Here is a 66,662-nt window from a genome sequence, read left to right as displayed (position 1 = left end):
AATGACAGATATTCACACATTTATAGTCTGTAGGAAATAAAAAGCTATAATGCACCATGTAACAGTAAGAGTAAAAAAAACTGGAAGGATGTTTGAGAATGAACTCATTTCTGTATCCAATAAAGCGGTCATGTCACGGTACCAAAACGAATGACTCAAACCCGAAGACTCGAAAAGTGAACGAATCTTGTCTGTTCACTGAGCTTATGCGATGTTGCGCATGCGCAGTCAACACAAAATGAACGATTCACTCCCCGAGACGACTCGATGTTCTCGAGTCATGGGAAAGATTCGTTCAAAATGAACGAATCGTTCATGAACGACACATCACTAGTTCAGAGAGTAATAAAAGGCATGGAAACGAAAAACCGAAAAAAAACGCGGTACACATACGCCTATTAAACCGTGGAGGTCGTACCGAACGCTTCAATATTATATTGAATATCGTGGCATCCCTAAGATCTATGTATGTATGATCATAGCCTTTAACTTCACCCTGAATTCACCCTGAAGTGTGTGACTGTATGTGTGTTTAACAGTCTGTGTGTGTTCTTCTGTCATGTAAACATCAGAAGAACAATAAAGTTCTGTCGAATGATTTTACAGAACAGAATCCTTTGTGTTTGGATAGATTAGTTCTAGTATCTCCTTTAAGGAGAATAATAAGAGTCCAGTTCCTTTCTATGAAAGTTGTTGTTCTAAAGTCTAAAGTTTCCAGAAAAGGTTTTCTGAGCACTTTGTGTCTTGCGTAAGAGGGATCACCTCATCACCTGCTTTCTTCAGTTTGGATTCCTCTAGCTCCTCAGGAGAGTTGGTTAAATTCTCTGATAGCTTGACATCTCAGAATTAGACCAATTAGCGTCCATTACTGTGTAGATTGATGTACTGTGAGTAGTGCAAAATGATTAGAAATGAATGTTGTACTTATCACACCAACAGTAGAACACCTATTGAAAAATGTAGTGTAATTAAATAAAACAAGCACATGGCAGAAATAGAATTACACCAGATGCAGTAAGTGAGTGGAGCAAACACCAACACCCTCTTATTAATCACTGGCATTTACAACAGAAGTGTGTACTGTGTGTGGTGATACAGTTGATGTTTTACTTATATTGTGTTCCACAAACATAAAGGACATGGCTTTTAGCTACAAACATTTTGAAGCTTATACTTACAGATTTTGATGTTTCTCCTCTTGACAGCAAACACAGAGATGACCATGTTGGATAAATTACATAGATATCATACGTCATACATTAGCCTAGATTTAAAATGCTCTGCCTAGAAGTAGTGGTTATCTATCACATATGAAATATCTACCAAATATCTATCAAAATTATTTAGCTTCTGATTAGTAGTAAGCTTTTGAGTAATGCAAATATATCAAATATATATCTTTTACAATATGTGGAATAAAAAATTCTACTGTACTCACTACAAAAAATCTGACTCCAGCTCCACACCGACCCGACAGCTCAGTCTGAGTGAGACTCACAGTTAATTAGGCCTCCAAACTAAAAAGCCAATCAATCAGACTAGATGAATGCAGATAAGAGATTTTATTTGTAATCAGTGCTGACACAAGAATTGAGATGCTCACGCATGAACGTCCCAACAACCTCTCCCAGGGGAACTCCACCTACAGCCTTTATATACATTTTCCTTATCTCCCCAAATGTAATACGTCACTGGTTCTTTACCAAGACAATCCCACCCATTTTCTTTTTTGGGCCTTTTGGGTTTTTTTCCACACCATTATCTTTGAATTTACAGCTTCTCGGATACCATTATAATCAAACTTTCCTAAATTATTATATTAAAAATTGGGCGTTTCCACCCCCATCAGTGGGATTGTCTTTGGCCTCACTCTCTTCAACACCTCATTCTTCCTCAGGAGACAGCATGGGTAAGTTCTCAGTTCTTCAGGGGCCAACACCCTTCTTTATTTTTTTATACATTATACTCTACACTTCACGGCTTTTCTGATTTATCTGCTGTCTTCTACGTATGTACTCTAGACATTTCACCTGGTACCACCATCGCCATCCAGCACGCGCTGCATTTACTTCATAATGAGATCACTGCCGCTCAAGGTACCAGTGGAGCGAAGATTGGCCATAATAATCTAGGGTGCATCTCTGCCATTGATTGGTCCAAGTTTGGAAAGCCTGGTACCGCAGAGAAGGCCTGCCAGACTGACATCATTGATACAGCTGCTTGTTCTCCAAAGCCCTTGCAGCCTGTATGCAAGGCCCGTGACAGAGCAACATGCTGCCTTAAACCCTATATTGTTCTTAAGCTCAAATGATCTAGCGAATAAACCTTACCTGAGTACTCACTCCTGCTGTCCCCTGATTATTTTACACTACATCAAACACACACCTCATACATATATCCTCATTTACAAAATTATCTCCCACAAATACCAGTTTTTTTAGCTTTTGATTAATGCACATGTATAACTTTTATAATAATCATGCAGAACTAGTGCTGAGAAGTGTGAAAAGTATGGGGATTTTCAGGGCCCAGAATAGAAGGTGAGAGGGCATACGCTAGACATAACCTAGACATAACAGCATCTTGTCAGCGTCAGCATCTCTTAAAGAGTAGTACAGAAGTACATTTGGATCCAGACATAGAGGGTTTACCAAGAAATAGATGCATGGTTTTCTAAGAAATTGAAGCACATTTAATGCAGAGATAGAAGCATGGTTGAATAAGAAATGGAAGCACATCTAGTTTTAAAACATCGAAAACATCAAGGTACGTGAGGTACGTGCACATTGCTGTAAACATCATGTACCCGAAAGGAAGGAATGAAGGAAGCGTGCCCTTCCATGTATGCACAAGGAACATTGAGAGAAGGAACATTGATGTCATCAAGGGGAGGATATTTTAATTAAGGGGCGGTATCGGGACAAATAAGAAAATATAGTAAGTATGTAAACTAAGGAAGGAGGGATTAAAGTAGCCTTGAATATAATGTGAATGTATATAATGTACTTGAATATAAGTAGTTGAATATAATGTGAAATTGCTGGAAATATTTAAATTTGGAAAAGGAGGCACCATGGGGCGCCTGAGGTATAAGAAGAGGGGAATTTTGGGGGGTTTTTTAGACCAGCTGCTCTCTTCAGAAATGCATGTGATTGACTGCATCTCTGAATAAAGAAACCTGCTTCTTCTCATCTGCTGACTGAGATCTCCGTTATTTTGGCTAAGTATTTGATAGTTTATTGAGTTCATTGGGTAAGATTGTGGAAATAATAGAAATAGACACAATCTAAAATTCCACCCTGTGATATGTCCACTCGGAGGGGATTCTGAGTTCCGACAACCATGCTGGTGCATATTCTGTAGCTGGGATGATTTGGAAAATTGCCTAAACTCTGACTTCCTTCGTTTGAGGCAGGCCGAATGCATCTTCAGGAATTCCAGTAGGTCCACTCCAGTTCATGTATGGCCTTGTTGTGAAGTCTTGCCTGACCATTAACTCAATGCTATTCCTGTGTTCTGACTCTTGCCTTGACTTTTGATTTCTCTTTGTATTTGCCTTTCACTTTTATACCAATGCCAGCCTTTGACCATTTCTATCATTACATTATTGAATTTGAGATGATATTTTAAGATTATTATACACTATATCGCCAAAGGTTTTGGGACGCCTGCCTTTACCTGCTCATGAATGTAATATGGAGTTGTCCCGCCCTTTGCAGCTATAACAGCTTCAGCTCTTCTGGGAAGGCTTTCCACAAGGTTTAGGAGTGTGTTTAAGGGACTATTGGACCGTTCCTTTAGAAGTGCATTTGTGAGGTCAGACACTGTTGTTGGACGAGAAAGTCTGGCTCACAGTCTCTAATTCGTCCCAAGGGTGTTATGGGGTTGAGGTCAGGACTCTGTGTAGGCCAATCAAGTTCCTCCACACCACACTCGCTCATCCATGTCTTTATGGACCTTGCTTTGTGCACTAGTGTGCAGTCATGTTGGAACAGGAAGGGGTCATCCCCAAACTGTTCCCACATAGTTGGGAGCATGAAATTGTCCAAAATGCCTTGGTATGAAGCTGAAGCATTAAGAGTTCCTTTCACTGGAACTAAGGGCCCGAGAACAACCCCTGAGAAACAACACCTGAATTCAATGATTTGGAGGGGTGTCCCAAAACTTTTGGAAATACTACATGTTGATGATTAAATGTAGTATAATAATAATAATAATAATAATAATAATAATAATAATAATAATAATATGATTCTTCCTTTTTTTCTTTAAAACTATGATGAGATCATGATTTTTGCCTGGTCAGAATTTGCTGTCTTGGTGTCACATGTCTTAACATTTCACCTTCCCATGTGGCTGAGTTCACTTTTCTCATTTCTTCAGTAATAATATCAAGACAGATAGAGACGTGATAGAAAAACAAGCTGAAATCAGATCAAATGTTATCAAAACAACACAAGAATCATGCCTCCTGTAAAGAAATAACAACACACACAGAACAATAAAATATTTGAATAGATATTTAGATGAGCTCTTCTCTAAAATGAATACTATCCACTTCACCAGCTTATACAAAGATATAAAAAAAATATAACAAATAAAATTAATTCTGAAATAAATTAATTAATTAATTAAGGAATACAATAAAAAGTTTAAATTAGGCTTAAATAAGGATATAAACAACATAATCAAACACAAGGACTAATGTTTGGAACCTGTAACACATTCAATTAACTGCACCAAAAATATCGAGAGAGAGAGACAGAGAGAGAGAGACAGAGAGAGAGAGAGAGAGACAGAGAGAGAGAGAGAGAGAGAGAGAGACAGAGAGAATGAATGAATGAATGAATATGGGTCTACTGCTCTATTCATTGCTTGTATTGCAAATTTTAATGACTTTCTGTTTCATATTTACACAGAATCTGCAGAGATTGGGTGTCGCCCAGACATTCTGCACTTTTAATTGCACATACCAGCTGTTTAACAATGAAAACACAAAATAGGAATCTGTTTAAATCTTCATATAGTTCACTTCTTAAGGACTATTTATTTTATGGTCACAGATTAATCCACATCTGGACTGTAAACAAAAGAGAATTTCCCTCTCATGTAGACAATTGATATAAATACTTTATTAAAATGTGACAGGTAAATAAAGTTTGAAACACTTACACTATATTGCCAAAGGTTTTGGGACGCCTGCCTTTACCTGCACATGAATGTAATATGGAGTTGTCCCGCCCTTTGCAGCTATAACAGCTTCAACTCTTCTGGAAAGGCTTTCCACAAGGTTTAGGAGTGTGTTTATGGGAATTGTTGACCATTCCTCCAGAAGTGTACTTGTGAGGTCAGGCACTGATATTGGACAAGAAGACCTGGCTCGCAGTCTCTGCTCTAAACACCCTCTGCTGTTCAAGTCCTGTAAATGCACAGAGAAAACCACCAACATACTGCACACTGGGCTGTCTAAAGACACAGCTCAGTCATTTAGAAGTTACCAGCACACTTATTTCAATCTTTTTTGACCATTCCTCAAGAACAGTGATTTTCAACCACTGTGCCGAGGCACACAAGTGTGCCGTGAGAAATGGTCAGGTGTGCCTTGAAAAATTGTCCAATTACACTGAATTGGTCCAAAAAAAAATATTATTTAGTTTCTGAAAATAATTTGCCATTGCGGAGCGCTTGTGCCTGCGATGTAGTGATGGGCAGAGAAATGGACATGCACATAGTGTATATGGCCTTTCATTTGTAGCCCACAGAGGACAGACCTTTGCATCACACATCTGCAATGTAGCTGCACAGCTGGAGCTGGGAGCATAGAGTGACTCCAGCTTTGACCTGATTGGATACAGCAGGAATTTTTTTGCCTGTGCATGTGTGTGTTTATTTATTTTCCTTCACTTGTTATTAACAAATAATTCTCTTTTTGAACAGTTTGCCATTGAGTAAATCAGCCTTAAAAGAAGCTATTGAGGTTTATGAAAATGTGCTGTTCCTGACCTCTGCCTTCGCCCAACCAAACTTCCAGGTAAGGGGGAAAAAACATTTCCTGTCAAATTTCAACAGGATCCAGTGCATTTGATAATTACTTACTCTTTCTGTCTTAGAAACACAAGGCCTTTCATGCCACAATGCTCGCTAAGGCTGGACATGTAGCACTAAACAGTACAAGCTAGTTGTAGGGGATTTTGTATTATATTACTTTAGACAGTGCATTCTGAAGGTTTTAAATGCATGGTATCATCTTCATCACTAATTTACTTTACGTGTCACCAAGGGAAGGCAGAAGAACCCGTGGGGCTCTTAAATTTGCGCTGGCTGCATGAAGCCAACGCACAAAACAAAAACGCTTACCATTTCGGTCAGCAACACAGTGAGCTAGCTCCTCCTGGGGAGTTTCTCTCTGACCCAGAGCAGCCTATGACACAAAATATATGTGATGCCAAAGATGAGTTTCAGGACATAGAATGTAGCCTAATGCCTGGTCAGAGTCCTGCATTCCAACATCCTCCTGTGCAGCTGTACTCCACAGCAGAGGGCATGTAGTCCCTGCATGGACCTGAGTGAGTTTTGTGAGAGTTACAACGGTGTGCTGTCTGAACCACAGGTTCGAGACATCATGGGGCAGGTGCTTCAGGCGGCTCGTCACTGCTGTGACCGTGGAGTTCTTCACAGAGACATCAAGCCCGAGATCCTCCTGATCAACACTGACACTCTGGTGGTGAAGTTGGTCTTTGGCTGTGGAGACGTGTTGCAGCGCTCTCCCTACAAGACTTTTGCAGGTAATTGTACAATGCACATGTGGTAGAATCTAAGACCATACAGTGGAGAGTCATTTTCATGAAGCTTGCTAATCTTTTCTTTTTTCTTTTTTTACTCAGGAACTCCAGTTTATTGTCTTCTGGAGTGGATACTCGAAGGACAGTATCTGGGACATCCTGCTATGGTCTGGTGTCTGGGTGTGCTCCTGTTCTACATTGTCGAGAAAGGGGTTTGTCCCAAATGCGTCTTGTCCATGAACGGCATTAAACGGAATGGGAAATGAAACGCTGGCTCTCAAGACATGTGACAGGGACGCTAACTTGGTGGAAGCTGAACGCTATTCATGGCTTGGAGCAGAGATAGACACTATGATCACTGTAGGTTTAAAAATCAAAATAAAAATAAAAAACATTTTTCATGAAACTGGATTGGAATAAGACAGTGTCCTCACTGCACCTCATGTGAAGTTTATGAGAATTAACTATGGTCCTGAGTCTGTGTCAGATATTGAGGTGGGTGAGAGATGGGTGGCTTTCCTGAGGGAGGGAATGAGTTTGGTGCAGAGTTTTTGCAAGGAATTTCGTCCCACCTCACTTGAACTGAGGCATCTGCTGGGATGGAAATTAGGGGTTTATATCGTGCAGATGAAATACGACTGTCCTGGTGATAATCTGTGTACGCGGTTCTCAAACCACTATACTGGAAGAAATGTCCATTACATCAGGCAGTCCTGAAGAGAAAGGTGAGTCAAACGCTTTAATGCTTTGTGATGAAGAAACGCTTCAGCTAACCTCTTATTCTGACTTAAATGTACCAATTATTCTTTTGTACACGTCGACAGGTCGCTATTAAATATGTGGCACAGCCTGTCCAGGACAAATACATCAACATTGTAAGTAAACTAATTTTACTCCTGGTAAATAGCTTGACCTGTCCAGTTGGGTCGTCTTGTCCCTGCATGGACCTTTGTACAGCACTATGCAAGTTAAATTTTATTAATACTATTATGAAGTTTCTTTTTTCCCCTCTTCTGTGCAAACACTTTTATCAGTGTTTTTGTTGGAGTGTTGTTTTACAGGCATTAGACATGGGGAAACCTGGAGGCTGTCAGGGCCAGATGACTCAGGCTACAAGTCAGGAGATGCCCTGGATGGGGTACCAAACCATCTCATGGCACAATTGCACATACAGTACTGATGCTTTAGCCATTCAGCCTACAACGCATACCTTTGGACTGATGGAGGAACCCAAAGTACCCAGAGGAAACCCCAGAGGCACAGGTAGAACTCACAAATCCTCCCCCTGACCTCAGAAGTGCAAAATAAACATGCGAAGCACTAAGTAAATGTTTAAAAATAAATAGTCCTAATGGGATTCAAGGTGATTGGACTGGTGATATCATCACCATGATGTTTCAGGGCTTTGGAAGTTCTACTGAGTGGATAAAGTGGATCTACTGTTAAGAGAACTTATATGATATATGCAAATATAATATATATCATATATATCATAGGAACATATTAAACAAATAAACACAGTAAAATCTGATCAGTTTATATATATATATATATATATATATATATATATATATATATATATATATATATATACACACCAATCAGCCATAACCTTGTGAGCAGTGAGAGGTGAAGTGAATAAGACTCGATGAATCGTCATGGCACCCCTTTGGTGGGCGGGGCTTGCAGGTTATGTGATGTCACTGAGTTCTGATTCTGATTCTATGACTGCAAGTACTAACTTGTCTTTAACACCTCTTACTACTTCATTTGAGAATAAGACATTCAACAACTGACCCTCACACGATGGAAGGTAGGTGGACTTTGTGCTTTTAAGCAGAAGAAAAACAATAAATGTGTATAGGAGACTATTGTAGAGGTTTATACAAAAATGCTTTAAAAAATGTAGGGTTAAAGAGGGAAAAAAACACTTTGGTCAGTACTTTGTAAGGTCTAAAATAGTTCAAATAAACGGCGCTTTTTTTCGTTCCCCAACAAATTGATCTGTTCTGAATTGGTTGGTTATGAATATTTAACAGTGTCTCTCACGGTGTTTCAGGACATTTCTAGGATATGTGATAAACTGATAACACGATGTACAGTGTACATAGAGGCTACCTGATGTGTGAACGCTTTCCTTCTGATTCCAGTTGAACTGAATGATTGTTTGATTGTTTAACAGATGATTTTTCACGAAAGTACACTACTGGAGAGCTATTGGGACAAGGAGGCTATGGCAGGGTGTATGCTGGAGTTCGTAAAGAGGATGGGAGAGAGGTACTGTGTCTGCATGTGTACAGCACTAATCACCACAATAATGGAAATGTAAAGCATTACATCATGAGATTAATGTATGTGATTTTGCATAAGAGATAGGTTCCTTCCTCTATTTGCTGATATCTAAATGATATTACCACAGGTTTACTAATTATGTTCTGTATATGTCGATAGGTCGCTATTAAATTTGTGATGAAGAGCAGAGCCCAATACACCTGTTTGGTAAGTAAACTGATTTTACTCCTAATTCACTTCTCAATCATATTTCAGATTCAGATTTTATTACCTGTCATTCATAACAGTTCTGAGAGAAAGACTGCTGATCTGGACACAGAACCTTTTCCACTGTAATGCCTGCTGCGTTGTAGATGTTTCACTCCAAGCCCATACTGACCATGTCTTTGTGTCATGTCTGTGTTGTCATTTTAGCCTGGTGAAACGGAGTACCTGCCCCTAGAAGTAGCCTTGATGCGCAAGGTGTCCACACCGGCTGTCTGTGAGAATGTGGTGGAGCTGCTGGAATGGATTGACCTGTCCGATAGGATCATCTTAGTTCTGGAGCGACCCAGTCCCTGCATGGACCTGAGTGAGTATTGTGAGAGTTACAACGGTGTGCTGTCTGAACCACAGGCTCGACACATCATGTGGCAGGTGGTTCAGGCGGCTCGTCACTGCTGTGATCATGGAGTTTTTCACAGTGACATCAAGCCTCAGAATATCCTGATCAACACTGACACTCTGAAGGTGAAGTTGATCGACTTTGGCTGTGGAGACGTGTTGCAGCGCGATCCCTACACTCATTATTCAGGTAATTGTACAATGCATATGTGGTAGAATCTAAGACCATACAGTGGAGAGTCATTTTCATGAAGGTTTCTGATCTTTTTTTTCTTTCTCACTCAGGAACTTATTGTTATTGTCCTCCCGAGTGGATACGTGAGAAACAGTATCTGGGAGCTGATGCTACGGTCTGGAGTCTGGGTGTGCTCCTGTTCCAGCTGGTCCACGGACACCTGCCCTTTAGGACCAATAACGAAATTACAGAAAGTGAAGTACCTTTAAATTCTGCTCTGTCTGAAGGTAAGAAAATGAAGAAGAATCACATTTACACCTGGATAATAAAGCTGTAACACTTGCACAACAAAGTGGTTTTAACCATAATGGTCATTTTTTATTGGTCAACGCGCACACAGGATGCAGGTTGCTGATATTGCAGTGCCTGACTAAAGAGCCTCTCTCTCGGCTGGCTTTGAAGGACATCATCGAGGACACGTGGTTTGCTCAGGAACCTCGGGAACCTCAGGAACCTCGGGAACCTCAGGACATCGCGGTTAGACATTAAGAATATACCTAATTAAAATAAATTAAAAGGCACAATAATAGTGTACATTACATGGATTGTATTCGATCTTAATGAGTTCTTTAACAGACTGTGATTATGTAATCACATATGTATTAAGAATATTTAATTACTTAAATGAAAAAGGTTTAAAATAAGGAAATATGGACTGATTTGTATCCTAGTTTATTTTCATACCTAACTGCATGTTGCTTTATTTTGCAGGACGTCCCCTAAGGATACTCCTCCTGTGATCAGCACGAAAAGCAATAAAAAAAATAAAAGAAAAAAATAAATGATCTAAACTTATAAAATGTTGTGTTCTTGTTGTAAATTTCTGTTTAAATATGCATCCAGAAGTTTTTATGTCAATTTTGCTGTGAAGCTTTATAAATTAGTGTTGGGGATTCAGACACAGTCTCAGTGTTTAAGTCCAGGATGTAGAAAAATGTTTTAGTTTGGTGTACTGGGATGTTTGGATGCTGTGTATGGACAGCCTGTGTCCAGGAGACAGCCGTGGACAGAGCCACTTGGAGACTATCACACCTCCAGAGATCTGCCATTTCATCTGTCAGCTTGTGACAGCAAGGAATTAGTGTTTATAATGACTTCAGAAACTACACTGACTTAATAGTTCCGTGTGGGCCCTTGGCTGGTGTTGTAGAAAGGACTAGTAGCGGCAGGTGCCAAATTTTTATTTATTTATTTATTTGGTTGTTTGGGGGGGGTGCAAGCTGTTAGTAATGCAGGACTGTACACACAAATGTACAAAATACAGTTTTGATTTTTCATTTTAAATAAATGATAATATGACTAGCAGAGCAATAGTACGACTAAATGAATTTATTTCATTATTAAAATATAAAGTTATTGTGAACGTGTTAAAGTAGCATTCTTCTCTGGCTAACTTTAAGGGGGCCGTGCCCTGGTGCCCTCATTCTACATTAAAACACCCCCTAAATGTTCCAAATAAAAATCCGTGATATACCGGGACCGCTATATAGCAGGGGATTGCTGTACCACAATACATCGACCAGCCATAACTTTATGACCACCTGCCTAATATTGTGTTGGTCCTCCTTTTTGCTGCCAAAACAGCCCTGACCCGTCGAGGCATGGAATCCACTAGATCCCTGAAGGTGTGCTGTGGGATCTGGCACCAAGATGTTAGCAGAAGTCCTGTAAGTTGTGAGGTGGGGCCTCCATGTTTGTCCCAGAAGCTGGATTGGATTGAGATCTGGGAAATTTGGAGGCCAAGTCAACACCTCAAAGTGGTTGTTGTGGTCATTAAACCATTCCTGGACCATTTTTGCTTTGTGACACGGTGCATTATCCTGCTGAGACGCACACGCACCCGACCATCCACGTGATGTAAAAGAAAACGTGATTCATCAGACCAGGCCACCTTCCATTGCTCCGTGATCCAGTTCTGATGCTCACATGCCCATTGTTGGAGCTTTCGGTGGTGCACAGGGGTCAGCACGGGCACCCTGACCGGTCTGCGGCCCCATACACAACAAACCATGATGCACTGTGTATTCTGACCCCTTTCTATCAGAACCAGCATTAACTTCTTCAGCAATTTGAGCAACAGTAGCTTGTCTGTTGGATCGGACCACACGGGCCAGCCTCGTGCATGTGCATCATTGAGCCTGGACCGCCCATTGACCCTGTCACACCGGTTCACCACTGTTCCTTCTGTGGACCACTTTTGATTGATACTGACCACTGCAGACCGGGAACACCCCACAAGGGCTCAAAGCTCAAAGCTCAAATCCTTACGCTTGTCCATTTTTCCTGCTTCTAACATTAACTTTGAGGACAAAATGGTCACTTGCTGCCTAATATATCCCACCCACTAACAGGTGCCATGATGAAGAGATACTCAGTCTTCAAATGGCAGTGGTCACAATGTTATGGCTGATTGGTGTATATAAATAATTACTGTTGTTGTTTTTTAAACAAAATTAATTGTTATTAATAATGTCAGGTAAAAACAATATAAACACAATGCTTGAACCTCCCTACAGTTTATAGTGATCACAGTATATTCCATTCAAAAGAAAAGAAAATGAATAGAAAAAAAGAAAAAAACACAAACTACACAGGGTACACAAACAAAGCGAAGCACAAGCATAAATTTGATCAGCTATTCTCTACAACTTGCCTGAGTTTGAGATTATAAATGAATTTCCTTTTTTTCTTTGATATTAATGTCTTCTGTTATCCATCCTCTCTGAGTTGGATCAGGACGTTGTACCTCTTGCATTTTTGGAATTTCATCTCCTTTTGATTCTCCACACTGCTCAGCATCTGATAGTTCTTTACTCTCCTTCTCTTCCTCAGTGACTACATCATCATCATCATCATCATCATCATCATCATCAGCTTCTGTTAACACACACACTGGTCATATTTCATGCCTTCACTGTATGGCTTAAAATTCCTTCATAATAAATGTCCAAATCACAGCAAATGTTGAATTCCAGGTCTATTTAGAATGAACTTAGAGGGTAGTTTCTGTCCTTCTGAGTGCTGACGTTTGCACCCTTATGCCATGTGCTTCTAACATTCATCAGTGAGGCTGTAATCCTCCATGTCATCTTCCCGCTCTGACACCTCCACTTCCAAACCACTATCTGCTTCCTCATCCCGGAGGATCGGATCGAGGAGCTCTTGTACAGTAGGTCTTGTTGCCATAACCTCACAGAAATGGCAGCTCAGGTCAGCTCACCTTTATAATCTCATGACCCCAGAACCACTCTTTGTATCTCTCTTTTGATCACAGTTAGCTCAGATGTAAATGTATACTAATTTGATTGTTTGATGATTATTTTGTTTTGTTAATGCAGGTCCTGTATGACTTCTTTGTGGTCACCATATATGATCAGTCTTATGCTATTTCAGGCTAAAACAATGGCATTTAGGGTATTTTTACTGTGGAAATGTCACTTTGACACGGACAGCATGTAAGGGTTTAAAAGGAGGTGATTAGTTAGGGTTTGAACAGCAGGTGGCGCTAGTGTTATATAACCCGGGTTTATACCCGCGTCTCTCGCCGTGATGAGGACCAGCGCCTCGCATTGTGTCCTTCATCACTTCCTCCTGCTCCTCCTCTTCCTTATACAGTGCTTTCTCAGTCTTTCTGAAGGACCTGATGCAGATCAGAGCTTTTATTGTTTCCTTTTATGTTTTTCTATTTGTTTTCAGACATCTTCATGACAGGAGTGTTTTACTTCTTTGCAATTTCTCAGTAACAGGACAAGCTGATCATTTTTTATCTGAGTAACTTGAAGAGGGAGAATAAAGGGAGGCTGCTGAGGGAACCAATGTGTACAGGAAGAGGAAGTGTAATGATTACTCACCACTACAGTGTAACACAGTACAGTAGAGTCGTAGTTGTATCAGTGTGTGTGTGTGTGTGTGTGTGTCACGTCTGGTCACCCCCAGTGTTTGGCGAGTTTATTCAACCTTTTTAAACACTTCCAGACAACACACACACTGAAACTTATAAAGAGGTGGAACAAAAACAAGCTGTCCAGTCTTCCTCTGTCCAGTCTCCCTCTGTCCTACAAAAGATGTTACAGGAGAGTTTTAAGGGAGGCAAACCCTATTAACTGTACTCTCTCTCTCTCTCTCTCTCTTGTTACCGTTAGGTAAATAAGAATACAAGTGTGTGTGTGTGTGTGTGTTTGCTCATGCATGCACTTCTGCATGTATAGGGGAGGTACCAGTATTACTTACATTACAGAGACCAAAAACATCCCCACAAATATAATAATACCAGTAAATTCTGACCTTCTGGAGATAGAATATACAGTTTGTACAGTATGATAATAATTGTGTTTGGAATGTCCCCTTAATGTTAGGAATACCAGTATGCATGTATATGAATATTTATACTATGTGTGTGTGTGTACAGTGTGTATATTTTGTGTAATTTGCTATTAATGGCCAGTATGTCTTTGTAATTTGCCTTTACATGTAATGATCTATTTTCTAAAATGAACATTATTTTGAAAAATCACATCCACATTTAAAATAATAAGTGGCATCAGTGCCATTAAAATTGTAACAAAAATCTGTTTCGTATCACATTAAAAAATTGTGGTATCCCTTATCCCTAGTGACGATTGTCTTTGCTGATTAATTAGTGGTGCTTGCTATGCAAAGCATCACTATTATTATTCCTCATACTTATTATTATTATTATTATCATCATTATTATTATTATTATTATTATATTTCTTCTTCTTCCGTACAAATTTTGTCCGCTAACTAGTCCCGCACCGTTTGTCGTAGACCCACGAATGAGGTGTCAAATCGTGCGGCTTGTCCGGGAAAGATGTGCTATGACTTTTATAAGCGATCAGAATTCCGGTATTCCCGGTATGGAAGCTCAAAGTGGAATTTTGTCCCATAGACCTCCATTGTAAATGGTGGAGAGTTCCAAAAGTTTTGACATCACAAAAGTATTGGCACCCTATATTAAATGCTCATGTTAAGGCAAATGATAAGGTTAATGCTTATGCTATTGTTAATGCTCATGCTAATGCTAACGTTCATGCTAATGCTAGCGCTAATGCTAACATTAATGCTAATGCTAATGTTGATGCTAATGCTAACATTAATGCTAACGCTAATGTTGATGTTAATGCTAATGATAATGCTAACGTTGATGCTAATGCCAATGTTAACGCTAATGCTAACATTAATGCTAATGCTAACGTTGATGCTAATGTTACTGCAACATACACATGTGATGTATCAAACCGCTCAGCACAATGAGGGGAAGTGAGTGACGTGTGTCCGGTTGACGTCACATCACGTCACGTGACTCCCACCCACGGGAATTATGGGAAATTGCAAAATTACAGCTACATACACGTGACATACACGTGAGAGGTCACTTGGCGCTACCTCACCAAACACAATAATACAGTAGGACATGAATGCTATTTATGGTACGAAGAAGAGAGCGACAACATCCTTCCATCCTTTAAACATTTCTACACAGACTCCTAGACATGGCGAGGACTAGTATTTCATTATTTTCTAAAGGAACGAATTTGAAATGGCATTTTTGAACGTATTTGTATCTTGGAGTATTCCATTGTGGGCGTGTCCCACTGCACCTACGGCTCTTTTAATACAAGGGTTTGTTGATTGCGCTCGGCAGTAAAGCTAAGATTATTTGTGGATTTATTGACTTATTTCCACGGAACTATCGTAATCCGGCCCTTAATGCTGACGCCAAGCGCATATTTAGTGGTTCCAACTTGTCCAGACTTGGTCAGTGGACTGTTATTTATGGACAAGCTCCGTTCTGCCTTCCGGGTTGTTTCAGTCGAGTTGAGTGACGGTTGAATTGTCCAATCCGCAGAGGGATTGCGTTCGGCTCCCCAGCCTATCAGCTGTAAGTAGGGGTGGGACCTGTCGTATCCTAGGGGTTAGTGCTCGTACTTGTAGCTGTGGCTAATATGGTAAGATGAAATGACAGCATACTTGATATTGTTGTAGATACTGTTCATAAAAACCAGTCGGGAGTTTGTGAGAATGATGTCTAATGTTTACATGCTTTGGTGTCTTTTTGTATCATTGCAAATAAATAAATAAATAAATAATCGCGCTAGCAGCTAATGCTAATCGCTAATGCTAATCGCTAGCTTGGTCTGTGCCATTACTAAGCCTTGGATTGACACAGGTAAATGATGTTGAGATAGAAATGGTTTTGATATAAATCCTGTTATTTCCTGGTTAAAAGCCCATTCTGGTTAACAGGACACATTTACTGTACAAAAAATGTAGAAATTCATAGTAATGTTCTAGTTAAAGATGTTCTAAAGCTAGAAAGGTTAAAAGTGGATGTTAAATGATTCACTAAGGTGTGTTACTGCTGAAAACATGATCATTAATCATAACCTTAACAGCTGACTAAACTAAAACAGGCATAAAATGTCCATTAAAAATGAAGCAGCTAAGAGGAAATGGGCCTCCTTTCAGAATAAAAGCTTACCTTACCCAATAACTTGTGGGAAGAATGGACCTTTTCATTATAATGACGATGACTAGAGAATAGAAAGTCTATTTTATTTTATTGACTGAAACGTTCTGTTGGTGTTGACTTGTTAGTTTAGTCTTTATCTTGATGTGTGCTTTGTGGACAGTCCAGATTTCAAGGAAGGAGCTAAATATTTTTTCTTTTTTACTTTCTTTTTTACTTTTAGGTACGGATGGACGGACAAGCAGAGAGTTGAGCTTCTCTGTATGAGTACAAGAAAAGAGACAACAACAAAGTGAATAACAAAAAGAAGACAAAAACCTTCTCCCTGTGTGGAAAAGACGTAATCCTCGAGAAACCACCTGTGATGGACTTCATTTGAGCTTTCCCAGGTATGTTGGACATTTGAAGTTGTGTTCTCCAATATAAGGTGTTTGTGGCAAAGTTTTACATCTATCTCTCTCTCTTGGTCTGTCTGTCTCTCTCTGTCTCTCCCTCTCTCTCTCTGTCTCTCGCGAGAGTCTGACTTGCCAGCACGGTGTCCGTGTTGTGTGTCCGGTGAGTGTTGAAGAATGTTGTTTAGCAGTCGGTTACGTGGTGGCGCATGAGAACATTGTCTCTGCCTCCAGAATGAACAGTGCCATTGTGGTGTTTCTGAATAATGTTGAAAAAGTCAGAAATCTGATTCAGAAGGGTATTGTGGTGAATAATGAGTCAATACTGGTTTCTCCCCTCAGTTCCCCATCTAAGAAGGTCATTTTGTCCAATGCCCCTCCTTTTATTTCAGATGAGGCCATCTGTAAAGAGCTGTCTCGGTACGGGCGAATTGTTTCCCCTATTAAGAGAATCCCCCTTGGTTGTAAGTCCCCACTGGTCAAACACATGGTTTCTTTTAGGAGGATGGTGTTTATGGTTCTGAAAGAAGGTGTAGAGGAGCTTAATGCTGTTTTTAAATTCAGTGTTGAAGGATTTGATTACAACATCTTTGTTTCTTCTGATGATGATATGAAGTGTTTCAAATGATGTGTTTCAAAAGCATGCGGAGAGGTGAACTCCCGTTGAGCTGCAGGAGGGCCGTCCTGACCCTGCTACCGAAGAAGGGAGACCTGACCCACCTGAAAAACTGGCCCCCGGTCTCACTACTGTGCACTGACTGCAAGCTGCTCTCAGTAGCATTAGCCTCCAGACTGACTAAGGTAATGGAGCAGCTCATTCACCAGGACTAGACGTACTGTGTGCCTGATAGGTCCATATTCGATAACGTGTGTTTAATTCGTGACATTTTGGACATCTCCCGGCTATTGGGCTTAAAGACTGGTCTGATTTCTCTAGATCAGGAAAAGGCTTTTGACCGGGTTGAGCATGAATATTTGTGGAAGGTGCTGGAAGCCTTTTGGTTCAACCCAAGTTTTATAGCCATGATGAGGGTGTTGTACAGTGAAATTGAGAGTGTAGGTTAATGGTGGTTTATGTGCTCCTTTTAGAGTGTACAGAGGGATCAGGCAGGGCTGTTCCCTCTCTGGAATGTTATACTCTATAGCTATTGAACCTCTTTTAAATAAGTTAAGAAGTAATCTCTCTGGTTTTAATATACCACATGCTAATGCCTCAATATGTTTATCAGCTTATGCAGATGATCTGGTAGTGATGATAAACACACAGAATGATGTGAATGTTAAACTGATATTTTAAATGACTTTCAGATTTTATCCTCTGCCAAGGTCAACTGGTCAAAGAGTGAAGCCATTTTAGTTGGGGAGTGGGGAGGTGGGCAACCGTCACTACCAGGAGGCTTAGCATGGAAAAGAGTTGGTTTTAAATATTTGGGTGTCTACCTGGGGAACAACGAGTTTTTAAACAAAAACTGGGAGGGCTCTGTAGAGCATGTAAAGGGCAGACTGAGCAGGTGGAAGTGGCCGGTCCCAAGTTGTCCTACAGGGGGCGAACGCTGGTCATCAACAACCTCGCCGCGTCGTCCCTCTGGCACAAGCTGGCATGCATGGATCCGCCGCAGAACCTGCTAGCAAACATTCAGGCCCTGCTGGTGGACTTCTTCTGGGACGGGCTACACTGGGTTCCTCAGAGTGTTCTCCATCTGCCGAAAGAGGAAGGAGGACAGGGGCTGGTCCAGCTGTCCAGCAGAGCCGCAGCCTTCCGCCTCCAGTTCAGCCAGAGGCTCCTCACTGGACCCAGAGAGCTAGTATGGAGAGCAGCAGCCAGTGGATTATTACGCACAGTTCGAGGACTGGGGCTGGACAAAGCGTTGTTTTTAATGGACACAAAAATGCTGGACTTTTCTGGATTACCAGCTTTTTACCGTGGACTTTTTAAAATCTGGAACTGTTTTAAGAAACAAAACAAAGGCTGCAGAACACTACATTGGCTGCTGGAGGAGCCTCTGGTGTATGGCGAGCGACTGGACATATCCAGTGTGACCGTCCCTGCACTGTCCAGAACTCTCATCTCCTCAGGGATTGTAGCGCTCCGGGAGCTTGTGAACATTGCGGGGTCGGACTTGTTGAGGGCAGAGGACCTGGCAGCGCGTATGGGACTGCGGCCCCTGCGTGTTGTCAATCAGCTCCTACACTGCTGGAAATCTGCACTAACATCAGAGGAGCATGTTCAGCTGATGGACTGTCATCATACAGAGACTGGTCCTGCAGAGGACAATCCCTTTCCCCAGCTGAACATCGCTCCTGACCTCGACGGGTGTGCAGGCCCCCTCCTGGAGTGTCGGGGCGAAGGGGAGATGGACTTTGGGTCAGTGTCGGGGAAGCTGCTCTACAGAACATGTGTAAAGGTTTTAAATAAGAAAAAGCTGAGTGGGAGGGTGGACACCCCATGAGGAAGTGTACATGGTTTTGATGATGATTTTAAACCAGAGTGGAGGGAACTTTACAAACCACCACTAACCAAAAAAGCTGCCAACCTCCAATGGAGGATTTTACACTGTATAATCTCTGTGAACTCTTTTATTTCTGTTTTAAATCCTGATATTGCACATGACTGTCCTTTTTGTTCACAGAGAGAAACAGTTTTTCATGCTTTTATTCACTGCTCCAGGTTACTTCCACTGTTTCTTTCTCTCTCTCTCTCTCTCTCTCTCTCTCTCTCTCTCTCTTTCTCTCCCTCTCTGTCTCTCTTTCAGATTGAGGAGGAATTTGCATGGGCGGTCCTGTTGGGAGGACTTGATGACACCCTCAACCTTTTAAATGAAGCAGGTACATATAACAACCTAGCACTTAGCTTTATGTACTAGCATTTATAAAATTTTAAATAATAAAATGGTAAATAAGGATTTGTTGAAAAAGGTGTGACATGAGGTGAAGAAGAAAGGACAGAAATATGGGCTTTCTTTTAGCACAGGAAAGAAAAACAGATTCTTAATATTTCCAACATTATTTACATTTACATTTTACTGCATGTGGCAGATGCCCATATCCAGAGCGATGTACAATAGTGCTGTGAAGTCTATCAATAAACACAACACTGGTTCATAAGGGTACAGACTCAGGATACCAGCAGCCTGAAACTCTGTTAGGAGGAATTACAGCACAATGTATATTTTTATTTATTTTTTTAAAAATAAAGCAAACAGGGATAAATAAGCACTAGTTTAAGTGTTTCAGGAAGAGGCAGGTCTTCACCCTTTGTTTGAAGACGGTCAGTGACTCGGCTTTAGACACCTAAGGGAAGTTCATTCCCCCACCCTGGTGTCAGAACAGAGAAGAGTCTAGATGTAGACCTACCTCTTACCCTGAGAGATGGTGGACCAGTCCAGCAGTGCTAGTGGACCTGAGGGAGCGAGGTACAGTGTGATATGAGTAATAAGAGATTTGAGGTCAGATGGAGCTGGTCCATTCTTGGCTTTGTAGGCAAGCGTCAGTGTTTTAAATCTAAAGATCTGGACACAGGTCTGTGTCCCACCACACCATCTTCTGATACAGACACACACATGCTGGTGTTTGCATCACGTTGTCCAAGTTCTTGGAAGGCGGGTGTGTAATAGCAGATTTCTGTTTTTTTGGGATTATGCCCCCCTCAAAATGTCACCTCTACTACACCTCACTATAGGTGGTATTTTCTTATCACCAAAATTAAAATGTAAATCCCTCGCTTGCTATTTTTATTCTCGTATATGTGCAAAGACGGCGATGAAAAGAGAAATTAAATGAAGGCATTTTCTGTGTAAAAATTCAAGTGTTAAATGAAAATAAAATCAAAAGATTATTTTGTGATTGTTATTTCAAAAAGCTACACCTGAAATTATAACTAATATTTTGACAGTAACAAAGACAAAAACAAGCAAAATGAAATTTTATTTTTTTAACCACAGAAATAATAAGCTAGCTTGTTAAATAGCATTAAAAAATCCTTATCTTCCCTTCAGAAATCCAGATCCTACATAAACCATACTGTGCCTGACTCTCGGCTTAGGATAGAGTAAAACTGGCTCATAATTACTTTATTTTTTTGTGATTTCACCAATTTTGTTCACCTGGAAGTGTCTATTAGCTTAGCAAAACTAGTACTGTAGGCTAAATTCAGCACTCGCGTGGGTTATGTATCATTAGCAGTGGTGGGCCATCAAGGTCTTATAAAAATAAATAAATAAAATTAAGTGTGTGTAAAATGTCTGAGTATTTAGTTATTATTTTTATTAGTGTAATGTCTATAAAATTGCATATGGTTAGTGTTGTCAAGGTTGAATTGGAAAATCCTACATTAACAAAGTCACTTAAACATCTTATGGTGATTTCAGCTTGCTGGGGCCAGCACCACAGATACTGCTAGCCTTTTGTTGAAAGACTACAAGTCTGATGTCAGGGTAAAAGTGGTAAAAGTATAAGTGATCATCTGACTTTTCTGAAGAGGAAAGACCTTGCAGACTGTAACAGGACCGGTTGAAGTGAAAAGGATTCGCAAACTGATTTCTGCTTTATCATTTATTTTCTATGCATCAAAGAACATTTATTGTATCCATCACCATAACACATCCACATTGATAACAGACTATTAAGGAGACAGGTAAGGAAAGTAAAAAAATAAATAGTAATAAAATAAAAGCTCCAACTTCTCCAGCTGTATTCCACAGGTATCGTCTGAAGCTGCACTCTCGACGGCGTACAGAGAGACCTAACACATCCAATACTGAGAGAAATAAAACAGCTTAGAGCATATCAGTTCATATCCACCTTGTCCCTGTGTGTGTGTGTGTGTGTGTGTGTGTGTGTGTGTGTGTGTGTGTGTGTGTGTCATGTAATTGATATGAATGTGTGTAACGTATTGAGTGGGATATCTCAGAGGGCTCGGACTTCCGGGTCTTCATTTTACATTTTATTTCATCAAATTTCTTGTGTATGAATAAATGACTATTTATATGAAGCCATGAGATTATTATTATTATTATTATTATTATTATTATTTATTTTTTTATTTTATTTTTTTTTACTGGTCTGTACCTTTTCTAACCCATGTTGTCCTAAGAAACTTCAGTTCATGAAATAAACATGTCTCTTGTATCCATGGTGGGATTTCTTTACATACATCTTAATATTGCAGATGAATGATAATTTATTTTTAATGTATTGATTTGAAACGTTTAGATAAAAGGCAAAATGTCAGTATTATAGAGGATTATTGTATTATTGTCAGTGGTATAGAGGAAGTTGGCTATATTTACACACATACAAACACATAAGCATATACACTATTGTTACGTTCCACGTGTGTTTTGTGTATATTATGTTTTTTTCCTCGCTCCTTTTGTGTTGTTTCTTACTCCGCTTCTAGGTCGGTGTTTATTGGCTGACTCAACTGTCAATCATTTTGACGTCATGACGCTCTGCCAATCCACTGATGCTCCGGCTGTATTTAAGGCCGTGACGTGATTGTGTGTGGGGTGCACCACGCCAGTGTACCTCGTGCTCCAACGTGGTCCACAAGTCTCGTGTTCAACACCGTGCTCTCCCGATGCTTAATGTGGGGTGGGGATGTTTTCCCTTAACGTGCCTAACCCTAGGCATGCTTCAAAACTTTGTGTTTGGAAAATGAGTACAGTACAGTAAAACGAATAGACCTGCAACAAGTGGAGATGAGCAAGTTAAGCACTATTTTTATATACACTTTATGACCAAAAGTTTTTGTCTCTCTTTGCAGCTGAACTTGAATGGCACCCCATTCTTAAGCCGTACGGTCTAATATGGAGTTCTCCTTGCAGCTGTAACAGCTTCAACTCTTCTAGGAAGGTTTTCCACAAGGTTTAGGAGTGTTTTTATGGAATCTTTCAACATTGCTGTAGAAGCACAAGCTGGGGAACAATAGTCTGTTTCAGGTGAGGAAGAAAGGAAAAAAATGGGGAAGGAGAGGAAGGAAGAAAAAAGAGAAGAAAAGAAAGGAAAGGAGAGTCAGAATGCCACGTGTGATTTATATGCGCCTGTTTTGTAATTTTTTTTTAATGTGCTTTTTACAAAAGCTTTTTACAAAAATTCAAGTCCTCCTCCCATCCACACTGATCCAGTTCGAATCCCACCTCAGACAAGGATTGAGCCACACCGACCCGGTCCGAATCCCACCTCAGACAAGGATTGATCCACACCGACCTGGTCCGAAATATTGTCTTTTTTTTACATAGACAAGAATAATACAGCACAAGACACACACCATAACAATATACATAAGTGATAAATTATTATAAAATACTAACACAGTATAGAAATCTATAAACAAACTACCAATATTTATATTATTAAATATATATGTTAAAGCACACGCCTAAATAGACTTATAAATGATGATAAAACAAAGAATACATTCAAGTCAAGTCAAGACTGTCCTTTTGACCACATATAGCTGATGCAGTACACAGTGAAATGAGACCACGTTTCTCCAGGACCCTGGTGCTACATAAACAACATAACAACTTATAATTACAAAACACAGAGCTAAGGACAGAAAGTAAGCTTCTAATATATTCTGGCCTTGTCCTGGCTATGTCCAGTTGCTGATGTCCTAGAACGGATTTGTCCTGATCGGCCGAAAGATTTACAGGGTGAGCTGTGATTAACCGGCTGACCCTCACTATCTTTCTTCATTCATAAATAATAATAAACAGGCAGACAACAGACTGGATGGAATTTGTGCATCTTATTACTTTTTTTTTAATTGCTTGGAAACAGTACAGAGAATAGTGCACAACAACTGAACAAACAAACATAATATCAGAATACAGCAAATGAAGGAAAGACAAAAAAAAGGGAAAAAAGAAAAGGAAACACAGTAATGAGAAAACAGCAACCAAACAAACATACAAGAGGGATACAATCAGATACAACTCAAACCAGAAGAAAGAGCAGGCCATCGAAAACTGGGAAAAGATCACAGTTTCCAAGCTTTTTTGTTCTGTGACAACTCAGTTAATGAAAGTTATTGCTTAAATTCTTTTTTAAATACAACAAATAGAGGTCTGGAGTTAGAGGATTTAGATTTGTGAATGTGAAATTTTGCCAATATCAGAATTTGGCTCATTTTGAAGATTTGATGTTTTTCAGCAGGACTGTAATCAGTAAATCCCAACACAACGTCCTTCCAAAATAAAACACTGTCTTTATACATTTTAGATCTAAAAAAAAAATCAAGTAAATCTTGCCAAAACATTGTTGTAAAAGAACAATTCCAAAATAGATGAACAACAGTTTCGTCAAAGGCGTCACACTGGAGGAAATATCACTTTTAAACTTTTTTAAGTCATGGTTTGCTGGATAATATTTATGAATTATTTTGTAGGAAACTTTTTTAATGGGCAGAAAATGGTATGTGGAAGCATCCATACTTTCTTCCAGGAGATCCCTACTGCATTACTCCAGTAAGTAGTAACATATGGTAAGGGACAGTATCCTTCTAGAATAATGAGCGAATGGTTTTATTGTTGCTTTTGCCAGGAGAACTGAAGCACAGCTTACTAATGAAGTTATCAGTCAGGCTAAGGGAGGCTGGTAGTGATGAATGAGTACCCTTCAATAAGGTGAGAGCACCTGATGGAATAGCACCCATAACTATAGAAAATTCTTTTGGCGAGAAAGGAAACTGAAAATGATCAAGAAATTCTTTGTAGGAAAATAAGAGGCCTTGAGAATTAAGTAACTGACTGAGCAATAGAATGTTCTTGTCAAACCAATCTTGGAAAAATATGGATTTATTCTTATAAAGAACATTACAATTGTTCCAAATAAAATATTTATGGGGTGAGACGTTGTGCTTGAATATCAGGGACCAAGCCAAAAGAACCTGCCTGGGAAAAGCTCAGAGAGTAGCTGGTCATTTATCCATTTTATAGTTGCAGGTCAAAAGGAATTCGAGACCACCAAATTGGGAAAAGATGTACAGTAGTTGGGAATGAAGTTCCACAAAGACCATGGGTTCTTCCTAAACTGTTTTAGCCAGTTAATCTTAAAGGTGTAACTTAGAGTACTAAAGTCTAAGAAGTTGAGACCACCTTTTTCAAGTGTGTTCATTACGACAGACTTTTTAATATAATGAACTGATCGCTTCCATAAAAAATGAAAAAGAAGCTGATCAACAACTTTACCAAGTTTGGGGTCTAGAGGGACAGACTGAGCTGCATAAGTGTTGAAAGAACTTCTGCCTTAGAGAGAAGAACTCTACCTCTTAATGAAAGATCTCTTTGTAACTGCTGGTTAAATCTTTTCTGAGTCTTATCAATAAGTGGTTTGTAATTAAGAGTACATTTTTCATTTTGGTCTTTCACAACTAGAACCCCTAAATAAGTGACATTATCTTTCACTGGGATATTATGAAGAAAAGAATCAGCACAGTCTTTAATAGCAAAGAGTTCACATTTCTGTAAATGTAATTGTAAGCCAGAGGCTTCTGAAAATAAACTGACAGCCCTAATTGCCAGGGGAATCTGGGTAGCATCTTTAAGAAAAAGGGTTGTGTCATCTGCAAGTTGTCTGATAATCACCTCTCTTCCAGCAATGGATATACCTCTTAAACTACTCGCTTTTATCTGATCACAAAGAAGCTGAGCTGCAATCAGAAAAAGGTAAGCGGAGATTGGACATCCCTGTCTAATGCCTCTCGAAGTGTCAAAACGTCGAGTTGAACCATGTTTTATAATCACTGAACTGTTACCTTTTCTATACAAGGCTTTAATGGCATTACAGAAGAATTCCCCAAATCCATATTTTTTAAGACACTGAAAAATATAATTGTGTTCAAACGTATCAAAAGCTTTATAAACATCTAGAAATAGAAGAAAACTATCATCAGCTATCAAATTTGAGTAGTCTAAAAAGTTTAAAAGACAGATTGTGACTCATCTATTATAGAATTGAGAGCATTCTTGATTCTTTTGGAGAATACTGGGGCCAAAATTTTATAGTCATTGTTTAACAAGGTAATTCCATTCCATTTGGGGATGAGGGATTTTATTCCCTGAGATAAACTGGGAGGAAGTTCGAGGTTTTGGATACTCTCAGAGAAAACTTTTAAAAGAAAAAGGGCAAGAATGAATGTGAATTGTTTATAAAGTTCTACAAAGATGCCATAATTACCAGGTGATTTAATACACTTCAGAGATTTTATAGCATCAACAACCTCTTCCAGGAGTATGTTCTCATCACAGCATTCTTTATCTAAATCACTGATGCACTTACTTTATTCCAGAGAGTTTAAAAATTGAGTAGAAAAATCAGCACAATAACTAGATTATTGTTTGAGGCAACTAGATTATTATAACTAGATTATTGCTTAAAGCTTCGTTTAGTCCATTTACTGTAACTGTAACTCTGTAACTAACAGAATCTTTTAACCCCCTGGTATTAAGTGAAACAATCAATAAAGACATAGAACAAAAGCAAACAATGCAGTGGAAAAGAGAAAAATAGCGAGGAAAAAACCACAAGCAAATACGTAGCTCTTCTGAGCTGCATCACTTACTACAAGGAACAAACACACAAGCCTTTAAATTAAAGTGTCCTGAGTCAGTAGTCTCAAAGTAATAATGCTGCTATCAGCAGCAAAGGAATACAGTGTATAAATTATATATATTTATTCAATATTTATTCAATAGCTTCTAGGTCATGTGACCCTGTGACCCCAAAACTAGTACCAAAATAACCTACTTGGTCATCCCTACAAGGTACACCACTTGCTATCCCAAAATATGTCTTCATTGATTTTTATTTATTTGTTTATTTTCTTTATTTGTTTAATTCCTTTCTTATTTAAAAAAAACCAAGTCATTTCTTTCTCACGATTAAACACAGTGTTTTAGTGTTATTACTCAGTGCTCTTCATAAACACAGTGTTTTAGTGTTATTACTCAGTGTTCTTCATAAACACAGTGTTTTAGTGTTATTACTCAGTGCTCTTCATAAACACAGTGTTTTAGTGTTATTACTCAGTGTTCTTCATAAACACAGTGTTTTAGTGTTATTACTCAGTGTTCTTCATAAACACAGTGTTTTAGTGTTATTACTCAGTGTTCTTCATAAACACAGTGTTTTAGTGTTATTACTCAGTGTTCTTCATAAACACAGTGTTTTAGTGTTATTACTCAGTGCTCTTCATAAACAGTGTTTTAGTGTTATTACTCAGTGTTCTTCATAAACACAGTGTTTTAGTGTTATTACTCAGTGTTCTTCTTAAACACAGTGTTTTAGTGTTATTACTCAGTGTTCTTCATAAACACAGTGTTTTAGTGTTATTACTCAGTGTTCTTCTTAAACACAGTGTTTTAGTGTTATTACTCAGTGTTCTTCATAAACACAGTGTTTTAGTGTTATTACTCAGTGTTCTTCATAAACACAGTGTTTTAGTGTTATTACTCAGTGTTCTTCATAAACACAGTGTTTTAGTGTTATTACTCAGTGTTCTTCATAAACACAGTGTTTTAGTGTTATTACTCAGTGTTCTTCATAAACACAGTGTTTTAGTGTTATTACTCAGTGTTCTTCATAAACACAGTGTTTTAGTGTTATTACTCAGTGTTCTTCATAAACACAGTGTTTTAGTGTTATTACTCAGTGTTCTTCATAAACACAGTGTTTTAGTGTTATTACTCAGTGTTCTTCATAAACACAGTGTTTTAGTGTTATTACTCAGTGTTCTTCATAAACACAGTGTTTTAGTGTTATTACTCAGTGTTCTTCATAAACACAGTGTTTTAGTGTTATTACTCAGTGTTCTTCTTAAACACAGTGTTTTAGTGTTATTACTCAGTGTTCTTCATAAACACAGTGTTTTAGTGTTATTACTCAGTGTTCTTCTTAAACAGTGTTTTAGTGTTATTACTCAGTGTTCTTCATAAACACAGTGTTTTAGTGTTATTACTCAGTGTTCTTCATAAACACAGTGTTTTAGTGTTATTACTCAGTGTTCTTCATAAACAGTGTTTTAGTGTTATTACTCAGTGTTCTTCTTAAACAGTGTTTTAGTGTTATTACTCAGTGTTCTTCTTAAACAGTGTTTTAGTGTTATTACTCAGTGTTCTTCTTAAACACGGTGTTTTAGTGTTATTACTCAGTGCTCTTCTTAAACACGGTGTTTTAGTGTTATTACTCAGTGTTCTTCTTAAACACGGTGTTTTAGTGTTACTCAGTGCTCTTCATAAACACAGTGTTTTAGTGTTATTACTCAGTGTTCTTCTTAAACAGTGTTTTAGTGTTATTACTCAGTGTTCTTCTTAAACAGTGTTTTAGTGTTATTACTCAGTGTTCTTCTTAAACACGGTGTTTTAGTGTTATTACTCAGTGCTCTTCTTAAACACGGTGTTTTAGTGTTATTACTCAGTGTTCTTCTTAAACACGGTGTTTTAGTGTTATTACTCAGTGCTCTTCATAAACACAGTGTTTTAGTGTTATTACTCAGTGTTCTTCATAAACACAGTGTTTTAGTGTTATTACTCAGTGTTCTTCTTAAACAGTGTTTTAGTGTTATTACTCAGTGTTCTTCATAAACACAGTGTTTTAGTGTTATTACTCAGTGTTCTTCATAAACACAGTGTTTTAGTGTTATTACTCAGTGTTCTTCTTAAACACAGTGTTTTAGTGTTATTACTCAGTGTTCTTCTTAAACAGTGTTTTAGTGTTATTACTCAGTGTTCTTCATAAACACAGTGTTTTAGTGTTATTACTCAGTGTTCTTCATAAACACAGTGTTTTAGTGTTATTACTCAGTGTTCTTCATAAACACAGTGTTTTAGTGTTATTACTCAGTGTTCTTCATAAACAGTGTTTTAGTGTTATTACTCAGTGTTCTTCATAAACACAGTGTTTTAGTGTTATTACTCAGTGTTCTTCATAAACACAGTGTTTTAGTGTTATTACTCAGTGTTCTTCTTAAACACAGTGTTTTAGTGTTATTACTCAGTGTTCTTCATAAACACAGTGTTTTAGTGTTATTACTCAGTGTTCTTCATAAACACAGTGTTTTAGTGTTATTACTCAGTGTTCTTCATAAACACAGTGTTTTAGTGTTATTACTCAGTGTTCTTCATAAACACAGTGTTTTAGTGTTATTACTCAGTGTTCTTCTTAAACACAGTGTTTTAGTGTTATTACTCAGTGTTCTTCTTAAACACAGTGTTTTAGTGTTATTACTCAGTGTTCTTCATAAACACAGTGTTTTAGTGTTATTACTCAGTGTTCTTCATAAACACAGTGTTTTAGTGTTATTACTCAGTGTTCTTCATAAACACAGTGTTTTAGTGTTATTACTCAGTGTTCTTCATAAACACAGTGTTTTAGTGTTATTACTCAGTGTTCTTCTTAAACACAGTGTTTTAGTGTTATTACTCAGTGCTCTTCATAAACACAGTGTTTTAGTGTTATTACTCAGTGTTCTTCATAAACAGTGTTTTAGTGTTATTACTCAGTGTTCTTCATAAACACAGTGTTTTAGTGTTATTACTCAGTGTTCTTCATAAACACAGTGTTTTAGTGTTATTACTCAGTGTTCTTCTTAAACACAGTGTTTTAGTGTTATTACTCAGTGTTCTTCTTAAACAGTGTTTTAGTGTTATTACTCAGTGTTCTTCTTAAACACAGTGTTTTAGTGTTATTACTCAGTGCTCTTCTTAAACACAGTGTTTTAGTGTTATTACTCAGTGTTCTTCATAAACACAGTGTTTTAGTGTTATTACTCAGTGTTCTTCTTAAACAGTGTTTTAGTGTTATTACTCAGTGTTCTTCATAAACACAGTGTTTTAGTGTTATTACTCAGTGTTCTTCTTAAACAGTGTTTTAGTGTTATTACTCAGTGTTCTTCTTAAACACAGTGTTTTAGTGTTATTACTCAGTGTTCTTCTTAAACACAGTGTTTTAGTGTTATTACTCAGTGTTCTTCTTAAACACAGTGTTTTAGTGTTATTACTCAGTGTTCTTCATAAACACAGTGTTTTAGTGTTATTACTCAGTGTTCTTCATAAACACAGTGTTTTAGTGTTATTACTCAGTGTTCTTCTTAAACACAGTGTTTTAGTGTTATTACTCAGTGTTCTTCTTAAACACAGTGTTTTAGTGTTATTACTCAGTGCTCTTCATAAACACAGTGTTTTAGTGTTATTACTCAGTGTTCTTCATAAACACAGTGTTTTAGTGTTATTACTCAGTGTTCTTCATAAACACAGTGTTTTAGTGTTATTACTCAGTGTTCTTCTTAAACAGTGTTTTAGTGTTATTACTCAGTGTTCTTCATAAACACAGTGTTTTAGTGTTATTACTCAGTGTTCTTCATAAACACAGTGTTTTAGTGTTATTACTCAGTGTTCTTCTTAAACACAGTGTTTTAGTGTTATTACTCAGTGCTCTTCATAAACACAGTGTTTTAGTGTTATTACTCAGTGTTCTTCATAAACAGTGTTTTAGTGTTATTACTCAGTGTTCTTCTTAAACACAGTGTTTTAGTGTTATTACTCAGTGTTCTTCATAAACACAGTGTTTTAGTGTTATTACTCAGTGTTCTTCTTAAACAGTGTTTTAGTGTTATTACTCAGTGTTCTTCATAAACACAGTGTTTTAGTGTTATTACTCAGTGCTCTTCATAAACACAGTGTTTTAGTGTTATTACTCAGTGTTCTTCTTAAACACAGTGTTTTAGTGTTATTACTCAGTGTTCTTCATAAACAGTGTTTTAGTGTTATTACTCAGTGTTCTTCATAAACACAGTGTTTTAGTGTTATTACTCAGTGTTCTTCATAAACACAGTGTTTTAGTGTTATTACTCAGTGTTCTTCATAAACACAGTGTTTTAGTGTTATTACTCAGTGTTCTTCATAAACACAGTGTTTTAGTGTTATTACTCAGTGTTCTTCATAAACACAGTGTTTTAGTGTTATTACTCAGTGCTCTTCATAAACACAGTGTTTTAGTGTTATTACTCAGTGTTCTTCATAAACACAGTGTTTTAGTGTTATTACTCAGTGCTCTTCATAAACAGTGTTTTAGTGTTATTACTCAGTGTTCTTCATAAACACAGTGTTTTAGTGTTATTACTCAGTGCTCTTCATAAACAGTGTTTTAGTGTTATTACTCAGTGTTCTTCATAAACACAGTGTTTTAGTGTTATTACTCAGTGTTCTTCTTAAACACAGTGTTTTAGTGTTATTACTCAGTGTTCTTCTTAAACACAGTGTTTTAGTGTTATTACTCAGTGTTCTTCATAAACACAGTGTTTTAGTGTTATTACTCAGTGTTCTTCATAAACACAGTGTTTTAGTGTTATTACTCAGTGTTCTTCTTAAACACAGTGTTTTAGTGTTATTACTCAGTGCTCTTCATAAACACAGTGTTTTAGTGTTATTACTCAGTGCTCTTCTTTTCCAAAACACCGTCCAGCCTCCAATTCCACCGTCTGGAATAGGACTCCATCTCCCCATCCGCTGTTCAGCCCTTCAACCGACTTCTCCAGCGCCACCACACGGACATCTACTCCATACAACTTCTCTTCCATCTCTGTCATTTTAGCAAAACCATATCAACTTTCTTATTCAAATCGAATATTCAGATCTTATTCAAAACCTTCAGTGTTTCCACTGAAATTCAAATTCAAATTTTATTTGTCACATACGAAATCATACACAGTACGACATGTAGTGAAATGCTTTTTACGACTGTCTTACATAAAAAAGTAAAAAAGAAAATGTGTGGACATGAAACATAGGGGATATAGTTAAAAAGTATAGGGAAAAAATTAAATGGTAAAAAAAACTTGAAAATCAACTGTCAGATATGCAAATGCAAATATATGTCTATGTATGTATATATAACAAATATAAAAATATATATAAAATATATATATATATATATATATATATATATATATATATATATATATATATATATATATATATATATATACATATATATATATAGTACAATATAGTATATGTATAGTATATGTGAAAAATAAAACAATATAAATAAATATGTGTAGACTCTATAATGTACAGAAGATACAGTATATGAATATATGTAGATAAAATAAAATGGTCAGCATTGAAATGGTGTTGCAAAAGAGTATAGTATGTACAGTGTGCATATGTAAAATAAATATATAAATATATTGTAGATGTGTATATAAGGCAAAATATAATGTCCAGTTTAACAGGGAGTAAAGTGACAGTGCAGTGTGCACACAAAGATGTACAGAGAAGATGTACAGTGAGTGTTATTGTGTGTACAGAGTAGTACAGAGTACAAAGTATTGCAATATTTGCATGTGCAACAATCAGCTGAGGTAGAATGTTATGTTATGTTGTGTGGGGGTAAGACCAGAGAGTCCAGATCCTAGGTGTACTGGTTGAGGGCCCGAATGGCCTGCGGGAAGAAGCTCCTCCTCATTCTCTCTGTGTTCACCTTCAAGGAACGGAAACGTTTCCCTGACCTCAACAGAGAGAAGAGTCCATTGTTGGGATGGCTGAGGTCCTTCATAATCTTCCTGGCTTTGGTCCAGCACCGCTTGCTGTATATGGTGTCCAGGTCAGGAAGCTCGGTGCGGATGGCACGCTCAGCTGATCGCACCACCCTCTGGAGAGCTTGCCTGTCCTGTTTGGTGCTGTTCCCAAACCAGGCAGTGATACTTCCCGTCAGGATGCTCTCAATGGTGCAGGTGTAGAATATCTTTAGCACCTTTGAAGGCAGTTTAAAGTCCTTCAGGCGTCTGAGATGATAAAGACGCTGCCAGGCCTTCTTCACCAGGGTGTTAACGTGACAGGACCATGTCAGGTCCTGCGTGATGTAGACACCTAGGTACCAGAAACTGTCCACTCTCTCCACTGGGGTCCTGTTAATGGTGAGGGACTGGTAATTCCTCTCCTGCTTTGTGCTAAAGTCCACTATCAGCTCCTTAGTCTTGCTGACGTTCAGGAGGAGATTGTTGACCTGGCACCATACCTCCAGGTGTTTAATCTCCTCTAGGTAGGCCGTCTTGTCGTTATTGGAGATCAGGCCCACCACCACAGTATCGTCCGCAAACTTCACGATGTTGGTGGAGCTGGAAGTGGCCACACAGTCAAAGGTGTACAGCAGGGGGCTCAGAACACAACCCTGGGGGGCTCCAGTGCTGAGGGTGAGTCAGGGTGAGACATGGTTGCCCACCCGTACTGCCTGAGCAGCAGCTTTTCAATGTTATCACTTCTCTCGTGTATCACTTGTGATAAGGCCCTGACCATGTCCGAATCTGGGCTGGACCTGAAAGAAGCAGGACTTTTCTTTTTAGCCGCAGGAGACGCAATTGGAGACACCGACAAATCCGAGGACTCCTTCTCATCCAGGTTTATATCCATGTGTCCACCTTCAGCAGACTGGCCGTAGGCGTGGTCACTGCTAAACGCCGCGGTGTTAGCAGGATTATCCTGACTGAAGGATGGATTTAAATGACGATTTCTTTTCCTTTTCGGTTATATTGAAGATATACTGTAAATATAAAGACGCGTCAGCTCCAGCAGCCATCTTGATCCGGGATTTGAGCATTTCTGACGTCACCGAAAGTGATGACGGAGAGAAGGAGATTCAGAGTTGACTTTTTTTTTACTGAAGGCTGTTTAACCTAGTTTAGCGGTTTATCGAGTTAACCGTGCTACGATGCTACATTCAATAAGTTTAACTGGTGCGGGAATTTATTATTTTATGAAGAAGCGAAGAGATGGAGAGAAAACAGCGGAGCACACGGACACACCGGACCCCGAGGGTAGGACATCTCTCTCTCTCTCTCTCTCTCTCTCTCTCTCTCCCTCTCTCTCTCTCTCTCTCTCTCTCTCTCACACACACACACAGACACACACACACTGCTGAGTTCTGTCCGTTTTTAACACACCACGTTAGTAAAAGTGTTCCAGTCCTCGATGAGCCGAGTGCATGTAAGACTCTAAGCAGTAATGAGTGTATATCATGGAGACCGCGATGTTCTGCTTGTTTGTATTTAGACCCAGTACAGACGGGATCTTTGCTGGATCCAGGCTTGAAGTGTGGGGATGAAACACAGACGGACAGCGCTGTTCCTCAGGTACTGACCAAACCACCATCACATCCATCTCCACTTCTACACCTCAGTAAAACACTCCGTTATGGTCAGTTCAGGGACTCCAGCAGGCGATAGCTATTAGCTAGGTAGCTACATTAGCTTAGCTGTTAGCCTGGATTAGCGTTTATGTGCAGTATGTAACAAGACTCATTATCACCAGAAACAAACAGTTTTTAATCAAATGTTTGTTATCATTTATTTTTAAAAGAATAGTTATTTGTAGTTCTTGCCAGCTGTATAAACTAGCAGACTGTTAGAGAGAGAGAGAGAGGTTTAATGTTAATGTTTAATGTTAAGAAAATTCCTTTTTTTCTTCATTTCTACAATATATTATCAGCATTTCTACACAGTGTCATAATGAACATGGATCTAGCTCATATTCAGTAAGCTGGAGAAACAGAAATAATCATAGTGTAGAAATAATTGTACATGTGCTGATAATAATAAACATGAGCTTCCCAACACAGTCCTGTATTTCTGTTTAATAAAATACTCAATTATCTAACGAACAATTTTACATTAGCATACTGTATCCTGTTTTTAGAAAATTTATATATAAATATTTCTGTGTCTTGGTGAAAAACAAATGTTTCCATAAATATTCAGAATTTGTCATTACATCTTTTCAGAACATTTGATCATCTTTTCATCTGGTGTGTTCATTGTGTTCTGTTTCCCTGAGTTCTTTGTCAATCCTCAAAATGTCTGAAGATGTGTGTAAAAGTAGATGATAAACATTACAGGGGTCTGTGAGCGAGGCTGAGGAGAAGAGTCAGAAGGGGGAGGTGTCCGGTTCTCTGCTGGACAGTGAGAGGTCCATCCTGGAGGAGCAAGTGAGGGAGGTGGAGGAAGTGCTGTGTGAGGCAGAGCGAGAGAGTGAGAGAAAACACAAGGTGAGAGAGAAAAGACTCACAGTGACAGGACTTTTTAAAATAACATGAGGAAGAAATAAATCCTTTATATAACGCTCCCATGTCCGGTCTTGGTGTGTGATGCGTGTGCACGATTCGTCTGTACAACACCAGAAAGGGGCGGAGCCTCTGTCAGTTATATTGGAATGAAATTTAAACTGGTTTATTGGGTTCATTTGAGTTTATCAAAGAGAGAGAGAGAGAGAGAGAGTAATAGCTGGATTTTGGGCTGATTTTTCCCCGTATCAGATGTGATAGTCTCCTCTTGTTCTCAGTGGAGGAACAGCCTCTCTGATGGCTCAGCACAGTTTGGCCCTTGCTGTTTTTAAGACCGTCTTGTCCTTGAGTCTCAGGACTTCAGCAGCGGCCGCACCTTTGCAGTAATCTATGGCTTCTGGTTGCAGCATGTGGTGATGGTCTTGGAGACGATCACATCATCAATGCACTTGTCAATGTAGCTGGTCATTGATGCCATGTACTTGTCCAAGGTGATAGAGTCACCCTTGGTTGCATCCTACCTGAACATGTTCCAGTCAGTGCACTGGAAACAGTCCTGAAGAGCGGAGATAGCTCCTGCTGGCCAGGTTTTCACCTGTTTCAGAACCGGTTTAGAGTGACTGACGAGCGGTCTGTATGCTGGAATTAGAATGACAGGGATGTGGTCCGAGTAGCCGAGGTGGGGGTTGGACTCCACATGGTATGCTCCGGGAAAGTTTGTGTAAACGAGATCCAGCCCCTCTCGTTGAACAGTCCGCATGCTAATGGAATTTAGGGTGCAATGATTTGAGATTTGCATGGTTGAAATCTCTGGCTATAATAAACAGTCCAGCGGGGTGAGCATTCTGAAGATCGCTAATAGCCCCATAAAGTTCACATAGAGCCTACGTAGGATTAGCGTGGTAAATTCCTGAGGTAAATAAAACTGTCATGAACTCCACAAGCAATGTACAGTAACTAGAAACAAGCTCATAGTTCTAGTACCATTCGGTGTTGATGTAAACACACACACACCGCCACCGCAAGTCTTATCACACAGAGCTGCATTTCTGTTAGCACCAAACGAGGTGAGGACGAAGCTTCTCCAGCACATCGTCATGCCGGTTGGTTGTTGCATGATTTCTGTACTATAATAGTGTCTGGCATGAACACCGCTGTCTCTGGTGTCCGTATACCCTCGAAAAAACTCGGGATAAAGACGTGAGAATAGCACTGTTTTGGATCTGGAGTGACCGCTGTGTGATACTGCTGCCCCATTATCTTGGATCTCTGTAAACAGAGGGAACAAGCTGAGAGTTGTTTACTTTCCAGGTCACTCTGGCTGAATCTGAGGAGAAACACAAGCAGGCGACGGAGTCCGTTGAACAGATGCAGAAGCAGGATGCTGACCTGAAGTCCCAGATAGACACACTGAAGGACACAGTGCAGCAGTTGGGCCACCTGCTCACTCAAAAACACACAGAGTGCACTGACACAACAAGGGTAAGTGAGGAAATCCTTTATTCATTAGCAGTTCCTTCAGAAATAAGGTAACTTCACAGGCTTTCTGTACAAAATTCACTTTAATTTAAGATGCTAGTTTTGATATTGACTGTTGAAGTTATATTTGTGAACATGAAGTAAGGTTTGAACTTCTTTTCACCGTGGCTGTGTTTTAGTTGTACGAGACAGAGCTAAACCTTCGCAAGCGTGTGCAGTCCGAGTACAAACAGAAGAAGGAGAAGTTTAATCAGGAAACCAGATCTCTGAGGGTAAACTTTTCTCCTCAACCTTTCCTGGGTTTGTTAGTGTCCAGTGTTTTTTAGTCCTGTTTTTGAGGGCGTTTTGGTTTTGTTGCATGTCCAGGTCGCTCTGAATGAAGCCGAGTGGAAATACGAGCAGGCGATGGAGTCCAATGCTCAGCTGGAGAACTCCAGCCTGAAGGTGAGTTTTACTTATTATGAGTCCAGTACATCATAATCTACTCTGAGGATTACTGCATACTGAGCACTTCCTCCATTTTTAACATCATATCTGAGCTTCTGTTTTTTAAAGACGTTAGCTCGCAAATTCAGCTAGATAATGTGGGACATGGGGGAAACAGAAACCCTGTTATTCAGTGATGGAGCTCTGATGTTTAATCTATTTTCTCTCTGCTTGTCACTGCTTATACAAGCAAGCTGTACATAACCATCAAGCAGTGTTAAGTTTTGATGATTTTTTAAAACTGGAAATTGGATTTGTTTCGATACTAGTTCTCATTTAGACCCTGGATCTTATATTAAACTTATTTAAGGGTTAACTTTTAATGTTACTTACTTTAGTCCATGTGGTGCAAGTCCCCATTTTCTGCTTCACCAGAGTTCACAGTACTTTGTAGTTCCTACTTTCTAACTGACGATGAAACCTCTCCATGGCTGTGTTTTAGGAGTGTGAGAGAGAGAAGGAGGCTCACAGTGTCCTGAAGGTCGATCAGATGACTTCAACACATCACGAGGAGTTACTACAGGTACGTGTTTCATCTCATGACTGCTTAAGTGTGAGTGTGTGTGAGTATGTTGAGTGTGTGAGTGTGTGTAGTTCTTTTTATTCCAAATAAGAGACAGAAGATGTGAAGCAGTAAATAAAGCTCTGTTTGTTGAATTTTCAGGGCATTCAGGCTAAAGCTACAGAGCTTTACAGGGAGTCCCACGATCACCTGAAGAGCGATGAGTTGAAGAACGAGGTGAACAAACTGCGAGAGTCAGTGCAGCAGCTGGAGAGAGAGCTCTCTGAGTCATGCAGGAAATGTGAAGAGATAAAGAGAGTAAGCATTAAAAAGTTTGCATTGAACAGTTCGTTTTGAATGAATGAACATCTGTAAAATGCTGGGTGTCTGTTTTATGAAAGGAAGTGACATATTGTAGATGAGTTTATTGTAGGACATTGTAGAAATATTAAGCAGTCAAGTTTAAACCTTCTTGGCCTGTTTTTTATGGGAGGAGGATCGCAGTATCCAGATGCTTCCGTGCAGAAAGATGATGGAAGTGTTAGAACAGTTCAGTGAGTTAATAAATGTCTCCATGGCTGGATTTTAGGAGTGTGAGAGAGACCAGGAGCATCACAGTGTCCTGAAGTGTGATCAGATGACTTCAACACACCTCTTGGAGTTAGTACAGGTAAGTTTTATCTTCTCATGTTACCATGACTACTAGTGTGAGTTAGAGCTGGGCGATTTGTCCTATAAATTGAATCTCCGATTTTCTCCGATGCACGAACATGCTAAATAACATCAACACGCAATGAACACGCTAAATAACATCAACATGCAACAAACACGCTAAATAACATCAACACGCAACTAACACGCTAAATAACATCAACACGCAACTAACACGCTAAATAACATCAACACGCAACTAACACGCTAAATAACATCAACACGCACGAACATGCTAAATAACATCAACACACAACTAACACGATAAATAACATCAACACGCACGAACACACTAAATAACATCAACACGCAACAAGCACGCTAAATAACATCAACACGCAATGAACACGCTAAATAACATCAACATGCAACAAACACGCTAAATAACATCAACACACAACACGCTAAATAACATCAACACGCAACTAACACTCTAAATAACATCAACATGCAACTAACACGCTAAATAACATCAACACACAATGAACACGCTAAATAACATCATGCACGAACACGCTAAATAACATCAACACGCAATGAACACGCTAAATAACATCAACATGCAACTAACACGGTAAATAACATCAACACGCAACTAACACTCTAAATAACATCAACACGCAACTAACATGCTAAATAACATCAACACGCAACTAACACGCTAAATAACATCAACATGCAACTAACACGCTAAATAACATCAACACACAATGAACACGCTACATAACATCAACATGCAACAAACACGCTAAATAACATCAACACACAACACGCTAAATAACATCAACACGCAACTAACACGCTAAATAACATCAACACGCACCTAACACGCTAAATAACATCAACACGCACGAACACGCTAAATAACATCAACAAGCAACTAACACGCTAAATAACATCAACATGCACGAACACGCTAAATAACATCAACACGCAACTAACACGCTAAATAACATCAACACACACGAACACGCTAAATAACATCAACACGCAATGAACACGCTAAATAACATCAACATGCAACAAACACGCTAAATAACATCAACACACAACACGCTAAATAACATCAACACGCAACGAACACGCTAAATCACATCAACACGCAACTAACACGCTAAATAACATCAATACGCACGAACACGCTAAATAACATCAACAGGCAACTAACACGCTAAATAACATCAACACGCAATGAACACGCTAAATAACATCAACATGCAACTAACACGGTAAATAACATCAACACGCAACTAACACTCTAAATAACATCAACACGCAACTAACATGCTAAATAACATCAACACGCAACTAACACGCTAAATAACATCAACATGCAACTAACACGCTAAATAACATCAACACACAATGAACACGCTACATAACATCAACATGCAACAAACACGCTAAATAACATCAACACACAACATGCTAAATAACATCAACACGCAACTAACACGCTAAATAACATCAACACGCAACTAACACGCTAAATAACATCAACATGCACGAACACGCTAAATAACATCAACACGCAACTAACACGATAAATAACATCAACATGCACGAACACGCTAAATAACATCAACACGCAACAAACACGCGAAATAACATCAACACACACAAAAACGCTAAATAACATCAACACGCACGAACACGCTAAATAACATCAACACGCAATGAACACGCTAAATCACATCAACATGCAATGAACACGCTAAATAACATCAACATGCAACAAACACGCTAAATAACATCAACACACAACACGCTAAATAACATCAACACGCAACAAACACGCTAAATAACATCAACACGCAACAAACACGCTAAATAACATCAACACGCAACTAACACGCTAAATAACAACACGCACGAACACTCTAAATAACATCAACACGCAACTAACACGATAAATAACATCAATACGCAATGAACACGCTAAATACCATCAACACGCAACAAACACGCTAAATAACATCAACACGCAACTAACACGCTAAATAACATCAACACGCACGAATACGCTAAATAACATCAACACGCAACTAACACGATAAATAACATCAACACGCAAAGAACACGCTAAATAACATCAACACGCAACTAACACGCTAAATAACATCAACACGCAACTAACACGCTAAATAACATCAACACGCATGAACACGCTAAATAACATCAACACGCAACTAACACGATAAATAACATCAACACGCAATGAACACGCTAAATAACATCAACACGCAACTAACACGATAAATAACATCAACACGCAAAGAACACGCTAAATAACATCAACACGCAACTAACACGCTAAATAACAACACGCAACTAACACGCTAAATAACATCAACACGCACGAACACGCTAAATAACATCAACACGCAACTAACACGATAAATAACATCAACACGCAATGAACACGCTAAATAACATCAACATGCAATGAACACGCTAAATAACATCAACACGCAACGAACACGCTAAATAACATCAACACGCAACTAACACGATAAATAACATCAACACGCAACTAACACGATAAATAACATCAACACGCAATGAACACGCAAAATAACATCAACACGCAACAAACACGCTAAATAACATCAACACGCACGAACACACTAAATAACATCAACACGCAACAAGCACGCTAAATAACATCAACACGCAACTAACACGCTAAATAACATCAACACGCAACGAACACGCTAAATAACATCAACACACAACAAACACGCTAAATAACATCTACACGCAACGAACACGCTAAATAACATCAACACGCAACTAACACGCTAAATAACATCAATACGCAACTAACACGCTAAATAACATCAACATGCACGAACACGCTAAATAACATCAACACGCAATGAACACGCTAAATAACATCAACATGCAACTAACACACTAAATAACATCAACACGCAACTAACACTCTAAATAACATCAACACGCAACTAACATGCTAAATAACATCAACACGCAACTAACACGCTAAATAACATCTACACGCAACTAACACGCTAAATAACATCAACACGCAACTAACACGCTAAATAAAATCAAACAGGAGCCAGACCACATTTTACATCTGTGTATACGGCACAATCAGGGGCGAGTCTAGGATTTTCATTTAAGGGGGGCTCAGCCCCCAGTGAGGGTATAATAGTAAAATATATAAGTAAGTAAGTAAGTAGGAAACAAAACAAAACAAAACAAAACAAAACAAAACAAAACAAAACAAAACAAAACAAAACAAAACAAAACAAAACAAAACAAAACAAAACAAAACAAAACAAAACAAAACAAAACAAAACAAAACAAAACAGGGTTAAAAAAAGGTTTGACTAACAGGGTAGGATGGTAAACTTATTGCAGCATTCCACTGTATTGCATAGATGTTTATAATATTTGAGAACTGAACAAGACAAATACGAGTCTTCCTGATCACACACACACACACACACACACACACACACACACATACACACACATACACACACTTGTCCTCTGATCCTCGCTCTGCCACACCTCGCTCTGTGTGTGTGTGTGTGTGTGTGTGTGTGTGTGTGTGTGTGAGTGTGTGTGTGAGTGTGTGTGTGTGTGTGAGTGTGTGTGTGTGTGTGTGAGTGTGTGTGTGAGTGTGTGTGAGTGTGAGTGTGTGTGAGTGTGTGTGTGTGTGAGTGTGTGTGAGTGTGTGTGAGTGTGTGTGTGTGTGTGAGTGTGTGTGTGTGTGTGTGTTCAGGCTCTTGACAGATGAAGATCCTCAGTAGTGTCAGATTGTGTACATTGATGTAATTAATGGCAACCAGCTTTACGTTTTGAACTTGCAGGTGTCTCAGGCTGAAGCTGAGGAGAAATTTGAGTACACTGCTCAGCTGGAAAATGAGAACTCTGACCTGAAGTCCCAGGTGAACACACTGCAAGACACAGTGCAGGAGCTGAGCAGACTGCTCGCTGAGACACACAGGAAGTGTGAAAAGGCAAAAGAGGTAAAATCCTTACATTAACCAGGTCCTTTAGACACCATGTGAGGACTCATGGTCGTCATGAGTTACAACACAAGCTATACACCTGAACAAAATCTCAACTGTATTATTCATTTTAATTTTTTTAACTGGTTGTGTTTTAGGAGCATAAGGTAGCAGAGGACATCCTTCAGTTCGTGGAGACCAGGACCAGAAAACGGCAGAGATTTTTAATTCAGAAAAAAAAATCCATTCAGGTACGCTTCTTCTAAACAAATTACAACTGTGTGTGTGTGTGTGTGTGTGTGTGTGAATTGATTCCCCCAAAGTATCTGAATGTGTGTGTAGGAGTGAATAAAGACAAGAAGCTTTGAACCTTTCAGGAATCTCTGGATGAACGTGAAAGAAAATATATGGAGACAATGAAGTCAAAAGATGATCTGGAGGATATTCTACCTCGCCGAACTAATCTAGCCCTCTCATTAAATCAAGACGCGAGAGCGTTGTCAAATGATCTCTCTGACATGCAGTGGACGTTAGAGCAGACAATGCAGGTGAGTGGAAAAAAAAGTCCTTACATTGACCAGTTCCTGTAGCGGTAATGTGAGAAGCGGTGATGTTCATGCTACAGGTTATTTGGGCTTGAGCAAAATAAAATTGTACTTTTCTTAAATAGAAGTGGTGCATGGTAGATGTGAACATTAAGCACATGAGTCTGAACCTCTTCTGCTTCATGGATGTGTTCTAGGAGTTAGAGCAAAAAACTCACCAGCTCGCGCAGATAGATTCCGACTGGAAATGTCTTAATGAAACTGTGATGAAGGTAAGCTTTATTTTTTATTTTTTTTAGAAAATTAAAAAAGCCTAAAATCCAGTCTGAGTGCTATTGCAAGCAATGTCTTGAATTTGTATCTCTATATTTTAAATTCATTTGGTATTGAAGCTGTTTTAGTCGCCAGTTCTCCTTAAGAACTTTTTAAAATTGTCAGTTTTATCCGCATGGTACCAAGTCCTCAGTTTCTACTGAAGTAAAGGAGAATTTAGCAGTTTAGTACTGAAGATTCCTCTTCTGCTGCATTGCTGTGTTTTAGGATCATGAGGCTGAGTGTCTCGCTCACGGACTCCTGAAGGTGCAGTACAGTGAGATGAAGCAACAACACGACAAGTTAGAAGAGGTAAGTTTCGTCTCGTTAAGTCCTGAAAGCAGTTCTGTACTGTGTGTCAGTTATGAGTCAGAAAAGAGGATATGGAACCTTCAGGCATTTCACACGTTTATGATATAATGAATAATATTCAAGCCTGAAACTAGTTCTGTTCTTGTGAACTATGTGTGAGGACTCTTCATGTTCGTGCCCTAGGCCTTTAATAATGAGTTATAATGAGTGGGTGCACATAATAAAAGGTGTTTTAGAAAAATAGCAGAAGAAATAAAAAATTAAATGCCACAGTGTCCTGAGGTTTGACCAGTAACAGAGCCTCCACTACAACACCTCTGAAAAATGTCATCATTGTCTAATGGTGAGTAACAAACTGGCTTGTAAAGCCAACGCAAAGGCTCACCCTGCCCTGACCACTACAACAATAAAGCCACTGGGCTGATCGAATATTCTTGTTCACTCAGAAATGTCTGAGCTGGTATCTGGGAAGGGAGTGGGGAAAAACCACAGTGAGACAGTGACTGAATAGCAAAAGACTTTAAAATTTATTGAGGGAGTATTTATACTGTAGAAAGGTGTAGTATTCAGTGTTATCTACATGCAGCATTGATAAACAGAGACATTAGCAGAAACAGATGTGGTGGTATCTACTGACGGTCTGATGAGTTTGTCATGGAGTGTCTGGTCTCGGCACATGTTTATCAGAACAAAACAGAAAGAATGTTTAGGACAAACAAAAATAAACGGTCATAAACGATTGGTATCACATGGCCAGGGTCTCAAGGATCCTGCCCTGTCTATATAGGCTTATTAGGGGACCATGGGGTAAAAGTAGGGGAAGTAGTTAGGAGTAGGGAGAGACGTTAGAATTTAATGACCACAGGGAAGGAGAGTAGGGAGAGAGTGTAGCGAAGTATGGAGAGCCATTAGGGTGTAACGATCAGAGAATGTTGGGGGAAAGTGGACCTGTGAAGAGGTCTTGATCTTCTTAGGGATGGATGAAATATAGGAGACAGGTTGTGCTTAAGACCTCCATTTCTGTCTACCTTATTGTCCTCAAATGTGTGTCCTTTGTCCTTGAGATGAAGATACACTGCTGATTCTGGTCTTGAGGTATTGCTCCTTCTGTGTTGGTACATCTTCCTATGTAGTACTTGTTTTGTCTCTACAGACTAGACATATGAGTTCCTGTGAGAAGTGCATGGCGGTGCAGTAGTGCGTAGTTTATTTGTTTTGATATTTTATCTTTAAACATTGCAAATAGTCTGTAAGTATGAAGTTCATTAATTTGATGGTAATACGTCTATTTAGCTGCCACTGCTTTTTTCACCTAGTAGATGAGCTACAGAAACAGACTGCCTATTATATTACAACCTTACAAAATATTACTTATTAGGTCCCCATGATGCACAAATCCAGGGTTGCCAGTGTTTTTACTCCAAATTGGGATACTTCTATGAACATGTTTTTCAAGTGCAGACTGAGAATTTGATGTGTTTTAGGATCCATGTTTCATATGCAGAAAGCATTATGGAAGTGTTTAATTGTATTGTATTGTATTGTGTTCACTGATTATAAATGTTTTTTATTTTCTCAACTGCTGTGTTTTAGGATAATGAGCGATTGAGGGAGGCTTACAGCACCCTGGAGTCACAGTATGAAGAATTAAAACACCACCATGGGTCACAAATGGTACGCTTTTACTCTCAGAAAGCCATAAATGTTTGTCTACTGCTAATTGCAAATTATATTTAGGCTAAAATGAAGTTTCTATTTGACCAAAATTCACTTTACTTGGCAGTGAAACAGCCAGTTTAGCAGTAAATTTAAAGGTCTTCTGCTCCATGGTTATGTTTTAGGAGTGTGAGCGAGAGCAGGAGGCTCACCATGTACAGAATGTGCAGTGCCATGAGATGAAGGAATCTTCATCACACACTGAGGAGTCAGTAAGGGTAAGTTCATCTCCTTATATAACCATGACTGTGTGTGTAGGTTGTTGTTCAGTCATGTTGTTACGATATTTGGTCCTTTGTCCCTAACATTCAGTTTGTTCTGATAATTGATGAGTCGAGTTCTCAGCAGTGTGTGTGTTTAAATAAGTAAAGTTGGTTGTCTGACCTGATGTCCCAGGTGGACAGACAGCAAAGCTCAGTGCAGCAGGCGGAGGAAAAGCTCACCGCGATACGGAGGAAGTGTGGTGAGATAAAGAGGGTGAGTGAGTGCAGAAATTCTTTAATCACTTCTTTTAGAAATAACATAAGGACCTTTGTGCTGTGTGATGAGTGAAACCACAGGCTGTATAAACTTAAACTAATGAAAAGGTCTGTTTAGAGTTTAAGATGTGGGTTCCTTTTTTCTGTCAGTGTAAGACTGTAAGTATCCCCTTGTAGAGATAAAAATGATTCAATCCGTTGTGAACCTCTTCTGCTTCATGGCTGTGTTTTAGGAGAGGAAGAGAGAGCGGGAGGATTACAATCTCCTGAAGGCGCAGTGCCAACAGATGGAGGAAACTTTACAAGAGTATGAAGAGTTACTAAAGGTAAGGTTTTCTTATCATGTCTGCTGAAGTACACTGTTAGCTGTGCGTCAGAAAAGTACATTTAAAGGTGAAGTACCTCTGGCCATTTCTCACATGAATATTTAAAAGCAAACATTTAAGCTTCACTATGACCATCTTACTATATTAAATCAGTGTTTTTTCTCACAGACCCACTGTACAGATCTTGGATCCAAAGGCACTACGGATCCCTGAAGCACAAGTGACTGTCGAGGGCCGTGTTTAACATCTGGATAAACAAAGTCATATGATGACAGTGTAATAGTACTTACTATACAGGTACATCTCAAAAAATTAGAATATCATGAAAAAGGTCAATATTTTTTGTCACTCGGCTCAGAAAGGGAACCCCATATATTATATAGATTCATTACACATAGAGTGAAATATTTCAAGCCTTTATTTCTTGAAATTGTGATGATTATGGCTTACAGATAAGGAAAACCCAAAATTCTGTCTCAGAAAATTAGAATATTACATAAGATCAATACAAAAAGGATATTTCAAACAGGCTTCTGAAAAGTATGTTCATTTCTATGCCCTCAATACTTGGTTGGGCCTTTTTCATGAATTACTGCATCAATGTGACGTGGCATGGAGGCAATCAGCCTGTGGCACTGCTCAGGTGTAATGGAAGCCCAGGTTGCTTTGATAGCGGCCTTCAGGTCATCTGCATTGTTGGGTTTGGTGTCTTTCATCTTCCTCTTGACAATAACCCATAGATTCTCTATGGGGTTCAGGTCAGGCGAGTTTGCTGGCCAATCAAGCACAGTAACACCATGGTCATTGAACCAGCTTTTGGTACCTTTGGCAGTGTGGGCAGGTGCCAAGTCCTGCTGGAAAATGAAATCAGCATCTCCATAAAGCTTGTCAGCAGAAGGAAGCATGAAGTGCTCTAAAATTTCCTGGTAGATGGCTGCGTTGACTGTGGACTTCAGAAAACACAGTGGACCAACACCAGCAGATGACATGGCAGCCCAAATCATCACTGACTGTGGAAACTTCACACTGGACTTCAAGCAACATGGATTCTGTGCCTCTCCAGTCTTCCTCCAGACTCTGGGACCTTGATTTCCAAATGAAATGCAAAACTTACTTTCATCTGAAAAGAGGACTTTGGACCTCTGACTTCTGACGTTGTCTCTGGTTCAGGAGTGGCTTGACACGAGGAATGCGACATTTGTAGGCCATGTCTAGGATTCGTCTGAAGCTCCTCCAAATTCTTGAATGGATTTTGCCTGACAATCCTCTCAAGGCTGTGGTTATCCCTTTTGCTGGTGCACCTTTTTCTACCACACTTTTTCCTTCCACTCAACTTTCTATGAATATGCTTGGATACAGCACTCTGTGAACAACCAGCTTCTTTAGCAATGACCTTTTGTGGCTTACCCTCCATGTGAAGGGTGTCAATGACTGTCTTCTGGACAGCTGTCAGGTCAGCAGTCTTTTCCATGATTGTGTAGCCTACTGACCCAGACTGAAAGACCATTTAAAAGCTCAGGAAACCTTTGCAGGTGTTTTGAGGTAATTAGCTGTTTAGGGTGTGACACCATGACTTTCCAATATTGAACTTTTTCACAATATTCTAATTTTCTGAGACAGAATTTTGGTTTTTCCTTATCTGTAAGCCATAATCATCACAATTTCAAGAAATAAAGGCTTGAAATATTTCACTCTATGTGTAATGAATCTATATAATATATGGGTTTCACTTTCTGAACTGAGTGACAAAAAATATTGACCTTGATATTCTAATTTTTTGAGATGTACCTGTAAATATTAATGTGGGTGGACAGAGCAGTCAGGTGTGGGTGAGTTTTGGGCTCCTGAGAGCTCGGCTGTAAGAGCCTGTAGCTCCAGGGTGGCCTGTAGCCTTCAGAGGGCACCTGAGCATCGGCTCAGGTCTTGGAGGAACTCTTGGATAATCTCTGTTATTATATTGGTTATGAAACTTTGAGTTCTGAAGCTTGGGCTCTCCACTCTAGGGCCTCTTTGGCTGGAGGCCCAAAGAGCAGTCCAGGAACTCGGAGCAAACCCTCTACCAACCACACATGATGCTCTATAGTGTTATAGTGATGGACATGATCTACTTCTGCTTCTCAGTCCTCGTGCTGTCAGGAGGGCAATTAGGGCTAGTCGTTCTCAGCAGTGATGGAATGAATACCACACCACAAAGAGAAGAAAAAATTAAGAGACATCTGGAGTAGAAAAAAGAGAACCTCAGTGATGTTTACACTGGGTACAGGAAGTACTACGTCATTGCTATCATATGACTGTGAAAAAAGTCTCGGCACACGCACACAAAACTATATCCAGGTGTTAATCACTGGTCCTGGTGGTTAGAAGCAGTGACATGGAGCAAACACCAACCACCAACAAGTGCTCATAATGAAGACAACAGGAAAAATAAAAATGATAAAAGACATGGCTACATCTGATTAAATTTGTGCAGCTATAATCAGGTCATCTGTGGGTTTATCAAAGCTATTCAATTTATTCCATTCACTTTAAACAGGTTGTTTTTTTTCTTCTTAAATCACATCTATTTAAATGAATTAATTCTTAATTATTATTGAACATCTATCCAATATGGCGGTGGGGCAGTAGCATGCAGCGGCTACTCCAGATTGTTCATTAAGATTATGATTTTTTTTTTTTTATAAAAGACATTATATCACTTAAGAGGAGCATGCTCAGTATGTTCTGAAATCCAGAGTCTCCCATATGAGGATGGGTTCAGTTTTCAGTCTGGTTCCTCTCCAGGTTTCTTCCTCAGATCATCTCAGTTTTTCCTCAGATCATCTCAGTTTTTCCTCAGATCATCTCAGTTTTTCCTCAGATCATCTGTTTTTCCTCACCATCATCACCTCTAAAATGTACGAGTTTCAATTCATATTTATGTCTAACGTACAAGCCGATGATGTTATAATAAAATGAAATTCAAGTGAATTGAAGCCTGGCTTGGTTAGCCGCTGTATTTTCCATTTCTGTTGGAAAGCTCCACTATAAGCACAGAGATATGAAGCGAGAGTCACTGAAGTCTGCTGGAGGGACAGTATACTGCAGTCTGAGGAAAAGAAAGGAGATCAGGATTTAACCCTTGTGGTCCTGGTATATTGACACCCTATTTGACCATTTGTGGATGAAAATGTCCACTAAAATAAACTCTGTAAAAATATATCAGATGAATATTTTTTTCCAAATTTTTTTTGCATAAATCTGTTAATCAACTTCAGTTCTAATCAAAACTACTAAATAAAAAAATCCAGGATTTTAACTTTTTTATTGCCTAATTTTTGATTTTGGAAAAAAACCCCACAAAATGACAGATTTTCAATATAAAAAAAAATTGTGGGCTGAATATTTTTTTACTTTTTATCACAGCCTTGGACATGTCAAAGATTAGTAACAACATTAGCTTTTATGCATTGTTAGTTTTTTTTACAGCATCAGATTTAATTTTTTTCCCCCTATAGGCCCCATAGATTCCCATTATATCGACTTTTTCTGACTGCATAGCCATGACATTTTATAATCATGCATTCTTGATGCTGGTTTTCCCTGTTGGGAAGAAGTAAAAGTTGTAATTTTTACTGTTGATCACAAGATGGCGCCCTTTACCTTTTAGACAGGTGTGTGCAAAAAAAGCTTCGGTTCCGGCTTTTCTATATGCTTTTTTTTTTTTAATACAAGCTCAGGTCAGTCACATACAGGGTCAGATACAGGCTCAGGTCATTCAGGTACAAGCTCAGGTCAGTCAGATACAGGCTCAGATACAGGTTCAGGTCAGTCAGATACAGGCTCAGATACAGGCTCAGGTCATTCAGATACAGGCTCAGGTCAGTCAGATACAGGCTCAGATACAGGCTCAGGTCAGTCAGATACAGGCTCAGACACAGGCTCAGATACGGGCTCAGGTCAGTCAGATACAGGCTGAGATACAGGCTCAGGTCAGTCAGATACAGGCTCAGATACAGGCTCAGACACAGGCTCAGATACGGGTTCAGGTCAGTCAGATACGGGCTCAGGTCAGTCACATGCAGGGTCAGATACAGGCTCAGGTCAGTCACATACAGTGTCACATACAGGGTCAGATACAGGCTCAGGTCAGTCACATACAGGGTCAGATACAGGGTCAGATACAGGCTCAGGTCAGTCACATACAGGGTCAGATACAGGCTCAGGTCAGTCACATACAGGGTCAGATACAGGCTCAGGTCAGTCACATACAGGGTCAGATACAGGCTCAGGTCAGTCACATACAGGGTCAGGTCATAATATGTAAGCCATAATCATCACAATTTCAAGAAATAAAGGCTTGAAATATTTCACTCTGTGTGTAATGAATCTGTATAATATATGGCGTTCACTTTCTGAACTGAGTGACAAAAAAAATTCACCTTTTTCATTATATTCTAATTTTTTGAGATGTACCTGTAAATACTTCCTGTATGGGGCATGTTATACACAATGCTCTCACGTAAATCAGTTCATCCTCTAACTGTATGAAACTCTGAAGGAAATATTTGCCTATTATGGACATAAACAACAGAACAGGGCTGACTTTAGCATTAAAAAAGAAATGTGTAACAAGCTTGTCATTTCTCAGACTCTCATGATCCACATGTTTCTCTCAGCAGTGTATGACAAGCAGACTCTGGATGTGAGTTTTATTAAATTAATGTCTTTATGAAAAACACTGAAATGAAGAGCAGCCAGAAAATGAGTAAGTAAATGAACAGAAATGAACCTGGCATACAACCGATTAGATTTTCTTCATTTTCAGCCCCAAAACTCAACTCTCTCAATAACTAGTGAGAGCATATTAACAGCAGTAACCACACAGTGACACCTAGTGGTCAATCCAGGAATCATTTTCCACTGCGGTAATAATATTTAGTTCAGGACAGAACAAAACCGACATGGACAATGTCAGTAAGATAAAGGCTTGAACCCAGGGGCGTTTCTAGGATTTGAGAACATCAGGGGCTGAGCCCGAAAGATCAGGGGCTAATTAGGGAGAAGGGGTAAGCAAGAATAACAGGTTTTGAAAGAGAATTTTTATGTAGTATTGTTTAATAATAAACACAAATAAACAGGATGCAACTTTAAAAAATTTCATTCTTTTTTCTGACTCCTCCCATCATTTCAGAGTCTTGATACTAAAAAAGGAGATTATTAAATTCATTACATTTTCTCTCACACAGGTATGCCATGCAGTATTATCCCTGTTACAGCTTGTATGTGAAGCAGTGTCTTGTAGATCCTTTATTATTATTATTATTATTATTATTATTATTATTATTATTATTTTACAATAATCTATATTATACAACACCTCGTATTTCATTCCTCATTTATACTGGCACTACTGTATGTATTATTATTTCTTTCTTTCTTTTACAGAATCTCTTCTCTTCTTGTCCTCTCATCTTTTATTCTCTCATCAGTCTTGGTGGTTGTATCTTGTCTACTTCATGCTCTTGGTGACTTTTCTATCCTATTTCTTTGAGGGTGGAATCATCAGAGAGAATCTCCGAGACTGGACTTGAGTAAAACAGTCAGTTACCATAGTATTTATAGTGCTGAGAATTCCTTTATCAATAGACAGAACAGCCGAATGATGGAATCTGTGGTCAGGACATGGCCAAGTGCATGCTGGTGGTGTAATGAAGCATAGATTCCCCATGCAATGTTTTCGAGATGTCCCTAATATTTTCAGGAGGCAGACCGCCTGTGGAAAAGAATAAACTCTGCTTCCAGAAACCAGGAAAGTATTTGACTCTGCACTTCTGTTTCTGTCCATTCTCTGTTGAGGGCTGCTATAGTTCTGTCCTATATTGAAAAAAAGAGAAATAAAAGAGTTTTATTAAAGCAGTGACTGTTACTGTTTTATGAGAGCTGTTTATTCATATTATAACAATAGCTTCTTGTCAGAGTCAACAAAACTGTGAATAACTCAGAATAACTCTAAATTAGAATTTATTTCTAGACTCTCTATTTCTGTCTGTGTGCTAGAGATAGATCATCATTATGGAGTTACATGCCACCATAAAAGCTACAGAAGGATTTAGGGTTATTAGATGTAAGTATTGCAGAGTGATGCTATAAATGTAATTAAAACACATTTATTCTACAATTTGCTGCACATAGTTTAAAACTAATAAATACAGATCTCCTCCAAAGTCTCGGGATGGGGAGTCTGGTTCAATGTCTGTCCTAAAGTGTGCCTGTGGCCACAGCATCCACTCAGTCTCTGTAACACAACCCCAGCATTCTGCTCCTCCAGGAAGAAAGCAATGTCCTCCACACCTGCACAAAACAACTGGAACATTTAAGAACCATTTTAGACATCTTATAACTGATTTATTGGACAATAAAGGCATCTAACCAATGTATACATTAATATAGATTACATGTTGTGTGTAATCACCCATCTTCTCACTTGCTCAAGACAGGTTCAAACACGCCTCAGTCGCACGTCAGTGTCCCCTTACTGATTGGCTAGAGAAGGGCAGTAGGTTGAGAAGCAGTGGACCAATGGAGACTTTTATCCCACTATCTAAAGTTAATAAAACTCTACTTGAGATTTTTGGAATAATAATCTAGCAACCTGGAAAAAAAGAACACAAAACTAAAGCATGAATAAATAAATATTTCTTCAGCTGGATCTGGAAGCGAGCCTAAAGGTGATGTCTCTAAATAATAAACTGGTCTAGTAAAAATAAACAGAAGAAATGTTTCACAGTTGCAGGTGAAAGTTGCTGGGCAGGTAAACAGCCTCACTGTGGCTGAACTGTGAGGCACTGGGGTCAGTTTGGGGGTTTGGTCCTAGAGTGTTATTGAATTTTATTATTTATTTATTGCCCCTGTATTGTAAGTTGATTTATAATAAACAATTTGATCATCAAACTGGAGTTGCTGTCATTTGTTCTGACTGAAGTGGAAAAAGTTACTAGTAAAAATGCGGGTAAGAATTTGCATGGACGTTTCTGAATAAAATGGAAACAAAAAAGTAGTGACCTCTTCACCCTGATGTGTGTGGGGGGAGGGGGGATCCACATGAACCCCCAGAGCCTCTTTAAAATGAAAAATATATTCAGTGTTGATTTTTTTTATCCTGATATTTCATGACTTTTCCTAATTTACATGTTATCTTTCCAGAAATGTTTCTTACTTGATGTCCACTATGACATGACCATGTGATGTTTGGGACACTGTGATGCCACTAATATATCTGACTGAGAGCAGAACATTTTCACACACTTTCAGTCTGGTACCTGAGGTGCTGTTTTTTAATACAAAACACACCACATACACACACACACACACAAACAAGCCCCACAAAACCTCTTACACACACACAAACACTGACACATTAACACACAAACTAACACAAAGAAACTCACACACACACAATGTCATGAATATTCAGTCAGCAGTTGAAGACCTCTTGGGCTTTAAATCAGTTACAGAGGGAACATCAGCTATCTAGATTAGGAGGTTTGTTTAAAATAAATGCTTAATAAAGAAACAAATGCAAAAGATAACTGACCAAACATGAGTAATGTTTATGTTTATTTCCATAAAACAGTAGTATATTTGTTCATATAGAGAACATGTACAGCTATACAGTATTTTATTGACACCAAAATAAATCTCAACAGAACATGACAACAATTAATAATAAAATCACAATGGAACTGTGAATGCAGAATCTACCATTTAATAATATTGTTAGATTCTCACTTGAACTGATTATAGCTGTACAAATTTAATCAGATGTAGCCATGTCTTTTATCATTTTTATTTTTCCTGTTGTCTTCATTATGAGCACTTGTTGGTGGTTGGTGTTTGCTCCATGTCACTGCTTCTAACCACCAGGACCAGTGATTAACACCTGGATATAGTTTTGTGTGCGTGTGCCGAGACTTTTTTCACAGTCATATGATAGCAATGACGTAGTACTTCCTGTACCCAGTGTAAACATCACTGAGGTTCTCTTTTTTCTACTCCAGATGTCTCTTAATTTTTTCTTCTCTTTGTGGTGTGGTATTCATTCCATCACTGCTGAGAACGACTAGCCCTAATTGCCCTCCTGACAGCACGAGGACTGAGAAGCAGAAGTAGATCATGTCCATCACTATAACACTATAGAGCATCATGTGTGGTTGGTAGAGGGTTTGCTCCGAGTTCCTGGACTGCTCTTTGGGCCTCCAGCCAAAGAGGCCCTAGAGTGGAGAGCCCAAGCTTCAGAACTCAAAGTTTCATAACCAATATAATAACAGAGATTATCCAAGAGTTCCTCCAAGACCTGAGCCGATGCTCAGGTGCCCTCTGAAGGCTACAGGCCACCCTGGAGCTACAGGCTCTTACAGCCGAGCTCTCAGGAGCCCAAAACTCACCCACACCTGACTGCTCTGTCTTGGGCCTTAATAACCCAAGTCCTCCCCTCTACCCACATTAATATTTACAGGTACATCTAAAAAAATTAGAATATCAAGGTCAATGTTTTTTGTCACTCAGTTCAGAAAGTGAAACCCATATATTATATAGATTCATTACACATAGAGTGAAATATTTCAAGCCTTTATTTCTTGAAATTGTGATGATTATGGCTTACAGATATTAGAATTAAATTAGAAAATTAGAATATTGTGAAAAAGTTCAATATTGGAAAGTCATGGTGTCACACCCTAATCAGCTAATTACCTCAAAACACCTGCAAAGGTTTCCTGAGCTTTTAAATGATCTCTCAGTCTGGGTCAGTAGGCTACACAATCATGGGGAAGACTGCTGACCTGTCATTGACACCCTACACAAGGAGGGTAAGCCACAAAAGGTCAATGCTATCCAAGTATATTCATAGAAAGTTGAGTGAAAGGAAGCACCAGCAAGAGGGAAAACTGCAGCCTTGAGAGGATTGTCAGGCAAAATCCATTCAAGAATTTGGGGGAGCTTCACAAGAAGTGGACTGAGGCTGGAGTCAGCGCATCAAGAGCCACTACACACAGACGAATCCTAGACATGGCCTACAAATGTCGCATTCCTCGTGTCAAGCCACTCCTGAACCAGAGACAATGTCAGAAGTCAGAGGTCCAAAGTCCTCTTTTCAGATGAAAGTAAGTTTTGCATTTCATTTGGAAATCAAGGTCCCAGAGTCTGGAGGAAGACTGGAGAGGCACAGAATCCATGTTACTTGAAGTCCAGTGTGAAGTGTCCACAGTCAGTGATGATTTGGGCTGCCATGTCATCTGCTGGTGTTGGTCCACTGTGTTTTCTGAAGTCCACAGTCAACGCAGCCATCTACCAGGAAATTTTAGAGCACTTCATGCTTCCTTCTGTTGACAAGCTTTATGGAGATACTGATTTCATTTTCCAGCAGGACTTGGCACCTGCCCACACTGCCAAAGGTACCAAAAGCTGGTTCAATGACCATGGTGTTACTGTGCTTGATTGGCCAGCAAACTCGCCTGACCTGAACCCCATAGAGAATCTATGGGTTATTGTCAAGAGGAAGATGAAAGACACCAGACCCAACAATGCAGATGACCTGAAGGCCGCTATCAAAGCAACCTGGGCTTCCATTACACCTGAGCAGTGCCACAGGCTGACTGCCTCCATGCCACGTCACATTGATGCAGTAATTCATGCAAAAGGCCCAACCAAGTATTGAGGGCATAGAAATGAACATACTTTTCAGAAGCCTGTTTGAAATATCCTTTTTGTATTGATCTTATGTAATATTCTAATTTTCTGAGACAGAATTTTGGGTTTTCCTTATCTGTAAGCCATAATCATCACAATTTCAAGAAATAAAGGCTTGAAATATTTCACTCTATGTGTAATGAATCTATATAATATATGGGGTTCCCTTTCTGAGCCGAGTGACAAAAAATATTGACCTTTTTCATGATATTCTAATTTTTTGAGATGTACCTGTATAGTAAGTACTATTACACTGTCATCATATGACTTTGTTTATCCAGATGTTAAACACGGCCCTCGACAGTCACTTGTGCTTCAGGGATCCGTAGTGCCTTTGGATCCAAGATCTGTACAGTGGGTCTGTGAGAAAAAACACCGATTTAATATAGTAAGATGGTCATAGTGAAGCTTAAATGTTTGCTTTTAAATATTCATGTGAGAAATGGCCAGAGGTACTTCACCTTTAAATGTACTTTTCTGACGCACAGCTAACAGTGTACTTCAGCAGACATGATAAGAAAACCTTACCTTTAGTAACTCTTCATACTCTTGTAAAGTTTCCTCCATCTGTTGGCACCGCGCCTTCAGGAGATTGTAATCCTCCCGCTCTCTCTTCCTCTCCTAAAACACAGCCATGAAGCAGAAGAGGTTCACAACGGATTGAATCATTTTTATCTCTACAAGGGGATACTTACAGTCTTACACTGACAGAAAAAAGGAACCCACATCTTAAACTCTAAACAGACCTTTTCATTAGTTTAAGTTTATACAGCCTGTGGTTTCACTCATCACACAGCACAAAGGTCCTTATGTTATTTCTAAAAGAAGTGATTAAAGAATTTCTGCACTCACTCACCCTCTTTATCTCACCACACTTCCTCCGTATCGCGGTGAGCTTTTCCTCCGCCTGCTGCACTGAGCTTTGCTGTCTGTCCACCTGGGACATCAGGTCAGACAACCAACTTTACTTATTTAAACACACACACTGCTGAGAACTCGACTCATCAATTATCAGAACAAACTGAATGTTAGGGATAAAGGACCAAATATCGTAACAACATGACTGAACAACAACCTACACACACAGTCATGGTTATATAAGGAGATGAACTTACCCTTACTGACTCCTCAGTGTGTGATGAAGATTCCTTCATCTCATGGCACTGCACATTCTGTACATGGTGAGCCTCCTGCTCTCGCTCACACTCCTAAAACATAACCATGGAGCAGAAGACCTTTAAATTTACTGCTAAACTGGCTGTTTCACTGCCAAGTAAAGTGAATTTTGGTCAAATAGAAACTTCAGTTTATCCTAAATATAATTTGCAATTAGCAGTAGACAAACATTTATGGCTTTCTGAGAGTAAAAGCGTACCATTTGTGACCCATGGTGGTGTTTTAATTCTTCATACTGTGACTCCAGGGTGCTGTAAGCCTCCCTCAATTGCTCATTATCCTAAAACACAGCAGTTGAGAAAATAAAAAACATTTATAATCAGTGAACACATGTACAATTAAACACTTCCATAATGCTTTCTGCATATTGCGCATATGAAACATGGATCCTAAAACACATCAAATTCTCAGTCTGCACTTGAAAAACATGTTCATAGAAGTATCCCAATTTGGAGTAAAAACACTGGCAACCCTGGATTTGTGCATCATGGGGACCTAATAAGTAATATTTTGTAAGGTTGTAATATAATAGGCAGTCTGTTTCTGTAGCTCATCTACTAGGTGAAAAAAGCAGTGGCAGCTAAATAGACGTATTACCATCAAATTAATGAACTTCATACTTACAGACAATTTGCAATGTTTAAAGATAAAATATCAAAACAAATAAACTACACACTACTGCACCGCCATGCACTTCTCACAGGAACTCATATGTCTAGTCTGTAGAGACAAAACAAGTACTACATAGGAAGATGTACCAACACAGAAGGAGCAATACCTCAAGAACAGAATCAGCAGTGTATCTTCATCTCAAGGACAAAGGACACACATTTGAAGACGATAAGGTAGACAGAAATGGAGGTCTTAAGCACAACCTGTCTCCTATATTTCATCCATCCCTAAGAAGATCAAGACCTCTTCACAGGTCCACTTTCCCCCAACATTCTCTGATCGTTACACCCTAATGGCTCTCCATACTTCGCTACACTCTCTCCCTACTCTCCTTCCCTGTGGTCATTAAATTCTAACGTCTCTCCCTACTCCTAACTACTTCCCCTACTTTTACCCCATGGTCCCCTAATAAGCCTATATAGACAGGGCAGGATCCTTGAGACCCTGGCCATGAGCTGACTGTGATACCAATCGTTTATGACCGTTTATTTTTGTTTGTCCTAAACATTCTTTCTGTTTTGTTCTGATAAACATGTGCCGAGACCAGACACTCCATGACAAACTCATCAGACCGTCAGTAGATACCACCACATCTGTTTCTGCTAATGTCTCTGTTTATCAATGCTGCATGTAGATAACACTGAATACTACACCTTTCTACAGTATAAATACTCCCTCAGTAAATTTTAGTCTTTTGCTATTCAGTCACTGTCTCACTGTGGTTTTTTCCCCACTCCCTTCCCAGATACCAGCTCAGAGATAGCGACAGCAGCACGACTCGGACATCTTCTCCGAGTGAACAAGAATATTCCATCAGCCCAGTGGCTTTATTGTTGTAGTGGTCAGGGCAGGGTGAGCCTTTGCGTTGGCTTTACAAGTTGGCTTTTTCATTATAACTCATTATTAAAGGCCTAGGGCACGAACATGAAGAGTCCTCACACATAGTTCACAAGAACAGAACTAATTTCAGGCTTGAATATTATTCATTATATTATAAACGTGTGAAATGCCTGAAGGTTCCATATCCTCTTTTCTGACCCATAACTGACACACAGTACAGAACTGCTTTCAGGACTTAACGAGACGAAACTTACCTCTTCTAACTTGTCGTGTTGTTGCTTCATCTCACTGTACTGCACCTTCAGGAGTCCGTGAGCGAGACACTCAGCCTCATGATCCTAAAACACAGCAATGCAGCAGAAGAGGAATCTTCAGTACTAAACTGCTAAATTCTCCTTTACTTCAGTAGAAACTGAGGACTTGGTACCATGCGGATAAAACTGACAATTTTAAAAAGTTCTTAAGCAGAACTGGCGACTAAAACAGCTTCAATACCAAATGAATTTAAAATATAGAGATACAAATTCAAGACATTGCTTGCAATAGCACTCAGACTGGATTTTAGGCTTTTTTAATTTTCTAAAAAAAATAAAAAATAAAGCTTACCTTCATCACAGTTTCATTAAGACATTTCCAGTTGGGGTCTATCTGCGCGAGCTGGTGAGTTTTTCGCACTAACTCCTAGAACACATCCATGAAGCAGAAGAGGTTCAGACTCATGTGCTTAATGTTCACATCTACCATGCACCACTTCTATTTAAGAAAAGTACAATTTTATTTTGCTCAAGCCCAAATAACCTGTAGCATGAACATCACCGCTTCTCACATTACCGCTACAGGAACTGGTCAATGTAAGGACTTTTTTTCCCACTCACCTGCGTTCTCTGCTCTAACGTCCTCCGGGTCACTTGGACTTTCTCTTTCAACGAGTTCTTTTCCGCATTCGATTTGGCAATTTTATCCCATATGTCACGCAAATCGTACCGCAGCCGAGTGTCGATCTTTACCATCTCCATGTATTTTCTTTCACGTTCATCCAGAGATTCCTGAAAGGTTCAAAGCTTCTTGTCTTTATTCACTCCTACACACATATTCAGATACTTTGGGGGAATCAATTCACACACACACACACACACACAGTTGTAATTTGTTTAGAAGAAGCGTACCTGAATGGATTTTCTTTTCTGAATTAAAAATCTCTCCCGTTTTCTGGCCCTGGTCTCCACGAACTGAAGGATGCCCTCTGTTACCTTATGCTCCTAAAACACAACCATGGAGTAAGAGACTTCAGACTTAATGTTCACATCTACAAATGTACCACTTTTATTCAGTTAAAAAAAATTAAAATGAATAATACAGTTGAGATTTTGTTCAGGTGTATAGCTTGTGTTGTAACTCATGACGACCATGAGTCCTCACATGGTGTCTAAAGGACCTGGTTAATGTAAGGATTTTACCTTTTTTGTCTTTTCACACTTCCTGTGTGTCTCAGCGATCAGACTCCTCAACCCCTGCACTGTGTCTTGCAGTGTGTTCACCTGGGACTTCAGGTCAGAGTTCTCATTTTCCAGCTGAGCAGTGTACTCAAATTTCTCCTCAGCTTCAGCCTGAGACACCTGCAAGTTCAAAACGTAAAGCTGGTTGCCATTAATTACATCAATGTACACAATCTGACACTACTGAGGATCTTCATCTGTCAAGAGCCTGAACACACACACACACACACACACACACACACACACACACACACACACACACACACACTCACACACACTCACACTCACACACACACACACACACACTCACACACACACTCTCACACACACACTCACACACACACACTCACACACACACACACACACACTCACACACACTCACACACACTCACACACACACACACACACACACACACACACACACACACACACACACACTCACACTCACACTCACACACTCACACACTCACACTCACACACACACTCTCACACACACTCACACACGCTCACACACGCTCACACACGCTCACACACACTCACTCACACTCACTCACACTCACTCACACACACACACTCACACACACTCACACACACTCACACTCACACTAGAGCTGGGCGATTAATCGTTATTATTGATTAATTCGAATTTATGGTTTATGTCGATGCTGAAAAACGAAACTCGATTTTACGATTTCACTTTGGTTAGTCAGAGCGAGCTTCCGTAGTTCTGCGACGCAAAGAGCTTGTTCCCAAGAGAGGCGCGGTTTCTTCAGTCGGGTTGAAGAACGTGCTGAAAGACGGGGAGGAGCCAAAGTCTGCCGCCGTTATCATATAAAATTTAAAGGGGGCTGAGGCGATCACCAATTTCTGTACAGTTTATGGAGAAGCACAGAATTTTTAGGGTGGCTGAATAGAAATGTTAAAAATGGCCCAGTGACGAAAACAGCTGCAGACTTCGGCTCCTCCCCGTCTTTCAGTGTTCTTCAATCCGCAGACCGCGGTGTGGCAGAGCGAGGATCAGAGGACAAGTGTGTGTGTGTGTGTGTGATCAGGAAGACTCGTATTTGTCTTGTTCAGTTCTCAAATATTATAAACATCTGTGCAATACAGTGGAATGCTGCAATAAGTTTACCATCCTACCCTGTTAGTCAAACCTTTATTTTATTTATTTATTTATTTATTTTACTATTATACCCTCACTGGGGGCTGAGCCCCCCTTAAATGAAAATCCTAGACTCGCCTCTGATTGCGCCGTATACACAGATGTAAAATGTGGTCTGGCTCCTGTTTGATGTTATTTAGCGTGTTAGTTGTGTGTTGATGTTATTTAGCGTGTTCCTTGCGTGTTGAACTGCTTTACAAAACTGTTTTTCTTCAGGGATTTTTTTTCCAGGTGACAATTATTTATTTTATAAAAAGTGATTTAAGTCTGCAGTTTGCACTTTACAAATCCCTTATATTTTGTTATATTACTTTATTTTACTAGAATAATTAGAACTTGTAAAGACTGGTAAATCCCCAAAAAGGTCTTTATGTTGTAATTATTATTGTTTTTCTAAAGTAACAAAAAAAAAAACTTGTGAAAGTAAGTTTGCACTTTTAGTCCAAATAATCAGTTCATATGTTCGGTTATACTGTTTATACTCAAATTAAAAAAATCTATTCTGTAGTCTCTAGTGTTTTATTAAATTTTTTAAAGAAAAATAATCATTTTAAAATCGAAAATTGAATTTTCTTTTAAAAAATCGGAGATTCAATTTATAGGACAAATCGCCCAGCTCTAACTCACACTAGTAGTCATGGTAACATGAGAAGATAAAACTTACCTGTACTAACTCCAAGAGGTGTGTTGAAGTCATCTGATCACACTTCAGGACACTGTGATGCTCCTGGTCTCTCTCACACTCCTAAAATCCAGCCATGGAGACATTTATTAACTCACTGAACTGTTCTAACACTTCCATCATCTTTCTGCACGGAAGCATCTGGATACTGCGATCCTCCTCCCATAAAAAACAGGCCAAGAAGGTTTAAACTTGACTGCTTAATATTTCTACAATGTCCTACAATAAACTCATCTACAATATGTCACTTCCTTTCATAAAAAAGACACCAAGCATCTGTTCATTCATTCAAAACGAACTGTTCAATGCAAACTTTTTAATGCTTACTCTCTTTATCTCTTCACATTTCCTGCATGACTCAGAGAGCTCTCTCTCCAGCTGCTGCACTGACTCTCGCAGTTTGTTCACCTCGTTTTTCAACTCTTCCCTCTTCAGGTGATCGTGGGACTCCCTGTAAAGCTCTGTAGCTTTAGCCTGAATGCCCTGAAAATTCAACAAACAGAGCTTTATTTACTGCTTCACATCTTCTGTCTCTTATTTGGAATAAAAAGAACTACACACACACTCACACACTCAACATACTCACACACACTCACACTTAAGCAGTCATGAGATGAAACACGTACCTGTAGTAACTCCTCGTGATGTGTTGAAGTCATCTGATCGACCTTCAGGACACTGTGAGCCTCCTTCTCTCTCTCACACTCCTAAAACACAGCCATGGAGAGGTTTCATCGTCAGTTAGAAAGTAGGAACTACAAAGTACTGTGAACTCTGGTGAAGCAGAAAATGGGGACTTGCACCACATGGACTAAAGTAAGTAACGTTAAAAGTTAAGCCTTAAATAAGTTTAATATAAGATGCAGGGTCTAAATGAGAACTAGTATCGAAACAAATCCTATTTCCAGTTTTAAAAAATCATCGAAACTTAACACTGCTTGATGGTTAAGTACAGCTTGCTTGTATAAGCAGTGACAAGCAGAGAGAAAATAGATTAGACATCGGAGCTCCATCACTCAATAACAGGGTTTCTGTTTCCCCCATGTCCCACATTATCTAGCTGAATTTGCGAGCTAACGTCTTTAAAAAACAGAAGCTCAGATATGATGTTAAAAATGGAGGAAGTGCTCAGTATGCAGTAATCCTCAGAGTAGATTATGATGTACTGGACTCATAATAAGTAAAACTCACCTTCAGGCTGGAGTTCTCCAGCTGAGCACTGAACTCCATCGCCTGCTCGTATTTCCACTCGGCTTCATTCAGAGCAACCTGGACATGCAACAAAACCAAAACGCCCTCAAAAACAGGACTAAAAAACACTGGACACTAACAAACCCAGGAAAGGTTGAGGAGAAAAGTTTACCCTCAGAGATCTGGTTTCCTGATTAAACTTCTCCTTCTTCTGTTTGTACTCGGACTGCACACGCTTGCGAAGGTTTAGCTCTGTCTCGTACAACTAAAACACAGCCACGGTGAAAAGAAGTTCAAACCTTACTTCATGTTCACAAATATAACTTCAACAGTCAATATCAAAACTAGCATCTTAAATTAAAGTGAATTTTGTACAGAAAGCCTGTGAAGTTACCTTATTTCTGAAGGAACTGCTAATGAATAAAGGATTTCCTCACTTACCCTTGTTGTGTCAGTGCACTCTGTGTGTTTTTGAGTGAGCAGGTGGCCCAACTGCTGCACTGTGTCCTTCAGTGTGTCTATCTGGGACTTTAGGTCAGCATCCTGCTTCTGCATCTGTTCAACGGACTCCGTCGCCTGCTTGTGTTTCTCCTCAGATTCAGCCAGAGTGACCTGGAAAGTAAACAACTCTCAGCTTGTTCCCTCTGTTTACAGAGATCCAAGATAATGGGGCAGCAGTATCACACAGCGGTCACTCCAGATCCAAAACAGTGCTATTCTCACGTCTTTATCCCGAGTTTTTTCGAGGGTATACGGACACCAGAGACAGCGGTGTTCATGCCAGACACTATTATAGTACAGAAATCATGCAACAACCAACCGGCATGACGATGTGCTGGAGAAGCTTCGTCCTCACCTCGTTTGGTGCTAACAGAAATGCAGCTCTGTGTGATAAGACTCGCGGTGGCGGTGTGTGTGTGTTTACATCAACACCGAATGGTACTAGAACTATGAGCTTGTTTCTAGTTACTGTACATTGCTTGTGGAGTTTATGGCAGTTTTATTTACCTCAGGAATTTACCACGATAATCCTACGTAGGCTCTATGTGAACTTTATGGGGCTATTAGCGATCTTCAGAATGCTCACCCCGCTGGACTGTTTATTATAGCCAGAGATTTCAACCATGCAAATCTCAAATCATTGCACCCTAAATTCCATTAGCATGCGGACTGTTCAACGAGAGGGGCTGGATCTTGTTTACACAAACATTCCCCGGAGCATACCATGTGGAGTCCAACCCCCACCTCGGCTACTCGGACCACATCCCTGTCATTCTAATTCCAGCATACAGACCGCTCGTCAGTCACTCTAAACCGGTTCTGAAACAGGTGAAAACCTGGCCAGCAGGAGCTATCTCCGCTCTTCAGGACTGTTTCCAGTGCACTGACTGGAACATGTTCAGGTAGGATGCAACCAAGGGTGACTCTATCACCTTGGACAAGTACATGGCATCAATGACCAGCTACATCGACAAGTGCATTGATGATGTGATCGTCTCCAAGACCATCACCACATGCTGCAACCAGAAGCCATAGATTACTGCAAAGGTGCGGCCGCTGCTGAAGTCCTGAGACTCAAGGACAAGACGGTCTTAAAAACAGCAAGGGCCAAACTGTGCTGAGCCATCAGAGAGGCTGTTCCTCCACTGAGAACAAGAGGAGACTATCACATCTGATACGGGGAAAAATCAGCCCAAAATCCAGCTATTACTCTCTCTCTCTCTCTCTCTCTTTGATAAACTCAAATGAACCCAATAAACCAGTTTAAATTTCATTCCAATATAACTGACAGAGGCTCCGCCCCTTTCTGGTGTTGTACAGACGAATCGTGCACACACATCACACACCAAGACCGGACATGGGAGCGTTATATAAAGGATTTATTTCTTCCTCATGTTATTTTAAAAAGTCCTGTCACTGTGAGTCTTTTCTCTCTCACCTTGTGTTTTCTCTCACTCTCTCGCTCTGCCTCACACAGCACTTCCTCCACCTCCCTCACTTGCTCCTCCAGGATGGACCTCTCACTGTCCAGCAGAGAACCGGACACCTCCCCCTTCTGACTCTTCTCCTCAGCCTCGCTTACAGACCCCTGTAATGTTTATCATCTACTTTTACACACACCTTCAGACATTTTGAGGATTGACAAAGAACTCAGGGAAACAGAACACAATGAACACACCAGATGAAAAGATGATCAAATGTTCTGAAAAGATGTAATGACAAATTCTGAATATTTATGGAAACATTTGTTTTTTACCAAGACACAGAAATATTTATATATAAATTTTCTAAAAACAGGATACAGTATGCTAATGTAAAATTGTTCGTTAGATAATTGAGTATTTTATTAAACAGAAATACAGGACTGTGTTGGGAAGCTCATGTTTATTATTATCAGCACATGTACAATTATTTCTACACTATGATTATTTCTGTTTCTCCAGCTTACTGAATATGAGCTAGATCCATGTTCATTATGACACTGTGTAGAAATGCTGATAATATATTGTAGAAATGAAGAAAAAACGGAATTTTCTTAACATTAAACATTAACATTAAGCCTGTCTCTCTCTTTCTCTCTCTCTCTCTCTCTCTCTCTCTCTCTAACAGTCTGCTAGTTTATACAGCTGGCAAGAACTACAAATAACTTTTTAACTTTTTTTTCTTTTAAAAATAAATGATAACCAACATTTGATTAAAAACTGTTTGTTTCTGGTGATAATGAGTCTCGTTACATACTGCACATAAACGCTAATCCAGGCTAACAGCTAAGCTAATGTAGCTACCTAGCTAATAGCTATCGCCTGCTGGAGTCCCTGAAGTGACCATAACGGAGTGTTTTACTGAGGTGTAGAAGTGGAGATGGATGTGATGGTGGTTTGGTCAGTACCTGAGGAACAGCGCTGTCCGTCTGTGTTTCATCCCCACACTTCAAGCCTGGATCCAGCAAAGAGCCCGTCTGTACTGGGTCTAAATACAAACAAGCAGAACATCGCGGTCTCCATGATATACACTCATTACTGCTTAGAGTCTTACATGCACTCGGCTCATCGAGGACTGGAACACTTTTACTAACGTGGTGTGTTAAAAACGGACAGAACTCAGCAGTGTGTGTGTGTGTGTGTGTGTGAGAGAGAGAGAGAGAGAGAGAGAGAGAGAGATGTCCTACCCTCGGGGTCCGGTGTGTCCGTGTGCTCCGCTGTTTTCTCTCCATCTCTTCGCTTCTTCATAAAATAATAAATTCCCGCACCAGTTAAACTTATTAAATGTAGCATCGTAGCACGGTTAACTCGATAAACCGCTAAACTAGGTTAAACAGCCTTCAGTAAAAAAAAAGTCAACTCTGAATCTCCTTCTCTCCGTCATCACCTTCGGTGACGTCAGAAATGCTCAAACCTCCCGGGGGGGGTGGAGGGGGTTTTGGGTCAAGATGGCTGCTGGAGCCATATGGATATGATGGAAAGGAAAAGAAATCGTCATTTAAATCCATCCTTCAGTCAGGATAATCCTGCTAACACCGCGGCGTTTAGCAGTGACCACGCCTACGGCCAGTCTGCTGAAGGTGGACACATGGATATAAACCTGGATGAGAAGGAGTCCTCGGATTTGTCGGAGTCTCCAGTTGAGTCTCCTGCGGCTAAAAAGAAAAGTCCTGCTTCTTTCAGGTCCAGCCCAGATTTGGACATGGTCAGGGCCTTATCACAAGTGATACACGAGAGAAGTGATAACTGAAAAGCTGCTGAGTGGAAACACTGAAGGTTTTGAATAAGATCTGAATATTCGATTTGAATAAGAAAGTTGATATGGTTTTGCTAAAATGACAGAGATGGAAGAGAAGTTGTATGGAGTAGATGTCCGTGTGGTGGCGCTGGAGAAGTCGGTTGAAGGGCTGAACAGCGGATGGGGAGATGGAGTCCTATTCCAGACGGTGGAATTGGAGGCTGGACGGTGTTTTGGAAAACAATGATAAAAATGTACGTGTGCAGGCCATTAACATCTGTCTGTCCATTCTAAT

General features: G+C 39.5%; 2 protein-coding genes and 1 long non-coding RNA gene across 4 annotated transcripts; 2 read left to right on the top strand and 1 right to left on the bottom strand.

Annotated features, from left to right (window-relative positions):
* The first annotated feature begins 15,331 nt into the window (after nt 1-15,331).
* Nucleotides 15,332-20,274, top strand: LOC131348328 (uncharacterized). Of its 2 annotated transcripts, none has more exons than XR_009203920.1 (3): nt 15,332-15,814; nt 16,626-16,791; nt 19,548-20,274. It is a non-coding gene; the product is annotated as an uncharacterized LOC131348328 (long non-coding RNA). The 2 variants fall into 2 exon arrangements; XR_009203921.1 differs by having other exon boundaries at nt 15,793-15,881.
* A 12,895-nt stretch (nt 20,275-33,169) lies between these two features.
* LOC131348262 (early endosome antigen 1-like) lies at nt 33,170-47,316 on the top strand. The gene is made up of 19 exons (XM_058383058.1): nt 33,170-33,610; nt 33,846-33,925; nt 34,687-34,836; nt 36,163-36,333; nt 36,510-36,602; nt 36,697-36,774; nt 37,259-37,339; nt 37,481-37,636; nt 37,908-37,988; nt 41,872-42,030; nt 42,171-42,263; nt 42,390-42,560; nt 42,755-42,829; nt 43,098-43,181; nt 44,775-44,855; nt 45,023-45,115; nt 45,294-45,374; nt 45,610-45,702; nt 45,871-47,316. The coding sequence occupies exons 1-19, from the start codon at nt 33,505-33,507 to the stop codon at nt 45,913-45,915; spliced, it is 1,971 nt and encodes a 656-aa protein (XP_058239041.1). The 5' UTR covers nt 33,170-33,504; the 3' UTR covers nt 45,916-47,316.
* Nucleotides 47,317-54,331: 7,015 nt separating this feature from the next.
* LOC131348263 (trichohyalin-like) lies at nt 54,332-66,036 on the bottom strand. Its single transcript, XM_058383059.1, has 19 exons — nt 65,817-66,036; nt 65,538-65,617; nt 64,587-64,736; nt 63,089-63,259; nt 62,820-62,912; nt 62,648-62,725; nt 62,083-62,163; nt 61,784-61,939; nt 61,439-61,519; nt 59,574-59,732; nt 59,283-59,375; nt 58,992-59,162; nt 58,723-58,797; nt 58,371-58,454; nt 56,804-56,884; nt 56,544-56,636; nt 56,285-56,365; nt 55,957-56,049; nt 54,332-55,788 (listed from the first exon to the last, which is right to left on the bottom strand). Exons 1-19 carry the CDS (start codon nt 65,920-65,922, stop codon nt 55,744-55,746), a joined length of 1,971 nt encoding a protein of 656 aa, XP_058239042.1. The 5' UTR covers nt 65,923-66,036; the 3' UTR covers nt 54,332-55,743.
* Nucleotides 66,037-66,662: the final 626 nt, after the last annotated feature.

Source organism: Hemibagrus wyckioides, linkage group LG28 (genome assembly GCF_019097595.1).
Source record: "Hemibagrus wyckioides isolate EC202008001 linkage group LG28, SWU_Hwy_1.0, whole genome shotgun sequence".
NCBI classification, from domain to species: domain Eukaryota; kingdom Metazoa; phylum Chordata; class Actinopteri; order Siluriformes; family Bagridae; genus Hemibagrus; species Hemibagrus wyckioides.
The sequence above is the reverse complement of the archived record's forward strand: the minus strand, read 5'-3'. Positions and strand labels throughout refer to the sequence as shown.

Excerpts from the sequence above, each read along its gene's own strand:
- LOC131348262 (XM_058383058.1), top strand. The coding sequence starts at position 33,505 with ATGCTACATTCAATAAGTTTAACTGGTGCGGGAATTTATTATTTTATG. Across the intron at positions 42,264-42,389 it reads AGAAAAAAAAATCCATTCAG|GAATCTCTGGATGAACGTGA; the intron begins GTACGCTTCTTC and ends TGAACCTTTCAG. Across the intron at positions 43,182-44,774 it reads AACACGACAAGTTAGAAGAG|GATAATGAGCGATTGAGGGA; the intron begins GTAAGTTTCGTC and ends GCTGTGTTTTAG.
- LOC131348263 (XM_058383059.1), bottom strand. The coding sequence starts at position 65,922 with ATGCTACATTTAATAAGTTTAACTGGTGCGGGAATTTATTATTTTATG. Across the intron at positions 63,260-64,586 it reads AGAGTGAGAGAAAACACAAG|GTCACTCTGGCTGAATCTGA; the intron begins GTGAGAGAGAAA and ends TTTACTTTCCAG. Across the intron at positions 61,940-62,082 it reads ATCACGAGGAGTTACTACAG|GGCATTCAGGCTAAAGCTAC; the intron begins GTACGTGTTTCA and ends TTGAATTTTCAG.